The following is a 72,089-nucleotide window of genomic DNA, read 5'->3' as shown; positions in this document are numbered from 1 at the left end:
ATCTACAGTATAAATTAATTGAACAACTACAACTAAATGTAGACAATTTGACCAAATGTGATTCTTTATTCATAATGAATGTTTACAAAGCTTAGGCTTTCAGTATACACTCCAACACTGAGTGTTAGAGAACACTTCTTGTTCGTGTGGATATCACTAGAGAGTAGTCTACGTTGACAACTTCGAGATCCGGCGTACCGTTGGACGAGCGGGATTTGCGAGGGCACGCTTCAAAGGTATAAAATGTTTTTCCTTTGTAGATCTACTGTAGATCATAGTTTGAAACTCATACTCGTAATTTTGAAATCTATCCTTCTCACGAGATCCAGTGGCATGGGTGATTCGGGGTTTCCGCGACGCGAAAAGCGGTTTTCGCTGCCCGAAAATCCCAACAGTAAACCAAAATGTGTCTAGCACCTATCTCTTTCATCTCCATAAAGCGTAAGATATCTTCTCTTAGCAACCATACACTTTTAGGACGTCCAAACATAGCTTCATCAAATTCTATGTGTATGCTCTCATCTTTAGGCATCAATCTGATAACATACGAGTAGATATACTTGCATGCCATCGGTAAAGTTTTCTCAATTTCCTTGTACTTGTCCTGATCACCATGAACATCCGAAGGAGCAAATGATTGATGTTGTACATTCTTCTGCAATATGTTAAAATATTCATATCAGTATTCAAATGATTGAGGCTTTTTCAAATACCAACTTTTCAAGATAAATTGAAAGTACCTTCTTTGTTGGTAAAATTACCAACTCTTTAGGCCAAGCAACAATTGTTCCAATAGCATCATTAATGATTGTTGATCCAGACAGAATTGGAATTGGAAGATTTGCTCCTTCATCTAACACAACATCAATAGATACCTTGAAATTCCCTTCCCTAAGTGGAACATGATGAATCAGTATATTTGGGCCTCCTTCTGATAGTATTGTGTCGTACGCCACCACATTTTCACGTTGCTTCACAGCCAGGTTACATTTTTTTCCCTTTAACAAAAAAAAATAAATTGTATATAAATACCTTAATTTGAAAGAAAAATCAATTTGACATAAAATTGAGAAATATAAAACCTCCAAGCTTGAAGTGCCACATTCATAAATCTCCACATCATCTCTCCATTTTGGATCTCTCCATTTTGGGTCGTTCATGTTTGAGGACTTGTTCGATATAACAACCTCACAAGTCTGATTATAAATGACCTGAGCAAGTTAAGCCTTCAATTTCTCTACTTCAGCCTTCAAACTCTTATTCTCCTCCGATTGTTCTTTGAAATTATCGATCATATCCTTTGGGACTGATTCCCTACTCTTTCTTGCAGTTTTAAAGTAGAGTTGGAGTTTTACACATCCTCCCACTCCTCTAACCCGTCCATAGTGTTCTTGATTTCCTAAAGCAGTGGTTAACACATCATTCATCCCAGAAGATTTGAACTCTCCTTTGACTTTCTTTTCCATTAAGTCATCCTACAATATGAGATGTAACAAATCAATCCAAAAAATCCAATATTATTTAGCTAAGCAATATGAAAAGTAGATAAAAAAAAATAATTACAATTTTTGCAACGACTTCTGTTATCTCCATATTTGTTATGTTGCCAGATTTATCCTCACGGGCTTTACGCCAAAGCATCGATCTATCAACTTCCTCATTTTCAGCAATTATTTTCTTTTCCCTCTACAATTCCAAAAATGATTAGTTACATAATATTAAATACTTGCTTGAAAATGATAAGTATAATTGCATGGTAGCTCACCAATTCAACCTCTAAGCCGATGTAACCTTTGCGAGACAATCTGTAATGATATTTATAATGCATCGTTCTTTTTGCTTTTCATGAATAACCTACATAAAAAATACATTCATAAACACCCATATGCATTAGTATGCATTATATATATGGCAGACATACAAACAATTATAAGTGTATAAGCAAACAATTATACTGCAAACAATTAAACTGCAAAATATGAATGATGTTACGAAACCATAATCCTAACTATATATAAACTGCAAATAATTAAACTTGCAATGAGTAATTCTGCAATGAGCAAACAATTAAACTGCAAACAAGTCATCGTGATTTGTGCATTGATGTTACGAAATATATATATGAATGATGCATTCAAGACAAAGTAGCAACGCTTCAATTTGTATCAGAAACTGAGTAATTCTTTTGGTTTGGTGGTCAAAAGAGCTTGAGTAATTCTTTTCAATCCCCCCACATGGCTGGGTGGTTGCAATTCCTCCTTCACATAGATTTTAAGTGTATATAAAATATGTTATACACTAAACCCTATGTAGGAAATTCAACGTGTAAATGTAGGAAATTGCAAATGTAAAAGTACAAACAACTCCATACTTTAAAAGACAACAAGTTTTATAATCAAAATTTGCAAATGAAATATTTTAAAGATTTTCAACTAACACTATATGAGTGTGTACCTCCCATGATGGATGAAGTCTCTCATCTACAAATGCTTTCCAAACTGCTTTTGGGATCTGATATTGGCTAGGTGGAGAACTCAATTTTTCAGGATTGTCTTTATTTGGCCAAACAAATCTGCTAGTGAGTTTATTTTTAAAATCTCGCCACTTTTGAGATGCTGAATTCATCACAGCAGTCTCACTTTGTGGTGTTAATTCGAACACATTTTGCAACACAAAAAATTAGTTAATACTATTAATAGAAAAGTTGAATAGAAATAAAACAATAATAGACATACAAGATGGATAATTATACAACTAATATGACAAGAATTGATTAAATAAAACAATGATATAACTAACACAACATATATCAATCACTAACACAATGATGTATGTGAATCAGAACTCTCATTCGTACTCCAAACCCTATAACTCATTAGTGAGTCACTCTTGAGAGTTCACTAGCTTTCTCTTGCTTGAATAAGAAACTTCTTAAGACAATCTTCTCATACAAAGATTTACAGCAAGCAAAAAATTCTAAGTTATTAGGTAAAAGAGAAAGGCTTTAAATATCATACCAGTGTGGTATGAAAAAGTGAGGTATGAAAAAAGTAAGAGAGATTTTATCTTTCTTACTAGTGTGGTATGAAAAAGCAAATGAGATTTTATCTTTGCAATTGGGATAAAGTAAGAGAGACTACTCGTTAAGGAGAAACAAAGGAAGAATTATGTCATACAAAGAGTTCTTACCACTTCTTTTTACATGCAGGTTCTTTATTTCAATTCTATTAATCTTATGTTAAAGTCATCATATAATTCATTCATGCTAAGGTTGTATAAGGGATAGCAGATTGTTTCTCAATCTTTTAAACTGGCAGCCTATCAAGTGATCTATTTGTCAAGAATGTATACTAGGCGCAGTTCATGCATCATGTGGTTTGAGGAGAGTAGTACAAGAGAGAGGCTTTAGGTTGTTATTATATATGTGGCTACAAGATTTTGAGAAAAATCTCAAGCTCGACTCTTGTGTAGTTGGGTTGCAGGTCATGCATCTTATGCATACTATTTTAGGTCAAGAATCTCTACCTATAAGCCATGTGTAGCACTAACTAACGTGAATTGCTACTACAGCACAAACCCATGAGTGTTGTAATTTCTCTGACATACTGCACAGCACAAACTCATATTCAGAAATGCCTAGGATAGTCTACACTCTTTGTAAACTTGGACATTAGGTAGCACAGCTACATCAACATGCACATGGTTCATGCAATAGTATTAACTAAAATTAGTTAATACTATTAATAGAGAAGTTGAATAGAATTAAAACAATAATAGACTACAACTAATATGACAAGAATTGATTAAATAAAACAATGATAGCTATTTGACAAGAATGGATTAAATAAAACATTGGTAGCAGAGAGTTGAAAGCTAACTTGATTTGAGATTGTATGTATTTATTAATCTTACCAAAATCTCTTCCCACAATTTTTGTTTTATATTTTCTGGGACAGTAGGCCAAGACTTTATGTTGATTGACACCATGGTTCTAGCAACAGAGCCAATGTACGATTGCAATGCCTTTCCATTTGCATTGTATAACGGTCGGCCCATGTCATCATAATCAATCTTCGCTTTTTTCCCCCATCTTGCAGCTGCAGTAAGTTTACACATTGATGTAGGACCTCGTTTGTTCTTCTGCACATTGATAGAACGTTCTTCTCTATCAGTAACTTTATGTACCTCTGTATCAGCTACACCATGTAGCTCAGCATCAACTACTCCATGTATCTCCTCAACTGCTACTACTTGTTTTTTACGACCCATCGAGTATTGTCTGCATAAGAACATCAATGAAACCACTATTAAAATTGGTACAATAACAAAAACATGACATATATAATCATAATAGCAAAAATATAAATAAATAGCAACACAAGTATAAACATAACATACAATTGCATAACATAATTTTTTAAAGTGCATAAAGCATTCCTGTATGTTCATAACATAAACATTACACAAAAATTTAAAACATCATTTTTTCTTTTTTGTGACCCAAACACCCTCAATTTCTGATCTAATATATTTTTCATGTGCAGGAATGCAATGAGTATCAACATCATCAATTGGTCTAGAATCAGGAATACTGCTCCAATTGTCATCAACATCTCCCTCATAACATCTATTTGGAACTGGAAGCACAATTGACCACCCCTTTGTTAATGGGTCATCAATATAAAAGACTTGGTTGACTTGACTTGCAAGCACAAATTCGTCATTCTTGTGTCCTCGTTTGTTCAAGTTGACTAAGGTGAAGCCACATTCATCATTGTTGATTATTCCTTTGTCATTTGCAACCCACGCACATTTGAAAAGAGGAACTTGAAATTGATGATAGTCTAATTCCCATATTTCTTCAATCACTCCATAGAAAGACACATTAGCTAGCAAGGGATTCTTATCTTTAGCACTACATACAAGCATAGTGTTGGCAACTAAAGAAACCCCACTGTTTTGGCAAACTCTATCATCATCTCGCGCCTTTGTTTGGTATAAATTACCATTTATCACATAACTATTATACTTAATGATTTGTGCACGCGGTCCATGGGCCAACCATGTTAATGTCGATGTTGTTCCACCATTACAACTGTCAATTTCAGCAGCCACCTAACATGTATTCAATTTGAATATGGTGATTAAAAATAGTAGATATAAGTTGTTTAGCACAAATGATATTAAAAATTTGATGAATCTAATACCCTCCTTTGCACGAAACCAATCAATAAACCTCTTATTGTGAGCATCTTGTATCCACCTTTCATCTTTCTCTTTTTTGGGGAACATTGATTTCAAAAAAGTTTTATGTTCACTGTAGAAGTATTAATATGTAAATTTAAGTGAGACATTAGATAATCTCATTTATGTATGCAGAATTATAAATAATACAACACACTTACATTATATAGCGAGATACTTCTTCCATATTTTCTAGCACAGTCAAATGTGCTTGTTGCAGATCAACTTGTTGCACTATAATTGGTGTGATGCTTGCTTGCAAGCCAGAACCATTTGCTTTCGGGTCTCGAATTGATTGAGGAACTCCAATAGGATCAGCGTCATTGAGGTATTCTGAACAAAATTCAATTGCTTCTTCTGCTAAATATCTCTGAACAATGCAACCTTCAGGATGTTTTCGACTGCCTACATAACTCTTAGGCACCTTCATGCATCTTTCAAATGGATACATCCATCTAACGTAAACTGGTCCACATAATCAGACTTCTCGAACAAGATGGACAGTTAAGTGAAGCATGATATCGAAGAAAGATGGGGGGAAATATTGCTCCAATAAGCATAGTGTAACAACCAAGTCAGATTGCAACTTATCTAACTTGGCTACATCTATAACTTTGCAACAAATATCTTTGAAGAAAAAGCATAATCTTATAATAGCATATCTAACATGTTTTGGCAGCGCATCACGTATAACTATTGGTAAGAAATGCTGCATTAAAACATGGCAATCATGGGATTTCAAGCAAGTCAACTTCAGCTGATCCATGCACACAATATTATTCATGTTTGAAGAGAAACCTTCTGGAACTTTTATATCCTTTAATGACTTGCACACTTGTAACTTTTCTTTTTTTGTGAATGAGCACGCAGCAAAAGGAAGATATGTTCTCTTCTCCCCAACTATAGGTGTTAATTCAGGTCTAATTCCCATCTCAACCATGTCCAACCTAGCTGCCACATTATCCTTGGTTTTTTCCTTTAACATTCATCAAAGTATTAATGAGGGATTCAAATACATTTTCTCGATGTGCATAACATCAAGACAATGTCTTACATGCAAGTGTTTCCAGTAAGGAATATTAAAAAAGATTGACTTCTTCTTCCAACATTTTCTGAAATTTATTGCTTCTAAATCTTTTTCTTCTATATTGACTTCCAACTTATTAGCCTTTGCATGCTTTTTTTTCCCTCTCACACTTATCTTTTTTCCAAACTCACACCTTATGTCAGAAAGTTTCTCAAACAACTTAATCCCAGATAATGGTCTAGTTGCTTCTCCAAGTTCTTCCATGCCATTAAACTCCTTCATTTGCCTACGATAGGGATGAAACCGTGATAGGAATCGTCTATGGCCCGCAAATGACATTTTCTTCCCATTTTCCAAGTGCCTTGCATAAGTATCTTCTCCACATACTGGACATGCATAATAACCATGTGTAGTACATCCACTAAGGTTACCGTAGGCAGGAAAATCATTGATGGTCCATAATAAGACTCCTTTAAGAGTGAAGAACTCCCTTCGATAAGCATCATAGACTCCATCAACTCCTGCCCACAATTGTTGCAAATCTTCAACTAACACCTCCAGATAGACATCAATATCGTTTCCAGGCTGTTTAGGCCCTGAAATGAGCATAGTTAGCATAATGTATTTCCTCTTCATGCACATATTTGGAGGTAAATTATAGTTAACCAACATAATTGGCTGTAACGACCCGCCTTCTACTAACTAAGCTGTAAGGCCGGACCATCACATTATGTTGTGCTAAACTATTCCCTAACCATCATTAAATCTAGGTGCGGAAGCTGTACTAAATAAATTTTGCTAAACTATTGTCATTTCTTTATTCCATATGTGCTAAGGGGTGTAATCTAAGGTATACCTAGCATATACTACATCCCCTAGGGTCAAGGAACTGTATTAAACCTTTTCCAACCATTATCAGACCTCCCAATCGATCCACCGATCGTTTGGAATGGTCGAATCGATCCGGTGATCGATCCAGCATGCCACTGTATGCGGAACTTGGGTTGGATCGATCCAGTGATCGATTCAGCACGCTACTGTGCTCGGGCAATATTCTGGATCGATCGGCTGATCGATCCAGGCTAACCAATCGATCTAGTGATCGATTCCGGAGCTCTCTGTTCGCGATGAAACTAGGCTGGATCGATCGGCTGATCGATCCAGACGCAATCTGTTCACGGAACAAGCTACCAATCGATCCATTGATCAATTGAGGACCCCCAATCGATCCACCGATCGATTGGGGTTTCTGATTTTGCAGCTAAGCTCTGATTTCAGCACTTGTTCGTGCCAAAATTACTTATATCAATTCTAAACTACACGCAAAACATTCTAACATCACACAAATAGTGTTCTAAGCATGATAGGGTGCATGATTAACTAATTCATAGCAATTAACATACTAAGATGCAAAATAATAAAATGCTAAAAGGTTTTTGTGCTTAAAACAAGCTTGCTGAAATTCCCTAAGATCTTTATTCCAAGTTCCATCCACACACATCTTCATCACATTGCCCTCCAGCCTCCGCTAGTCCATCTTTCCTTTACCTTTATCTGCAGTATAAGGAAAAAGTATCTGTAAGCTTTCGCTTAATAAGAAACCATCTACCTCACAAAACATGCAATCGATGCAATATGTTTTTCAAACATGCTATTTGAATATGTACTGATTAAACTAAAACATGGCATGCTATCATACAATACATGGAAACCAAAAGCTAGTCATGGCATACTATCATCTAAAGCATGTGTAACAAAAGCTGAACATAGAGCTATCATACATAATCATAAGAGTGAGCTGAACTGAAGCATGAACTGAGCTAATTCTAGCAAATGCTAAAGCTATACTGATTTCACCTAACTATTTTGTGAGAGTTTAAAACTACATATATAATAAATGAAAATACTAATCATGCTGCTGTTTGGGCCTGGCAACTGTACGTGCTATGCGCGCATCCCTAACTAGACCCGGGTTTGCAAATCCTGAATTTAGTAGGGCTACTAGGTTATTTGAACCTAGGGACGACTGTGGGAGCTCAACCCAATGGATATCTAATCCAGTACAGTGCCACTGAGAAAGTAAAATACTGAACATAAGCTAATAAATTCTTGTCTTGCTTTTACTAGGTTGTCTAAACCCAGAACTAAGTTATCTAAACCTAGAGGCGACTGTGGGAGCCCTCCCATTGGACATCTAGTCCTGTAAAAGGTGTAGCAAGACTATATGAGCTGTGAAATGCTTCTATTGCATTTAACTAAACTATTAAAACGCCTAAGTTGCATTTTAACTGTGCTAGTAATTTAATCGAACACTTGGTATGCGCTAATTCGCATCCTTTGTACCGAGAAGCTATATACTACTAACTAAAACATGGAATTCACACGGAAGCTACTTATACTACAGGTGAGGGGTCTCTTACCTCCTGTTCGGATTTTCTTACAAATCTAATCGCTAGATTTCTGGAGGAGACGATCTTCTTGACGATCTTCTCACGTCTATGCGTTCTTCTCGCGAAGAGGAGCGTCCTCGTATCGGAGTCGTCGCCGGAAGGTGCTCCTAGAGCCCTTAGGCTTGATGCGCCGAGAGAGGAAGAGGAGGAAGAGAGGTTCGGCGGGATTAGGGTGAGGAGAAGAGGTAAGTCACGATAAAAAATAAAACTCCTCACTTAATTCCCTATTTATATTAAGGAATTAATTCCCCCAACTTTAACTTAAATAAAATTGTTTCCCTTTCCTTTCAGCACGGCTCTGCTGGGTTCTCCTGGTTACTGGAGTTCACCTTTAAGTCGTAGGACCCAATAGGTCTCGGGTTCAATTCCCGCGTAGACTATTTTCGTTTTCTATTTATTTTTGCTACTTCTGCTATTCTAAAAATTCCATAAAAATATCCTAAAATTCCAGAAAAATACTAGGATATTTCTAATAATTATTTTGAGAATTTTCGGGCGTTACAATCCCCCATACCTTATAAAAAGTTCATCCTCGAACTTAGAATAACTCTGGGTACTTCTGTCTCATACTAGCTTCTGTCTCCCATGTTGCCTCTTCTGTTGTGTGATTTTGCCAAATAACTTTTACTAATGGTACCTCCTTGTTCTGTAATTTCTTAACTGCTCGGTCTATTATCTGAATAGGCCGACTATCATAGCTGAGGTCTTCGCGGACTTGTACCGACTGGGGCTCAATCACCTGGGTGGCATCTGGGATATGCTTCTTCAGCATAGAGACATGAAATACATTATGAACAGCTGACATTTCCTGGGGTATCTCTAGCTCATATGCTACCTTGCCAACTCTTCGGCTAAGATATGGTCCCACATATCCGGGACTTAGCTGCCCTTCTTCCCAAAATGCATTACTCCTTCATGGGAGCTACTCGAGGAACACTGAATCCCCAACTGAAAACTAAAGGTCTGGCGTGTCGGCATAGCTTTTGGCGGCTCTGTCTCTATCCTCTGGCGGATCTGTTGTATAGCTGCTGTGGTATCTGCTACTAGATCTGTCTGGAGTTCTAGTTCTTTCTGTTCACCACTCTCATACCAGCAGATTGGAGATCTACACCTCCGCCCATAGAGAGCCTCGTAAGGTGTCATGCCGATAGTGGCCTGATAGCTGTTGTTGTATGCAAATTCTGCTAAGCTCAGATATTTGCACCAACTTCCTTTGAAATCTAGGGCACATGCTCAGAGCATATCTTCGAGTACTTGATTTACTCACTCCGTCTGGCCATCTGTCTGAGGATGGAAAGCTGTGCTAAATTTCAACTTAGTGCCCAAAGCTGACTGTACATACTCCCAGAAGTGTGATGTGAATCGACTGTCCCTGTCTGAAATAATGGTCCGTGGGACTCCATGTAGTCTGACGATCTCCTTGTGGTACAACTGAGCTAGCTGTTCCATGGAGTAGGATATCCTGATAGCTAAGAAGTGGACTGATTTAGTCAATCTGTCGACTATTACCCAGATGGTATCAAAACCATTCGTGGTTATGGGTAATCCCACTATGAAATCCACAGAAATATCTTCCCACTTCCATTCTGGAATCTGAATGGGCTGTAAAACTCCTCCTGGTCTCTGATGTTCTGCCTTAACCCTCTGACAGGTTAGGCAGGTGCTGACATATCGAGCGATGTCTCTCTTCATCCCAGGCCACCAAAAATGTCTCTTCAGGCCTTGGTACATCTTGGTGGAGCCAGGATGCATCGCATAAGGAGTCCTGTGAGCCTCATCTAAAATCTTTCTTCGTAGTTCCTCCTGATCTAGAACACATAGCCTGTCACCAAAACCCAACACCCCGCTAGAGGACACTCTGAATTCTCCACTTTCTGATTCTACTAATCCTTGCTTGATTTTCTGAATTTCAGGATCCTGCTCTTGAGCTGTCTGGATGTCACCAAGCAAGGTAGACTCTAATGTCATAGTAGAGAGCTGTCCAACTTTGAGTTCGAGACCGAAATCTGTGATCTCTTTCTGTAGGGGTGGTGACATGGCTGCTAGAGATAATAAGGCAGTACTGGACTTTCTGCTAAGTGCGTCTGCTACCCTATTTACTTTTCCTGGGTGGTAGAGGATGTCTATGTCGTAGTCTTTGACCAGCTCTAGCCATCTGCGCTGTCGCATATTCAAATCCTTCTGAGTGAAGAAGTACTTCAGACTCTGATGATCAGTATACACTTTGCACTGAGCTCCATACAAGTAATGTCTCCAAATCTTGAGAGCGAACACCACTGCTGCAAGCTCAAGGTCATGAGAAGGGCAATTCCTCTCATAATCCTTGAGTTGTCTGGAGGCATAGGCGATCACCTTGCCATTTTGCATCACCACTGCTCCCAGTCCCAACTTAGAGGCATCACTATATATATCAAAGCTGTCTGTATTTTCTGGTACTGTCAGAATAGGTGCACTGGTCAATCTCCTCTTCAGCTCGCTGAAACTGTTCTCACAGTCCTCTATCCACTGGAATTTTCTGTTCTTTCTGATAAGAGCTGTCAGTGGGGAGGCTATCCTGGAGAAGTCCTCTACGAATTTTCTGTAATAACCTGCTAATCCCAAAAAGCTTCTGATCTCACTAGCGTTATTGGGTCTTTTCCAACTACTCACAGCTTCTATCTTACTGGGGTCTACCATAATACCATCCTTTGAGATGATGTGACCTAGGAAGGACACCTGATCTATCCAAAATTCACATTTCGTGAACTTGGCATACAGCTGGTTCTGCTGAAGGGTCTGCAATACTATTCTCAGGTGCTCGGCATGTTCTTCCTGAGTTCCTGAATAGATAAGGATGTCATCGATGAATACGATAACAAACTTATCTAAGTATTCTCTGAATATCCTGTTCATGAGGTCCATGAAAGTAGCTGGAGCATTTGTCACGCCAAAGGGCATGACTACGAACTCGTAGTGTCCGTATCTAGTCCTGAATGCTGTCTTGGGTATATCCCCTTCTTTAACTTTCACCTGATGATAACCTGATCTGAGGTCTATTTTCGAAAACACTGCTGCTCCCTTTAGCTGATCAAACAGGTCATCAATTCTGGGAAGAGGATACCTGTTCTTAATTGTAACTTGATTTAGTGCCCGGTAATCTATACACAGGCGCATGCTCCCGTCCTTCTTCTTCACAAACAATACAGGCGCTCCCCATGGTGAGTGACTAGGGCGTATGAAGCCTTTGTCAAGCAGCTCCTGTAGTTGCTCATGAAGTTCCTTCAGTTCTGCTGGAGCCATGCGGTAGGGTGCTTTGGAGATAGGATTTGTACCGGGAATGAGTTCTATCTCGAATTCAATCTCCCTGTCTGGTGCTAGACCTGGTAACTCTTCAGGGAAGACTGTTGGGTAGTCACATACGACTCGGACCTCTACTAGTTGTTGGTCCTTGTCCTGACTGGTACTGACTACGTGTAATAAAAATCCCGTACATCCTGAATCCATTAATCTCTGTGCTTTCATAGCTGAGAGAAACTTCTTGACTTTTCTCTTTGGTTCTCCGATGTATTCAAACTGCACTTCTGCTTCCGGTTGGAATACGACTTTCTGTTTACGGCACTCTATAGAAGCACCGTATCTGATCAGGAAGTCTATCCCAAAAATGACATCGTAATCAGTCATGTCTAGCACTATCAGATCACAAAAGAGTTCTCTGTCTGCTATAATGACTGGCACTGCTCTGAGCCAGTGCGTGGATGCCATAATTTCTCCCGAATGTAGTGTCGTCAGAAACTGACTACTGAGTCCCTCGGAGGGTATCCCTAACTTTTCGGAAAACTTCCTAGATATATAGGAATGGGTTGCCCAGTATCGAATAAGACAGTTGTACCTTGCTGTAAAATAATGATCTGACTTGTAACAACTGTCGAGGCATTCGCTACGTCCTCTCTGGTGAGTGCGTAGATCCTCGCATTGGTCGTAGCTGGAGGGGCTTCTAGTCTGCCCTGACTGATGTGTGGACCATCTAAAGCGGCCTGCATCTGATGTAGCTGTGCTGGCTGGCCTCCATACTGTATCGGCTGTGGTTGAGGAAGACTTGTCTTGTTCGGGCATTGCTTAGCCATATGCCCTTCTTGTCCACATTCAAAGAATCCTCGTGTGCCCTTGCGACAAACTCCTGGGTGAAATTTCCCACAAGTAGCACACTTGGGATAACTAGGATGTTTGCTGGCTGGTCCTCCCTTTGGGTAACTCCCTGGTTTGCGCTTGTTGCTGGAGTTCCCTTTCCAGTTAGAGCTGTGGCCCTGTTGTTTCTGAGTACCTGAGCTTCCTTGCCCTTTGGACTCTGAGAGGACTTGCTTCTGCTGCTTGATATTATTCTGGTAGTGCTCGGTGGTTAGAGCACTGCTGACTAGTTCTTCGGTGGTTTGCGGCCTATGAACGCCGCCAGCCACGTTCATTGCTATTTCCGGCCTCAGCATCTTGAGCATCAATCGGACTCGTTCTTTTTCTGTGCTGACTAGTTCAGGGCATAGACGAGCCAATCTGTTGAATTTCTTCACGGTTTTCACAACTGATAGGTTGCCCTGACGAAACTCCGTGAACTCGTCGTAGTGGCGGTTTGTGACCCGCATGTGAAAGAACTCCTCGAAGAATTCTTTCTCGAAGTCGGCCTACGTCATCTGGTTCACTGGGCGCTTCGCTCTAATTCTCTCCCACCACATACGTTCATCTCCTGTCAAGCAGAAGGAGGCGCACTTCACCTTTTCATGCTCTGGCCAGTCCAGAAGCTCCATCGTGCTCTCCAGTGTTTTGAACCAGGCTTGAGCATCCCATGGTTCACTGGTGCCAGAGAAGTTCTCGAGCTTGACTCTCTGCCACTGGATCAGATAGGCTTCTCTCTTTACCTCTGCTGCTGGGGTTGCTGGTGTTGTAGGCTGGACTGGTGGAACCTCTAAGACTACTGGCGTTACTAAGTTTGGTTCCGGGGTGACTGTGGGAGTATTCTGCTGATTAGCCTTTAAGGTGGCTATCTCCTGTTGCTGTTCAGCTAGCTGCTGATGTAAATGGCCACTAATGCTGTAAGGTCTGGGGGAGACACTAAACTGCCTGCCTCGTGCTGGAGCTCAGTAGTTGGTGCCCTTCTAGCTGGGCGTCCTCTTGCCATTTCTAAAGGAAGAGAGGACATACATAACTAAAGCATTATGTTTACATAGCTAATACTATCATGTTAGTTACTATCACAGATAAGCATACTTTAGTTATCTACAAACATGAAAGCAATAAACATAACAAAGTGAGAGGTATTCTTACTGGGAAGCTGCAGGTTCAATGCTGATGTGTGTGAAGGAAGTATGGAACTTGGCTCTGATACCACTCTGTAACGACCCGCCTTCTACTAACTAAGCTGTAAGGCTGGACCATCACATTATGTTGTGCTAAACTATTCCCTGACCATCATTAAATCTAGGTGCGGAAGCTGTACTAAATATATTTTGCTAAACTATTGTCATTTCTTTATTCCATATGTGCTAAGGGGTGTAATCTAAGGTATACCTAGCATATACTACATTCCCTAGGGACAAGGAACTGAATTAAACCTTTTCCAACCATTATCAGACCTCCCAATCGATCCACCGATCGATTGGAATGGTCGAATGGATCCGGTGATCGATCCAGCATGCCACTGTATGCGGAACTTGGGTTGGATCGATCCAGTGATCGATTCAGCACGCTACTGTGCTCGGGCAATATTCTGGATCGATCGGCTGATCGATCCAGGCTAACCAATCGATCCAGTGATCGATTCCGGAGCTCTCTGTTCGCGATGAAACTAGGCGGGATCGATCGGCAGATCGATCCAGACGCAGTCTGTTCGCGGAATAAGCTGCCAATCGATCCATTGATCAATTGAGGACCCCCAATTGATCCACCAATTGATTGGGGTTTCTGATTTTGCAGCTAAGCTCGGATTTCAGCACATGTTCATGCCAAAATTACTTATATCAATTCTAAACTACACGCAAAACATTCTAACATCACACAAATAGTGTTCTAAGCATGATAGGGTGCATGATTAACTAATTCATAGCAATTAACATACTAAGGTGCAAAATAATAAAATGCTAAAAGGTTTTTAAGCTTAAAACAAGCTTGCTGAAATTCCCTAAGATCTTTATTCCAAGTTCCATCCACACACATCTTCATCACATTGCCCTCCAGCCTCCGCTAGTCTATCTTTCTTTTACCTTTATCTGCAGTATAAGGAAAAAGTATTTGTAAGCTTTCGCTTAATAAGAAACCATCTACCTCACAAAACATGCAATCGATGCAATATGTTTTTCAAACATGCTATTTGAATATGTACTGATTAAACTAAAACATGGCATGCTATCATACAATACATGGAAACCAAAAGCTAGTCATGGCATACTATCATCTAAAGCATGTGTAACAAAAGCTGAACATAGAGCTATCATACATAATCATAAGAGTGAGCTGAACTGAAGCATGAACTGAGCTAATTCTAGCAAATGCTAAAGCTATACTGATTTCACCTAACTATTTTGTGAGAGTTTAAAACTACATATATAATAGATGAAAATACTAATCATGCTGCTGTTTGGGCCCGACAACTGTACGTGCTATGCGCGCATCCCTAACTAGACTCGGGTTTACAAATCCCGAATTTAGTAGGGCTACTAGGTTATCTGAACCTAGGGACGACTGTGGGAGCCCAACCCAATGGATATCTAATCCAGTACAGTGACACTGAGAAAGTAAAATACTGAACATAAGCTAATAAATTCTTGTCTTGCTTTTACTAGGTTGTCTAAACCCAGACTAGGTTATCTAAACCTAGAGGCGACTGTGGGAGCCCTCCCATTGGACATCTAGTCCTGTAAAAGCTGTAGCAAGACTATATGAGCTATGAAATGCTTCTATTGCATTTAACTAAGCTATTAAAACGCCTAAGTTGCATTTTGACTGTGCTAGTAATTTAATCGAACACTTGGTATGCGCTAATTCGCATCCTTTGTGCCGAAAAGCTATATACTACTAACTAAAACATGGAATTCACACGGAAGCTACTTATACTGTAGGTGAGGGGTTTCTTACCTCCTGTTCGGATTTTCTTACAAATCTAATCGCTAGATTTCCGGAGGAGACGAACTTCTTGACGATCTTCTCACGTCTATGCGTTCTTCTTGCGAAGAGGAGCCTCCTCGTATCGGAGTCATCGCCGGAAGGTGCTCCTAGAGCCCTTAGGCTTGATGCGCCGAGAGAGGAAGAGGAGGAAGAGAGGTTCGGCGGGATTAGGGTGAGGAGAAGAGGTAAGTCACGATAAAAAATAAAACTCCTCACTTAATTCCCTATTTATATTAAGGAATTAATTCCCCCAACTTTAACTTAAATAAAATTGTTTCCCTTTCCTTTCAGCACGGCCCTGCTGGGTTCTCCTGGTTACTAGAGTTCACCTTAAAGTCGTAGGACCCAATAGGTCTCGGGTTCAATTCCTGCGTAGGCTATTTTCATTTTCTATTTATTTTTGCTACTTCCGCTATTCTAAAAATTCCATAAAAATATCCTAAAATTTCAGAAAAATACTAGGATATTTCTAATAATTATTTTGAGAATTTTCGGGCGTTACATTGGCCAACAACTGTACCGACTACTAAGGTTGCTATGTGGATTAATGCCATCAGCTGCAAGTGTTAGACGAAGATTTCTTGGCTCACTTTCAAAGTCGGGCCACATATGATCCACCAACTTCCACGATGGTGAATCAACTGGATGACGTAACTGACCAACAACTCTTGTAGAATCTGCATGCCATGTTAAATTTCTTGAGGTCTCTAAAGATTTAAACACGCGCTTAAATCTTGGTATGGGAGGGAAATACCAAACCACCTTAGCAGGAACACCTTTCTTCTCAACCTTGGTTTTGGTTAACTTCCACCGTGACAAGCCACATTTAGGGCAACTTATGCAGTTTTTATATTGCTTCCTATAAAGAATGCAATCATTGGAACAAGCATGAATCTTTTCATGAGTCAACGACAAACAACTCAACGTCTTTTTTACATCATACATTGAGGACGGTAAATTGTGATTATTTGGCAACATATCCCCAAAATCCAATAGTAAATCTGAAAATAGAGCATCACTCATTCCATGCCTTGCTTTAGTATTGTACAGTTTCACAAGTGCACTCAATTTTGTATAACGTTGACATCCCTTGTACAGCGGCTTCTCTGATTCCTCTAAAAATTTCATAAATTCTTCAAGGTTTTCTGTATAGTTATCATACGCTGTCTCACACATATGAGCGGTTTCAAAGTTGTCATAATCATTATTAATTGGCTCCTGGTTAACACTCCATTTTACTTTATCATCTTTGGCGGGCTCACCATGCCAAATCCAATTCACATAATTTTGACTAAAACCATGGAAATAAAGATGCTCTGAAATGGACTTCATCGATCCTTTTTTAAGATTGATACATTTGCAACAAGGACAATGAATATCATTGGGGTAAATATTGGGATTCTGTAAACAATATCTAATGAATTGTTCCACACCCTCCTCATACTGTTTGGACCTTCTATCCAAGTATATCCAAGATTTATCCATTTAAATCAAGCAAAATCTACAAACAAATAGGTCAACATTAAAAGATATTAAAGTGAATAAACAAAAGTTAAAACTACATGTAGTTCAAAATGTAAATCCCATGTAACTTTAATTTATAAATCCTAATGCAAGAATTAAGAAGAGACAATTCAAAGAGGTAGGTGTGTGGTATGAAGAAAATTTTATTAGCATTAATAAACTAACTTCTAATGCTATTGAGTTGTTTATAATATGGGTTGGTTAACAAAAGAGTCAGTCAGTAGTTTCATAATTGCATTAAACAAATGGTGCGCATGACTCATGCTATGTGGATGACTAGATACGTTGGCTTAATTTCATTTTCCCAACTTTTTATTTATAGTTTAACGTTATTTTGTAGAAATATGAACTTGAACTTGATGTTAAGCTGATAAGATTGTTTTTTTTTTGTTGTCATAGACTAGATTGTCAAGGAGCATTCCTTTGCTTCTCATTCAGATTCAGATGAATCTGGAGACAAAAAGATCAAGAGGAGAGACTTAAGGAAGAGAAGATAAGAATCATCGGATGATTATTCATCATCGTCTGAAGAGAATGAGAGGAAAGGCAAGCTAAAGCGAAAACAAAGAAAGAGAAGTAGAGAAGTGAAAAATAAGTGAAAGGAAAAAAGATCTGGTAACCATTTCTAGAACTTTGTCCTTTTTTATTAAACTTATTATTATTATTATTATTATTATTATTATTATTATTATTATTATTTTGCACAATCGGTTTATATAGTTTTTGGGATGTAGAGTTATGGACTTAATTGATTTATTATTTTTTTTATTGCTTTATTGCTGCTCAGTAGTGGACGTTTCTGACAATGATAGTGAAATATACCTATTTCATTAGAACAATGAAGAGGTTGTAAGGAAGGAATTAGGGTTGGATTGGATGCTAAGATCCACAGATAAGATGATAGAGAATAGCCATGAACATGATGTGAAGGAAGAAACTCAAAAGCATGAAACTGTTGAGGTGATTTCAGGACTTAGTCTAATGCCCTCCTTTTGCAAGGGTTTTAGAATTATTATTTTATCAACTCAACTGGTTTAAACTTTAATTGTATATCATACTTATGAAATTACTATTATTAACATATTATTGATACAATAATTATTAAATGTCAAGGTCTTTAGTAACCGAAGGTACGACATGGAAGCTAAGGCAGATGTCAAGAAAAGACCAAATTAATATAACATCGGATTCTACAAATGAGATTTCGAAGGGCATGATCTACGGGGGAAATGTTATGGGGAAAATATCCACTAAGTCAATGGATGGAATGCTTATGAAGCAGCAAAGCACACCAGAGTAAACAAATGCTTTCTTAAGATATCAATAGAGAGTCAATCCTATTGTGACACATGTTAAACAAAATTAAAGCAATATAAAATAGTTGGATCTGCGAACGGACAAGCAACATCTAATATCACAGCATTAATCAAGCCATTTACCCTAAGCACCACCATCCACCTTAATCCTTCATCTTATGCAAACTGTCATATCTTTGAGACACTCTGTTTGAACCATGATCAACTCAAGAAAATTAATAAACAGTCCTACATCCATATTCATTGACTTGGACCTAACTAGTACCAACTCAATTGAACCCCATCTCATCTAAATTTCATTCTACTCGACTTTCTGTAGCCATATTCTTTTATGCAATTCAATATAAAAATTAGTTTTCATATAATTATGGGCAATGTGAATACCTGTTTCTGATTCATGCAATAAACTTGGGATCACAGGATTTAACCATCAAGATAAGACTATCTTTTAAGTCCTAACACTTCTAGAGAAAAACATCACAATAGAATAACAAGCTTTCAATTTTTTTTTTTGCCAGGAATATAGGGAAAAGCACAAGATCAGAAGAAAACAAATACAACACTAGTAAGAAAGAGGATCTCACCAACAAATTGCTAAGATCTTGAAGATTAAAAAAATAAGAGTTTCAATCTAGAAGAAAACAAATACAACACTAGTAAGAAAGAGGATCTTACAGTGGAATCGAGCGGCGAGAACAACCCTAGCACTGTCGTGACAACCCTAGCACTGTCGCGTCGCTGAAGAACACAACCCTAGCCGATGGTTGATGAAGAAGAAGGAAACCTAGCAGGTCGTGTTGATGAAGAAGGAAATCATCAAACCTTGATGAAGAAGAGGAAATCGCCGCATTAAACCCTAAACCTGTATGTCGCGTCGGGAAGAAAAAAGTCGGGTAACGGGAAGTAATGAAGTGAGAAACATAATAAAGCTAATTAAGGGTTTAGTACCGTGGAGATTAATTGGGTTGAAAAAATTAACCGATTTAACTCATGTGTTCAATTGGTTCAAACTTATTACTTCATCATTTAAAATTATAAATTTTATTTTGACACTTATTACTTCATCGAATACATATTACGAAGTAAATCCTCGCTTAAAATTATATGTGAAACCTACTTTTTTTAATATATGAAGTCTAAAATAATATTTACTATACTAATTTTATTAATGAAGTATATTAGCATATATTACTTCGTAATTAACAATTGTCGAAGTAACCAGTGGCGAAGTATATCATCAAAATTCACATAGTGAAGGTAAACCTAGTGTGTTTGTGAGATGCTCAATTTCTAGATCTATAGGATCATGCTTTCTATAGGTTTGATCTAGACTACAACTAAAATAATTTTGAAGCACTAGGAAAATGAAAATTTTTAGAAAACATAAGTAAATAATTTTCTTAGAATTTAAAAATTATCCGAATAAATATCCTCCCCTTAACCTAAGGTCTTAGTTTTTATGCGAAAATAATATACTCATAATATTCTAGATTAATAAGTTAAAAGGAATTGATTATTGAATTTTAAATTAATTAATTAGAATTAATCATGTTTTAATTTAATTTATTTAACTTAATTTATTTTGAATTAATTTGACCTTCTTAATCTCACAAGTCTATGTTTTCAAATAAAGGAATCCAATGATTTTGTGAGATGAGTTAAATTGAATTTTAGAGTTTAGTTTAACTTGTGTTACATTCTAGTTTAGCTTTGGGTTCAATAAACAGATATTTTTTGGATAAACTTCTAAGTTGTTGTGAGTCACCTGAATATAATTAAAGTAACCACACCTTCAAATTTTTTTAAATAGTCACATTTACTGAACTTAATATAAACTTTAGTCTAACTAGTTATAATTATTAAGGGGTGGCTTCAGCTAGTTCCACTAAGTCAAATATATCATATCAAAGTCATATCTTCCTAAACATGTATAGATAGAGTTTCCCTAACCTATTATCATCCAAAACTTCTCCAGTGATATTTGTTAGGTTAAACTTTTGTCCCTATTTAAGTTAGTCCTAATTACCCAATCGGGTAAATAATTATTTTTGGAGGTACCAACTAATTTGGTGCCAACTCCTGAATTGTTGAATTTAGGTTTTGTTGGGGTTGCAAGGTTGCAAACATAGTCCCACATTAAAAACACATGAGAAAGATCATGGGTTTATAAGAGAAAAGATATCTCCATTGGAATGAGACCTTTTGGGTAGAGCCCAAGAGCAAAACCATGAGGGCTAAGGCCCAAAGTAGACAATATCATATCATTGTGAAGATATCTAAATTCTTTTTGATCCTACAATTGGTATCAGAGTCCGGACCGCCAGAAGGTTTAACCGCCGACTGTACATAAGATGTAACGCCCCGGCTCGGGCGGGCCCCACCCGAACCGAACCGGGAACGCTACCTGAATTGCCCATCGGGTTGATGACTAGCTCCACAGACCACCGGAGGTCCTTTCAGCGTGCTTTTGTCCTCACTCACACGCACCCTGGAAAACTTCCCAGGAGGTCACCCATCCTCAGATTTCTCCAAGCCAAGCACGCTTAACTTTGGAGTTCTTTGAGTTTGGGCTTCCGAAAAGGAAGGTGCACCTTGGTGATATGGATAGTACCATCTAACCTTTAAGCCATACTTAACCAGAATCTTTAGAACCGGGGTATTATAATCACCCCCACTTAAAGACACAACGTCCTCGTTGTGTAACCACGAATCACACCACAGACAAATCCCAGAATCTCCCTTGCTAGGTGGTGCCCTGGGTGCTCCTGCCACAGGCGCACTCACGGTCGCAAGGTTGCTCTGATACCATCTGTAACGCCCCGGCTCGGGCGGGCCCCACCCGAACCGAACCGGGAACGCTACCTGAATTGCCCATCGGGTTGATGACTAGCTCCACAGACCACCGGAGGTCCTTTCAGCGTGCTTTTGTCCTCACTCGCACGCACCCTGGAAAACTTCCCAGGAGGTCACCCATCCTCAGATTTCTCCAAGCCAAGCACGCTTAACTTTGGAGTTCTTTGAGTTTGGGCTTCCGAAAAGGAAGGTGCACCTTGGTGATATGGATAGTACCATCTAACCTTTAAGCCATACTTAACCAGAATCTTTAGAACCGGGGTATTATATAAGAGCTATGGTGTTATGTGGGTATAATATTGACCTCAAACAAAGAAAGTGGGGGCTCTTATGTTCGGATCAAGAGAACTAGATACCAGGCAGAAAGTCTTAGTTGTGTCTAGGCAAGGAAGTCCTAGTAGGTCGGGTGGACCGAGGGGCAAGAAGATCTGGTGGGTCGAGGATCGGACGTGGGAAGCCTGTGGTCCTTTGTTTGAGGGGGGATTGTTGGGGTTGCAAGGTTGCAAACATAGTCCCACTTTAAAAACACATGGGAAAGATCATGTGTTTATAAGAGAAAAGATATCTCCATTGGAATGAGGCCTTTTGGGTAGAGCCCAAGAGTAAAATCATGAGGGCTAAGACCCAAAGTGGACAATATCATATCATTGTGGAGATATCTAAATTCTTTTTAATCCTACATGTTTAAGTTTTAGGTTTATGTCAATTATTTTAATAGTTATAATAGACTTGATTGTAACTTGTATTTAAATTAACTTTATAGTTATTTGATTTAAATTTAATTTGTTTGATTTTATTTTACACTTTAGGTTTGGGTTTGACTTGATAGGTTTAGTTGGATTTGATTTTAGGTAATAAATTTCATTTTTAGGTACATTAAATTGATTGAGTCCTACTTGCATGATTAGATATGCTTTCGGAACTCAAGCTTTGGCTTGTTTTAAATTTTGACTTATTAAAGAGATGAAAGATTTATTTGCAGAGCTAGATTGTAACGCCCGAAAATTCTCAAAATTATTTTAGAAATATTCTATGAATTTTCTGGAATTTTAGAATATTTTTACGGAATTTTTAGAATAATGGAAGTAGCAAAAATAAATGGAAATGTAAAATAGCTTAAGCGGGGATTGAACCCGAGACCTATTGGGTCCTACGACTTATAGTGAACTTTAGTAACCAGGTGAACCCAGCAGGGTCGTGCTGAAAGGAAAGGGGAACAATTATATTTATATTTCAGTTGGGCCGAATTACCCACTAAATATAAATAGGGATTTAAGTGAGGAATTGTTATTTTCTTAAACGAGAAAAAAACCTTTCCCTCACCCTAGTCACGCCGTCCTCTCCTTTTCTCCCTCACCTCTCGGCGCCAACCTCAAGAAACCTAGGGTTTCCACCCCAAGGGCAAGAGGAACACCTTCCGTCGATATTTCGGCTACGAGAACGTTCCTCCCCGCGAGAAGAGCATGTGGACGCGAGGAAATCGACGGAGGGATCTTCTCCATCGGAAGTCTAGCGATCAGATCGTAAGGAAATCTAGCGCAGGATGTAAGAAACCCCTCACCTGCAGTATAAGTAGCTTCCGTGTGAATTCCATGTTTTAGTTAGTTGTATATAGTTTTTCGGCACAAAGGATGTGAATTAGCGCATACCAAGTGTTCGATTAAATTACTAGCACAGTTAAAATGCAACTTAGGCATTTTAATAGCTTAGTTAAATGCAATAGAAGCATTTCACAGCTCATTCCCGGTACAAATCCTATCTCCAAAGCACCCTACCGTATGGCTCCAGCAGAACTGAAGGAACTTCATGAGCAACTACGGGAGCTGCTTGACAAAGGATTCATACGCCTGTATTGCTCGTGAAGAAGAAGGACGGGAGCATGCGCCTGTGTATAGATTATCGGGCACTGAATCAAGTCACAATCAAGAACAGGTATCCTCTTCCCAGAATTGATGACCTGTTTAACTAGCTAAAGGGAGCAGCAGTGTTTTCGAAAATAGACCTCAGATCAGGTTATCATCAGGTGAAAGTTAAAGAAGGGGATATACCCAAGACAACATTCAAGACTAGATACGGACACTACGAGTTCGTAGTCATGCCCTTTGGCGTGACAAATGCTCCAGCTACTTTCATGGACCTCATGAACAGGATATTCAGAGAATACTTAGATAAGTTTGTTATCGTATTCATCGATGACATCCTTATCTATTCAGGAACTCAAGAAGAACACGCCGAGCACCTGAGAATAGTATTGCAGACCCTTCAGCAGAACCAGCTGTACGCCAAGTTCACGAAATGTGAATTTTGGTTAGATCAGGTGTCCTTCCTGGGTCACATCATCTCAAAGGATGGTATCATGGTAGACCCCGGTAAGATAGAAGCTGTGAGTAGTTGGAAAAGACCCAAGAACGCCAGTGAGATCAGAAGCTTTCTGGGATTAGCAGGTTATTATAGAAAATTCGTAGAGGACTTCTCCAAGATAGCCTCCCCACTGACAGCTCTTACCAGAAAGAACAGAAAATTTGGACATAGCTGAGAAGAGAGTCATATGACGATTTACCCAAATATTCTACTTGTCGAAGAAAATGAAGCTTTGATATATATAGTGATGCCTCTAAATTGGGACTAGGAGCAGCGCTGATGCAAAATGGCAAGGTGATCGTCTATGCCTCCAGACAACTCAAGGACTATGAGAGGAACTATCCTACTCATGATCTTGAGCTTGCAGCAGTCGTGTTCGCTCTCAAAATTTGGAGACATTACCTGTATGGAGCTCAGCGTAGAGTGTACACAGATCATCAGAGTCTGAAGTATTTCTTCACTCAGAAGGATCTGAATATGCGGCAGCGCAGATGGCTAAAGCTGGTCAAGGACTATGACATAGACATCCTCTACCACCCAGGAAAAGCTAATAAGGTAGCAGATGCACTTAGCAGAAAGTCCAGTGCTACCTTACTATCCCTAGCAGCCATGTCACTGCCCCTACAGAAGGAGATCACAGATTTCGATCTCGAACTCATAGTGGAACAGCTCTCTACTATGACCTTAGCATCTACCCTGCTTGGTGACATCTAGATAGCTCAGGAACAGGATCCTGAAATTCAGAAAATCAAGCAAGGGTTAGCGGAATCAGAAAGTGGAGAGTTCAGAATGACCAATAGTGGGGTATTGTACTTTGGTGACAGACTTTGTGTTCCAGATCAAGAGGAACTACGCAGGAAGATCTTAGATGAGGCTCACAGATCTCCTTATGCGATGCATTCTGGCTCCACCAAGATGTACCAAGACCTGAAGAGACGTTTTTAGTGGCCTGGGATGAAGAGAGACATCGCTAGATATGTTAGCACATGTCTGACCTATCAGAGGGTCAAGGCAGAACACCAGAGACCAGGAGGAGTCCTGCAGCCTATCCAGATTCCAGAATGGAAGTGGGAAGATATTTCCATGGACTTCATAGTGGGACTACCCAGAACCACGAATGGTTTTGATACCATCAGGGTAATAGTCGACAGATTGACTAAATCAGCCCACTTCTTAGCTATCAGGATATCCTACTCCATGGAGCAGCTAGCTCAGTTGTATCTCAAGGAGATCGTTAGATTACATGGAGTCCCACGAACCATCATTTCAGACAGAGACAGTAGATTCACATCACACTTCCGGGAGTGTGTACAGTCAGCATTGGGCACTAAGTTGAAATTTAGCACAGCTTTCCATCCTCAGACAAATGGTCAGACGGAGCGAGTAATCAGGTACTCGAAGATATGCTCCGAGCATGTGCCCTAGACTTCAAGGGAAGTTGGTGCAAATATCTGAGCTTAGCAGAATTTGCATACAACAACAGCTATCAGGCCACTATCGGCATGGCACCTTACGAGGCTCTCTATGGGCGGAGGTGTAGATCTCCAATCTGCTGGTATGAGAGTGGTGAACAGAAGGAACTAGAACTTCAGACAGATCTAGTAGCAGACACCACAGCAGCTATACAGCAGATCCGCCAGAGGATAGAGACAGCTCAGAGCCGCCAGAAAAGCTATGCTGATACACGGCGCAGACCCTTAGAGTTTTCAGTTGGGGATTCAGTGTTCCTCAGAGTAGCTCCCATGAAGGGAGTAATGCGTTTTGGGAAGAAGGGCAAACTAAGTCCCAGATATGTGGGACCATACCTTATCAGCAGAAGAGTTGGCAAGGTAGCATATGAGCTAGAGCTACCCCAGGAAATGTCAGCTGTTCATAATGTATTTCATGTCTCTATGCTGAAGAAGTATATCCCAGATGCCACCCAGGTGATTGAGCCTCAGTCGGTACAAGTCTGTGAAGACCTCAGCTATGATAGTCGGCCTACTCAGATAGTAGATCGAGCAGTTAAGAAATTGCGGAACAAGGAGGTACCATTAGTAAAAGTCATTTGGCAAAATCACACAGCAGAAGAGGCAACATGGGAGACAGAAGCCAGCATGAGACAGAAGTACCCAGAGTTATTCTAAGTTCGAGGACGAACTTTTTATAAGGTATGGGGGATTGTAACGCCCGAAAATTCTCAAAATAATTATTAGAAATATCCTAGTATTTTTCTGGAATTTTAGGATATTTTTACAGAAATTTTAGAGTAGCGGAGGTAGCAAAAATAAATGGAATCGTAAAATAGCCTACGCGGGAATTGAACCCGAGACCTATTGGATCCTACGACTTTTAGCGGACTCCAGTAACCAAGTGAACCCAGCAGGGCCGTGCTGAAAAAAAAGGAGGCAATTAAATTTATATTAGAGTTGGGCAAAATTAACCACTTAATATAAATAGGGAATTAATAAGTGAAGTGTTATTTTTAACGTAACTTTTCCTCACCCTCACCCTAGCCACGCTGCCCCCCCCCCCTTCTCCTCTTCTTCTCTCGGCGCCAACCACAAGCACACCTAGGGTTCCGTTCCTAGGGCCATAGGGGTACTTTCCGGCGACGACTCCGACACGAGGACGCTCCCCTCCGCGAGAGGAACACATGGACGCGAGAAGATCGTCGAAGAGATCTCTCCTCCGGAAAACCTAGCGATTAGATTTGTAAGAAAGTCCGAACAGGAGGTAAGAAACCCCTCACCTGCAGTATAAGTAGCTTTCGTATGAATTTATGCTTCAGTTTAATAGTATGTAGATTTCCGACACAAAGGATGCGAATTAGCGCACACCAGGTGTCCGATTAAATTGTTAGCACAGTTAAAATGCAACTTAGGCATTTTGGTAGCTTAGATAAATGCAATAGCAGCATCTTTATAGCTCATTTAGTCTTGCTACAACTATTACAGGACTAGATGTCCAATGGGTGGGCTCCCACAGTCGCCTCTAGGTTTAGATAACCTAGTTCTGGGTTTAGACAACCTAGTAAAAGCAAGACAAGAATTATTAGCTTATGTTCAGTATTTTACTTTCTTAGTGGCACTATACTGGATTAGATATCCATTGGCCTGGGCTCGCATAGTCGTCCCTAGGTTCAGATAACTTAGTAACCCTACTAAATTCGGGACTTGCAAACCCGGGTCTAGTTAGGGATGCGTGCATAGCAAGTACAGTTGCCGGGCCCAAACAGCAGCATGATTATTATTTTAATCTATTTATGAAAATAATTTTCAAAACTTCACAAATAGTTATGTGGATTCAGTATAGCTTTAGCATTAGTTTAGAATTAACTTAGTTCAGTTTGTGTATCAGTTCAGTTTTCTATTGATACAATATGCTAGTTTATGTTAGCACTTATTGCCATGACTAGTTTGTTTGTATGCCATGTTATGCCCTTACATGTTCAGTATTCGTATGTTTCAAATAGCATGTTTTAAAAACATAAATTGCATCGTATGCATGTTTTAGTGAGGTAAATGGTTTCTTACTAAGCTCTCAAGCTTACAGATACCATTTTCCTTATACTGCAAATAAAGGTAAAGGGAAGATGGATTAGCGGAGGCTGGAGGTCAATGCAACGGTGAAGATGTGTGTGGATGGAACCTGGAATAAAGATCTAGCAAATTAAGACTTTAGTTTTTATATAATGTTATTTTCTGCATTGCTAGTTATTTTAATGTCTTGACTCATGAAAGACTTGCTTAGATTGTTAGTATTTATGCTCATAATCCTAGTTATGTGTTATTAGTATGTTTCCCAGTTGTTTTAGAACTTGTATGTGTGATTGAGGCACGAAACAGTGCTGAAATCAGACTTCTGGTACGAAATCAGAAACCCCAATCGATCGCCCGATCGATTGGAGGCTTCTCAATCGATCGGCCGATCGATTGAGAAGTTCATACCGCGAACAGTAAGCTCCTGGATCGATCAGCCGATCGATCCGGATGCCTTCTGTCGCGAACAGAAAGCCCTGGGATCGATCACTGGATCGATTGGCCAGTCTGGATCGATCAGCCGATCGATCCAAAATATTGCCCCGAGCACAGTAGCGTGCTGGATCGATCACTGGATCGATCCAACCTAAGTTCCGCATACAATAGCATGCTGGGTCGATCACTAGATCGAGTAGACCATTCCAATCGATCCATGGATCGATTAGGAGGCCTAACAACAGCTGGAAGACCCTTAGTTCAGTTCCTTGACCATGGGGGATGTAAAATATGTCATGAATAGTTAGATTACACCCCTTAGCACATATAGAATAAAGAAATGATAAGAGCTTAGCAAAGTTTTAATTAGTACAGCTTCCGCATCTAGATTTAGTGATGGTCATGGATATAGTTTAGCACAGCATAATGTGACGGTCCGACCTTACAGCTTAGTTAGAAGGCGGGTCGTTACAGTAGATATGAAGGAGCCCAAGCACAACATTGCCTTAAGGGCAAAAATGGACAAATCTGAATCTGAAACATCTCTCGATGATGATGAAATGACTTTTATGGTAAGAAATTTCAAAAAGTTTATTAAAACTAATAAGTGAAGGGTAAAAGAAGGAAAATAAAGGTAAGATGCTATCACTGTAATGAAGAAGGGAACGTCAAAGACAACTACCCAAAACTGAAGAATATGGACAAGGACAAAGAAAAAGACAAAAGGACGGCCTAGAAGAAGTACAAGAACTTAAAAGCAATATGGGACGAAACATCGTCATCAGACTCGGACATCGTAGCCTATGCCGGACTTGCATTGATGGCAAGTCACCAAGAAAATGACGGAGTAAGTTCATCAGAAATAAGCATCGATAAAGGGGGATCAACATCAAAAGAAAATAGCTCTATAGGGGAGCATAAGAAATCGACAAGATAAGTCAGGTACGGTCTCTACCTCCTGGCCAGTTATTTAAATTAATTAAAATTTTATCAAAATTTTTTTGAAAATTAGAAATAGATAATAAAAAGTTATTAAAAGAAAATAATGAATTAAAAGGAACCTTTGCAACATCTTATCAATTAGAAGATTTTGACAAACTAAAAATAGAAAATAAAAATTTAAAAGAACAAATACAAAAATTAAAAAAAAATTCGGCATATTTGAATATTATTCTTTCAAATTTTAAAAATTATGATAGGTCAAATTAGCATTTTAGATATCATAAGGGTTAAATTTGAAAATTAACATCAAACTATATCCCTAAGAAATTTTTGATTAATTCTATTGGAAATAACCTATATTGGGTTCTAAAATCATGTTTAAATTAAAAATCATTATGAATGCTCTATTTTTAATTTCATTTTCTATTTTTTTCTTGCTTAAAATCTTAAAATTGTCTAACATTTTTCGTATAAATTCTGTTCGAAATTAAGTAGATATTAATTTTTTTTACATCTCTTACTATAAAAAAAATCAAAGTTTTCTGTTCATTATATTATTTTTATGAATTTTCTGAGGAAATCATTTTTTTAATTTAAAAATATTTCTCATTGTTATCATTGTGAACTTTATTTTTTTATGTGAAACATTATCATTTTATCTATTGAAGAAAATTTTTCTAAAATTTTTTTACCATTAGTATTTTTTTTATTATTTATCTAAATATAAATTTTTGAAAATTCTTAAAAAGTTTAATTTTTGAAAATTTAGTTTTTTCTATTAAAATACTTACTTCGTTACATTTTCAAAAAATATCTAAACATTTTTTTAAGCAATTCCATCTAGTTGTAGAAAAGAAATTATTACTGCTTAAATTAATTTCTCCTTGTTTATGGAAATTTTTTCTAACTTTGAATATTTTTGCTTAACTATTGTATAAATTCTCAAAAATTATAAACAATTAATAATAATTTTAAAATTATTTTTTTTCAAAAATGGTAAAAATCTAGATATTTGAAATTTAAAGTTGATGATGATTTTGGATAATAGTTACTATATTTTTATCCCTTAGACTCTGTTTTAAACTTATTTCAAATCATTTTAAGAGTACACCTAATTTTAATATGATCAAAGGGGGAAAATTAGAGATTAAGTCTAGGGGGAGGGTATATTTTTATTTTTGCACATTTTTTCTTAAATGCAAAATATGTACTTGTCATTTTTTACTCTTATTTGTTTTTAGCTTACCCTAACTTAACTTGAGTTGTTCACATCAAAAAGTGAAAGATTGTAAGTATCTCATGGTAGTTTTGATATGATCAACCAAGTCAAATTAGATTCTGTTATATAGGAGCACAGGAGGTCGAGTGAAAAATGAAGCTAGCGAGAAGGATGACATGGGAGAGAGTCGACGGGCTCGGTGCGTCCGAGAGATGAGGAACTGTGGAAGAGTACACTAGTGGATGAGAAGGAGGCGGGCGGTGTTTTCGAGGGACAAGAAGCTAGAGCGGAAGGTTGCTTGAAAAGATTGGAAAATGAGTTCGAGTGAGCCCTATTCCAGATACGGATTATGGACCACAAAGAACATCAGTTGCGGAACAAGACTATCTAGCTGGTTAAAGTCGGATGGCAGCATCATTTCACCGAGGAGGCTACCTGAGAGCTCGAGGATATAATTCGAGCTCAATATCCCCATCTTTTTACCAGAGGTATGTGGGTTAGGTTTTCGTTCAGCATTTATACTATTTAGTTTTAGCTAGTACTTGTTGATGGTAAATAACGAAAATTTAGGGACCAAATTTTTATTAGTGGGGGAGAATGTAAAATACGGCAACAAATAAAAATTTAATAATGAGGTTTAATATACGTATAACCTTAACGGAATTTTTTTAAAAAAAATTAGGAATTAATTGGAGCTCGCATGATGAGTTTACGGGGATGAATAAGTACGCTTGGGAAAAGCCTGTTTAAAATACTCAATTAAGGAAGAAGTTGATAAGGAAATAACTTAGGCTTTAATAGAATTAAACCTAAGTTTTCTAATTTGATTAAAATTTCCTTTTATTTCTCTTACTTATTCCTTATTTTCCTTCCCGTGCCCTATTTCTTCCCTACCGAAAACTTTCTTCTCCTCCCGAAGTTGCCCAACGCCAACACCTTTTCTCCTCTTCTCTCCCGAGCCGCACCGCCAAACCTTCCTCTCCTTAACTCATCATCATTTTCTTCTCCTCTTCCCCGAGCCACCGCCTCTTCTCCTCTTATCCTCCTGAGCAACGCCGATCTCCCCTCTCTCTCTCGGTCTAGCCGCCGGTCATGGGAGAGCACGCCGCTGCCACACTCCTTCTCGAGTTAGCCGAGTAGTGGCCACATCGACACCGCATCAACCACTCGATCGCGCCGGTGATGCTCGAGCCACCGTTGGTCGAGCCTCTTTCTCTCCTCTCCTGGTCGCGGACACTGGAGCTCGCCGAGGATCGAGCATCCGAGTCTCCACCTCACCTGTGCCCTAGACCGCCACCCCGACCTCATTGCCCTCGGTTGTGCCCTAACGTTGTCGTTCCTCCTCTGTCCCCGTGAGCAACCAGATTAAGGGCCTTGATTTGGAGATGGCGAAGAAACAGTGAGCTCCGATAGAAACAAGAAAGGTAAGAGCAGGAGGAATTTGGAATTTGGGTTATTGAGCATATGGCTGGTTTGGGTACTTGTTTTGGATGTGGGATTGCTAATTTAGGGTTTTTTGTTTGGCGGACAGCGGTCTCCTCTGGTCTCCTCTTGTAAAATACCGAAAATAGGCGAATATTAATAAGGGAATTTTCTGAAATTTTTGAAAAATTTTCGGGAATTTTTCGGAGCTCGTATGGATGTGTTTACGGGGATAAAAAATGGGACCCCGGGAAAGCCTGTTTAGGCTACCCATTTAAGGAGGAAATGTTTATATTTATAATTCCTTTTCCTGTTTCTTTTTATTTTTATTATTCCTTCGTTTACTCCCTTCCTCGCCGAACCTGTGCCGAACCCCCTCCCCTGCGCATTTCTCTTCCTTTCCCCCGCCGAAGCCTCTCATGCCCTAACCGCACGAGCGGTTCCCTCCTCTCTCGGGCCTTTTCCCTCTCCCTCTCACGGCGTGGAGCGCCTCTCTTCTCTTCCTCTTCTTCCGACGCCGTCTGTGCCCTAGCCAACCCGATGCCACTGTCGGCACCGATTCCCCAGCGCCGACCGCCGTCCCTCTATGCCCTAGCATCTCCGCCGACGCCGAGAAGTGTCGGCCTTCTCTCCTCTTCCTCCATCCCGAGTTTCCCCAGCTGATTCTTCTCGGACGCCCTCTGCCCTAGATTTGGGCCACAACCGCCGTCACTCTGCCCTAGCGACGACTGTCGGCCGCCGACGCCCCTTTCTGGTGCCCTCCTTCCTTCCGAGTAGTGTAGATTGGCCTAGGACTCGAGTTCACCTGCATACTTCCTGCCGTGCCTAGTAGTGATCCTTAAGGTAGGTGGTCTAACTTGCTGTGGAATTAGGAATCGTGTAATTGATTTCCTTGTGATCTTCTTGCTGTTCTGGACCGGGAGGAGAATCTCAGATCAGTTCTTATTGTGTTTCCAGATCAGAGCTTGGATATTCTTCTCTGTTCTTTATCATCCCTTCCTTGAGGTGCATTTAGGTCACGGTTGAGGTAAATTGAAATTCGGATGATAGTGCATTTCAGGGATAATTTGGCTAATTATGGATGTTGGTGTTGAGATGATGAAGGAACAATGAACTCTTTCTTCACAGATCATAGGGGAGTGTTTTGCTGTCCTGTTGCTATATTAGAGGTAAACACTAACTTTAGTAACTGGTTTTGGTACTTTGGCTGTTGGATTATTGATGTGGGCGAGTTGGGTTTAATTCGATCAATGAAGGTATTGGAATTTGTGTTAGAATATGTTGGTATGTAGTACTTTGGTTATAGAAAGGATGATGGTGATATGATTAGGATTTTACCCTAATTTAGAGTTAGAGATTTTATTTAGCTATTTATGAGAATTTTAGCTAAATAAAAATATATGTATATTGGTGACACAGGACTTTGACGCGAGATGAGCATCTCGATGTCGGATTTGGACATTCCTATTGGAGGCGGGTACTTTTGACTTTATGTCTTTGATATGCATAGTAGTGAAGTTAACAAATAGAAATAATTATGTTTCTTATTTGCTTCGGTTAGTCACTACCGGATACCTGTTACATGCTTGGTTGATTGCTTGTTTTGCATCTCATGTTATTGCTTACCTGATTATACATGCCTATAGGGGTAGTGATATAACCATACTTCACCATGTTCAGGACCTAGGTGTGATACCTTATCTGATCTGTGTACCCTTGATATGATTTATTGACTATGGTGCACATCATATATGTATATAGATTGGTTCAGTATATTACCATGCTTAGTGTCATGCACCATTCGCATGATTGCATGCTATGTGATAGATTGCTCCATTATTATCGAGCACATTGCCAGTTTCATCACTGTTCGGTGCTCCGTTATGACACTCATGGGTAGCGTGATGCAGCGTGGTAGCACGTCAGTTTGCTCTGTTCGGTGCTCCGTTGGTCCGCTCATGGGTAGTGTGACGCGGCGTGGTAGCACGTCAGGAATCCCTCGCCGTCATGGTGTACCGGGAGATGAGAGCATTGCGCTCCCCCATTTATGATTTGGGGTAGGAGTATGTGTGTACTCCGACAGCATCCCGTCCACTCGGTCACTCATCAGGAGTAGTGACGTCAGAGTGCACGGTTGTCACAGCTCTACCCACTCGGTTCCACCATTGTGTGTGAGATGGCTGACTGGCGTCAGGGGTGACCATGACTGCATTGGCATCATACGCATTGATGCATTTATTTCTTGTGATTGTGTTTGCTGCATTTATTTGCTGCATATTGGTTGGATGTCCATGATTGACATGCATACAGGATTTCTATACCTCTCAGACTGTTATCCTTGTACTAGGTCCTAGTTAGTACAGTATTCTCCTGGTTATTTCAGTTCGCATTTACCTTCATTACATCAGGAGACTGTACGCATGATTAGTGTTAGTTGTTATTTTCTTACTATGTATATCAGTTGTACCTGCTGAGTGTTAGACTCACACCCTCCTCCGTTGCTATTTCAGGTTGATGTTGTCAGGAGAGAGTTCCAGTTGCTAGTCCCCTGCAACCCACGAGGCTGTTATTTGTCTTTTGGCTTTATGTACTAGACTATGTTTTGAACTTGTTATGTTTTGAATACTTTGGATCCTGTATGGATTGTACTTATCGATGGATTTTTATTCGATATGTTTTACTACATACTTGCTTAGACGGCAGAAGAGGTAAGTGGATTTTATCGTCAGATTTGTGCTTTATGGGTGTAGTGGAATAGGGTTGTTTTCGAGTCATCGTACTACTGTTCAGTTTGATTACTTATTAAACTGCGTGGATGTCTATGTGTTGTGGTTTGTTTATTATTGTTATTATTCCAGCCGCATGTGGCTGAGGTATATGATGATGTAGTAAGTTTCAGATTGTCCGCCGTACAGGGGAGATGCTGCCGAAATTTCTTCGGACAGGGACTCCCCCGGGGTTTGACACCTCTGGTTCCAGCAGCTACTCCCTTCCAGTAGCCGAAGTCTTCTCCGGTGAAGAGCGGAGGTCGAGCTGTACTGTAGCCTTCTTGAAGAGCCATAGAAACTTGCACAAGGAAAATAACAAAAAAAAAACTTGTACTTGATCCTGGATTAGTAGTGTAGGTTAAAAGAAAAATTAACACGCGATCTTGAGTGGTGTTGCACCAACTTCGAGAAAATTTCAATTACAAAAAAAATCGGAGGGCAGAAAGAATACCGATTCCAATCGACTCCGAAAAACTAAAAATCATCACGAAAAATGTGCTTGACTGGTGGTTGCACCAAATTGAAGTGACCCCGCTCTGATACCAATTATTGGATCGAAAAGCGCTAGAGGGGAGGTGAATAGCGCTCGTGGCTTTCACTTTTCGTATTCGAAAAACTTTAGAAGTAAACGCAGCGGAATAATAAAGCACAACACAAAAAGACGCTAAGATTTACTTGGTTCGGAGTCTGGGATGTCTCCTACTCCAAGGCTCATGCTCGTTGAGCATTTACTTTGGGCAACAACTATAATCACATAAAAAGTACAAGAGATTATTACAATTTAATTGTACTAAAAGACTATACCGACAACAAAGAATTGACGTTTCGAAGCTTCGGGTCATTGGGGTCTTGTTGTAGCTCAGCCGGATCATCTCGTTAGCAGCGCGCCGAAGAAAGATTGCTTGGGATGTGTTGATACAAGCTGCTGATCGAGACTACCTTATAAAGGTTGTTGAGGGTGCCTTCAAGCACCTTGGAGGCGCCTCCATCACCGTCGGATCCGTAGCGTGGATCAGCTCCGAAACAGTCTTCGTCTATCCACTTGAGGGCGCCTCCAACCTCCTGGAGGGCGCCTTCAATGTCGTCCGAAGCACCTCGGCACTCCATGAGGGCGCCTCCAGCTTCGCTGCGCACACTCCTCAGCCTTTGCACCCGAGGTGCCTCCAAGCTTCATGGAGGGTGCCTCGGGTACTATTCATCCAAGGCAAAACTTACTCCTTTGTTCCTGCAAGATATGTTAGTCCCAAAGATACCCTGCAATACAAAGTTAGCACATAATAATAGCATGAATATAAAAGTCTGACAGTCACCTGACTGTCCGGTTCTGACTTCGGATTTCCATCCCGAAAATCCTAGGTCGAACCGACGTCTACTGTTCCCTCTTCGAGGAGCGCGTCCTCACCTACTCTACTCAGGAGAGTATACCTGTTGCCAGTTCAATCCTCCAAATCGACTGGACTTTTGCTCAGTGCTCGAAGCTTCTGGTCTTCATGCTGGAGGTCCGCTCCATGACCCGTCCAAACTTCTACCCAATTCGCGACACCAGGACTTTCAACCTAGGGTTACCGTCCCCTAGGATTTTTGTCCGAAGCTTCGACCCGCCAAGACTTCCCGCCTAGGGTTACCACCCCCTAAGACCTAGGGTTACCACCCCTTAAGATTTTCCCTTTGCCTAACCGCAGCTAGGGCTTTTCTTCACCTAGGGTTACCACCCCCTAGGATTTTCACCTGTCTAACCGCAGCTAGGACTTTTGCCTAAGTAAACTTAGGGCTTTCCTGCAATCTCAATCAAACATATCAGATAACAAAACAACTTAACTTTGAACCCTTTGATATAATCAAAACACAGGTTCGATCGTCGGATACTTTCTACACCAACACTCAAGACATCATGTTTACAGGAGAAAGTAACAAAATACCGCCTGATAACCATCAGAACTTATAGAATGGAAACAAATAAACATCAAGAATATACCTAGTCAAAATAAGATTCTGATTATGGGGGTTCTGGTCCACACAATGAATTTAGCAGTCTGAGCTTTCTCGGTCTGGCATCAAAGAATAGAATAAGATGAAACCAAAAAAGTTCCCATTCAACATATAGACATAAATGCATCATTAAGATTTGTTTGTATCAATCTTTGCAAATTCTCAAAGGGACAAGTAAGGACCTCCAGAAAGCACAAAAGGTTCAGTAGGACACATAGCCAGTGCAAATTTTGTATTCTGTTAATGTCTTGTCAATATCTAAAATATGTAACATTATTAAGATGAACATCCAAATGTATCCATGAAATAATTGTCTTTTGACTATTGACTAACCAAATCTAGACAGGATCTATTAGCTCCCAACATAGGATGGCGATTGGGTTGCAATTCAACATACCAGATAAGAACATTCAAAAAAAAATATTAGTTGCATCGCAGCTAACCTTTATCATTGCAACTTCAAACACAGAAATGCAAGAAAGCCTTCTATCCAAGACATCATTTTTTAGTAGGAAAAAAAGTGAAGAGAAAATCCACCAAAGTGGTTAGGTAAATAAGTATTGGATTGGCATTGCCCCAGTCGATCTCAACTTGTGGATGTTGCAGGGGATCACCATACACTTCACTAGTGCTTGTGAGGAGAAACCTGGTGCTGACTCGCTTGGCCAGGCCAAAAAAAATAGAGTGAATTAAGGAATTACACGAGTAACAGGAATCATCATCTGTTCCTCCTTTTGCTCAATTTGCACTACAAGAAAAAAGCTAATAGACAACGCTTTTAAAGCGTTGTCTTTGTGTCTGAAAAAGCGTTGTTAAAGGCACTGTTGTTAAAAGTCTGCTCAACAACAACGCTTTTAAAGCGTTGTCATTTGTAGCGACGACAACGCTTTAAAAGCGTTGTCAGTTTATGCAAAGACAACGTTTTTGCAACGCATTTAAAGTGTTGTTTTTGGTAGAAAAGACAACGCTTTTGCAACGCTTTAAAAGCGTTGTCGTTTTAAAGAAAAAAAATTTAAAAATCATTATTTTTATATTTATGAAACTATTATTTTTCTTTTACCATGTCTAGATTCGAATTTTACATATAATCAACTCAGTTAATGATTACAAACTCATACCAAAATAATAGAATTCTGACATTGAAGTAATATTAGTATTTAATTACATGAGAAACTAGTAAATATCAAAATTAACACTAATTCTGTTTCAAAGTAAATAGTGATATTCACAAATAAAACAAAAGAGCACAAAATAATCTTGTGAGCAATTGGATTTTGTCTAGGATCTTTGTGAGCTTTGAACAGATTGAACAGTTGGCCTGAAATATAAACAAAAAATTACAGTCAATAGTTTGAACCAAAAAATTACTTCTACTAGCTATTTTCTATAAATGAATCAAACTCATTACTCAGAAATGAAATGCTTGCAGAAAGAAAGAAAGAAAGCTTGAAGAAATGCAACGTTTCTTCAAACTGCAGAAAGCACTGTTGTTGCAGAAATACAACGTTTCTTCAAACTATAGAAATCAAGCTTGCAGAAAGAAACAACTATAATATGATAAACTGTGGTTCCATACATGAGCATTACTGATGGCTCTCAAAAGAAACAAAACAATCAAAATAAACGAGTTCAAAATGTGAAACTTTATTAGAGAATCAACTATAATATGATAAACTGTGGTTTATAGTACTCAGTATAACATCCATTTCTCAGTTTTTGTCTTATGTTGCATCTGTATTTTTTATTTCATATTTACATGAAGTATATATCTTGTAATACAAGCAAATATCCTGAAGTTCAATAATACAGATCTATAATAAGCTTCTACGCCTACAACCAATGAAGTTCTATAAGAACTTCTTATGAGACATCAGTTGAGGTTTGTGTTGTTTACATTCCTTTCTAATTTTATTAGAGAATGATCATGGCCAGCATGCGAGTGAACAATTTCAAGGAAATTCAACAGCGTTATACTTTAACAAGGGTCTTAACTAGATTGAATAACTTACTTAAAAGAAGTAATGTCTACCTGAACATTGCTTTCTTCCATTAAAACCTCCTTAGCTTTTTCGCAAAGCACCCTAACCTGAAATTTTATTTAAAAACTTATAAATATAGTTATTAACTCACAATGATAAACTGTAAGAAATTTCAAATATTATTTTTATAGGGGAAAAAAGAACACTAAACAAACATTGGACTGCAAAAGCTAATGTCTTAACAATGTGAACTCATTGTGAACTTTTAGCAATTAGCAAGACACAAGAAAGGAATAGAAGCATTTACCTCTATTCCTTGTTAATAGAACAAAAAATTAATGCATGTAACTAGAGGAGTCCTCCTATAACTTGAGTAATATTTCATAAATTTCCAGAGGCTTATGAAAAGATACAATAGAAACCTCTACGAATATTTTTTCTATATAACTTACAAGAAAAATCAGCTCAATCAAAAACTGAATTCCAAATGACATGCTGATCAGATAAACTATTTCCCATCGTCTCTAACAAATTAAAGCATTTATAATTGTATCAAGGAGAAATAATTAAGTCACATCGGATAAATAAATCATCAGATTATTCATTAACAAGCGACACTAACCCACCCCATAGTCTAACAAAAAAAATCATTACAGTCCAGGAATGAAATATGGACTGGCCAATTCTAAATTAGCAGTTTCAAGTCTGGGAAGAGCTCAAATTTCTCTACAAACTCCATTGTTTAAAGCTTGAATCATAGGATATGTGGAACAATCCAGGGAACCGGATCAAAGACCTGCAACCGAACCAATTCGTTACGAAGAAAGATCGACTAAAGATTAAAATAGATCTAACACCAATATCTACCATTTTACATATATAAAGTATATAATTATAAACAAAAAATCAAAGCTAAAAAAATGTTTGCTACTCTAGAAACAAAAAAGAAACATTGTAAGAAAAACATGAAGGGAGTCAGAGATTTCGAGTATACAGTGTCAAGTAGTGCTCCAAGGCGATCGCCAAAGGCTACCTCGACGATGGTTGCATCTGGGTTTGAGTCTTGATCAATTATCACTTTAGGTGTTGGAATTCTGTCAGTCTCTTTGGAACTGTCATCCTGTCACAATTGAATTCAGGGAAAATCAGAATGGATTTCCAGATAAATGCATCAAGCAGGTGCTTGAATACCTCAACAGCAGTTGGGTATGTAGCTCTAGGAGTGCGTTGGGATGGACATCTGACAATATCCCATAATACAACATCAGCAGAAAATAAGACACACGCAAAGAACAAGCATATGCTCCAATCCAACAATCGAGGGTTAAGAACAAACACGACATGGTATATAGAACGATCACACATCAGTAACATCTTGATGTGCCTACAAGTTCTCGATTCATCCGTAAGAAAATCCTAGATTAACAAGAAGTCGAGATCTGCATTTTTTGATCTATTTAATTGGGGATAAAAAGCAAAGATTTCGCATCCATGGAACATTTTTACCATGAATCTGTAAGGGGAAAAAAAATAAGTCTATAGCCAGGAATTAGGCCATGAACATTTCAGCCAGGTAATTTACATTAAACATAATTGGTTAATTCTCTTTGCTGGTCGGGATGCAACAATCGATGTACCTGTAAATGGAACTGCAATTGGGTCCATTTTCTCACTGGCGGGCTCAATACAATGAGTATGCTATTGGACTTTTGCTCTGCCGACAAGGGACAATTTTCTATAGCATAGACTTTGATCCTTGAGGATGTCAAACCTTCGTGGAAATTGAAACCAACAGAGAATGTCTAGATAGGTCAAATACTTCCATAGATTTTGCTTAATCAATTCCACACATGGTTTAGGTTTCTTATATGGTTAATGGAAACGTCCTATTAGTTTGAGTTGCAACAATGGATGAGAAGTTAAATTCTTCTTCTGAAGAAGAGAGGTATAACAGATTGACACACTCATGCTTTGTTACAATGCATCATTAAACCTAGATAAACTTCCGGAAGAGGATACGAAAATGAAAAACGTTTATCGATGATAAAGCAATAGAAGAGCAGATCCTTCTAATCCATTTTGCTTGGAGTTATCAACAACAACAACAAAACTCTTAACGCTAAGGAGGAAGAACGAAACCTAACTTTAGGATAAAAAGAATGGATTAGGCCTATTCAAAACCCTAGCTCCGCTATTTACACTCAAAAGAAAAAAAAATCCAAACTACGAGGATAAAGATCGAATCATTGAACTCAGAAGCCACAAGATCCAGTTCGCCAAGTAGTCTATCTTCCGTGCAAAGAATCCATGAAAGAGGAGGTGGAGATTTACCTCCAAGAGATAGTCCAGAGCTGGATGGCGTCGGAGTGATCGGCCACTTTCCTGGCGAGCTCCTCGCACTCGGCGCAGTAGAATCGATTTACCTGCTTGTCCACTTTCTTAGCCATCGCCCACAACCCCACAGCCACCACCAAGGTCGCACCCTCGGACAAAATGAGAGAGTGACAGAGAGAGAGAGAGGGGAGAGATCAAGGTCTAGGTCGTCCACGCCAAATCTTTTTGGCCGCTATTAAGGCAAGAAAAAAATGGCAGCCACTAAAATCATCAACTCTGCGCTCTCAGGTGTCGTATCCCCCGTGTGCTGTGATGCACGGCGCAGCGTCGGAGAAAGGCTGCTCCACTATGCGCAAAAGCGAGTGGCTCAAAAGGGTGGGCCACAAGCCAATACCTCCCGGCTCCAGATTCAGACCAAGGCTCGGCCGGAGGACCCCGGAAGCCATCGCAAGCACCGCCATTCTTCTACGTTAGCCTGAGAGGAGGAGCTCGAGCAGAAAACCCACTCAACCTCAGATCTGTAAAGAATACGCATGAATCGAGCAGAAACCCCCAAAATAAACATCCTGACTAGAGAAGGAATAAATTGAAGGAGCGATCGGACAAAAATAAGCGAGGGAAAGGGCGAGATGTAACCTCCTGTACGGCGAGCGGCTTGCACTGCATGAGTTACGTGATCTGCTCGTCCAGGTTGCCATGGGTGTCCGAGGTCGGCATTGGACTCACGCTCATCTTGTCCTCCTTATACCAGTCACCGCCTCAACGTCGGGGGAGAAGGAGGTGAAGAGATGGGTCGATCTGTCGTGGTCGATCGCCTCAGCACCGGGATCTGCCGCTTGACGAAGGTGTGGTCTTGACGGAGAGCTCAGAGGAGTGGTTCGCCGGAGAGGAGTTGGATGGAGAAGGCCGCGTGAGATGAGGAGTTGGGAGAAGGGTTCGGGATCAAAAACGATCGAAAGATAGGAGTTGGGAGAAGGGTTCGGGTTTTCTACTCCTTACTTAGATCCAACGGTTTGTATTAATCAAGATTTAAATGAGAATTTAACAATAGACAATACTTTTTAAAAAATGTTGTCGTAGACACTAAAACAAAGTCTAATAGACAACGCTTTTTACGAAGCGTTGTCTTTGACCCGTAAAAATCACTAATAGACAACAGTTTTTAGAAAAGCGTTGTCTATTAATAAGAAAATAATGAAATAGACAACGCTTTTCACTAAAAGCGTTGTTAAAAAAAAATAGACAACGCTTTTTATAAAAAGCGTTGTCGTTTAAGTGTTGTAGAATCCCAATTTTCTTGTAGTGTTGATTCCTCCTGCAGATGAACTAAAAGAAGATGTTGGCATCTCACCTAAACAAGCATGAACCACCATTACTCAAACACAATAGTCTTTGGAAATGAAGAGAGGATACAAAATGGTGTTAAAATCAATATTTTTTTACTAGACACAAATTTCTTTATAAAAAGATGAGAAAATGAAAAAATCGATATAAATCCAAAAAGAACGAAGAAGGGCTTTTTGAGCACCTTCTATTTCAATTTTAGCATCAACCTTCCCCCGATGGATCCTCTCTCAGTTTTCAACCGGTACGATCCAATGCCATCGCAGCGTGCAACAAAGACCAGATAGTGAGGTTTGTGCTGACGAAGGAGGAAGACTAGGGGACACAAAGGTGAGGAAAACAGAGGCGAGAGACACTTCGAAGAGCATGAAGAGGAGGCGTTGCTAGGCAAAGAGGTAGCTCGAGGAGACTCTTATGGGGCTCGAGGCAACGCGGGGCGGCAACCTTCGACGGCGGAGAGTCACGACCATGACGGATGAGGTTGGGGCCAAGGATAGGTCATTTGAGGCCTGGTGGTCTCCACCACCTGCGAGGAGCTCCCCAGGTGCTACCTTAAATGAGAGAAGCGAGGCACTTCCCTCCCTGCGATGCCACCCGACCATCAGCGGATGAGGGATTTGAGGGTTTGTAGATGAAGGTGGAGAAGATGTCGTCAATGGAGCAACAACAACCATCACATACCTCTCTTTCTCCTGTGCTCTTCATTTCACTATGGCAGCGCTATAAAGCCCCCACGGGCTGGATCAGCTGGAAGGGTTTCTGACACTTGCAACGGAGATTCAGGGGTCGAGGGTCGCCAGTTGAACACGGGCGTAAAACCTCAGTCTGTTGCGCTTTAAATTTCACTCGACCCCCAGTCACCCCTCCTGCCCAGCTTAACCGTGATTTATCCCCTCTGGATATCTGTGGGGCCAGACGCAGGGGGCCGCTAAGGTGGCGGTTCCACCTTTTGCAACTATGGCAGCGCTATAATATCTAGGGTTTCGGGTGTATGCTTCTTAGGGTTTAAGATTTTTTTTTTTTTGTGATTACTAATGAAAGTTGGACACATGTACCAATTTCTAGCACGAGTTTTGTGGCAGGAAAATAAAACACTTATAATTTCATTGACAATGGTTTATAACCGTTGTCTTATTATCACAATGACAACGTTTTATGCATCGTTATTTCAAGCATTGTAAAAATATTCTGATTGACAACAGTTCATTGTAACGTTGTCTCAACTATTGTTACAATTGTCTTTTGGAGTAATTGTTACATCAAAGACAATAGTTTTATCAAAAATCGTTGTCTTTTGTCAAATTTACAACAGTTTTTCCTAAAATCGTTGTATTTGTGATGTTGTCTTTAGCATATTTGTTGTAGTGAATAGAGGCGAGGCTCAGAAAGTGTCACTTGGTTGATTCCTCTCTACGCCACATCATCCGTTGGGTATACTTTATATAAATTTAATTCTGTAAAATTTACTTCATGATCATGTCTAGCATGTTGTACCCTGTATGTGCATAGTGTGTGTGATATAATAATTAGATTTTTATTATTGATGTTTATGTTTTTCGTTGTGCATGTTTACAAAACATATTTTAGCACGCACTGCGTCTGACTCCCCGATAATAACTTGGTCAAGATTGATCAAATTAAGTATACATTCTAAGTGTTGACTGGGTGCTCGGAAGTGAGTGAGAAGTACAAATATATCAAGGATCGAATGCTTGTTACTTGGTAGAAAGTCCTAGTAAGGTACGAGGCAATGATAATAGAAGACTCGATAGGTACCCAGTGGTGGAAGTTCCATGGCACGATAATGTTCGAGGCTTAACAGATCTGTGCAACTGACTACTACACATATTCTTCAATAATTGTGTCATGATTTCATCATAGTATGGTAGTATCTTCTCTTCCAATACCCTATATTGATTTCCAACCACTCCAATAGTGATAGTATACACTTGATAGTCTGGAAAGTTTTGAAGACTCATTTCCAAATATAGATAAAAGCCTTGCATGTACTTTATGAATTTTCCCTCGACAGAATATGCAACAACACCAATTGCAAACATAGTTTCTTCATATACTATAGCATTTTATCAACCAAACACTTGGAGAAAAAAAATTCCATTATCCAGTCAATATATTTAGTTTTCTCATATGCTCCCAACTTCTGGATTATAACTTGCAAGCATTCAGAAAGGTCCTATAGTTCATTCTGCTTCTCTACGTCTAGACTTGACCCCGGGTTGGGTCCAACCTGGACCCAACCTGAGCCAATAATCGGGTCAACAGGTTGGTTTCCCATTAACCTGGTTCGCTAGGCCTAACCAGAATTGACCGGCAATCTAGTTCTAGGGGTCAAAAATTGACTAACCACCAGTTAACCGCCAGTTCGACCTGCCGAATAACCCCCAATTTTTTTTTGCCAGTTGGAACTACCGATTAACTAGCGATTCCTGGCCATTAAGGTGGGTGGGGTTTTTTTATTTTTTTATTCAACGGTTAAGATCATTTGACCATTTTTATCAATGGCTATGATTTAGTGTCAATTATTATAACGACCCGCCTTCTACTGGCTAGGCTGTAAGGTCGAACCGTCACATTATGCTGTGCTAAACTATATCCATGACCATCACTAAAGCTAGATGCGGAAGCTGTGCTAATTAAAACTTGGCTAAGCTATTATCATTTCTTTATTCTATGTGTGCTAAGGGGTGTAATCTAACTATTCATGACATATTTTACATCCCCCATGGTCAAGGAACTGAACTAAGGGTCTCCCGGCTGTTATCAGGCCTCCCAATCGATCCACGGATCGATTGAAATGGTCCAATCGATCCAGGGATCGACTCAGCATGCTACTGTATGCAGAACTTAGGTTGAATCGATCCAGTGATCGATTCAGCACGCTACTGTGCTCGGGCAATATTCTGGATCGATTGGCTGATCGATCCAGAATGGCCAATCGATCCCAGGGCCTTCTGTTTGCGATAGAATGCGACTAGATCGATCAGCTAATCGATCCAGAAGTTTACTGTTCGCGACAGAAAGCGACTGGATCGATCGGCTGATCGATCCAGAACCTACTGTTCGCGGAACAAGATCACCAATCGATCAGCTGATCAATTGAAGACCCCCAATCGATCAGCTGATCGATCGGGATTTCTGATTTCGTATCAAAAGTCTGATTTCAGCACTGCTTCGTGCCGAAATCACATGTATAAACTCTATAACATCAAATAAAACTACTAGGCATAATACTGCTCATGGTTAGCTAACTAAAATCATGACAACTAAAGATTCTATGCATAACTGTCACCATTCTGAACACTTAAACAACCAAAGTGCAGGAAAGTAATGACATAAAGAAAATGCTATGTTCTAAGTGGGCTAGTTCCCAAACATCGTTATTCCAAGTTCCTTTTTCCACACATACCGTCGTTGCATTGTCCTCCAGCCTCCGCTAGTCCATCTTTCCTTTACCTTTATCTGCAGTATAAGGAAAGAGTATCTGTAAGCTTTATGCTTAGTAAGAAACCATCTACCTCACAAAACATCCACACGATGCAAATTATGTTTTTAAAACATGCTATTTGAAATACATTCTGAATATGCTAAGCATGGCATGACATACAACACATAGAAAGCAGAACTGATCATAGAACTATCACATGTATCAATAATGAAAACTAAGCTGAAGCCTGAACTGAGCTAAAACTAAAACCAAGCTAGAGCTGAGTTTAAACTATATACACAACTGATTTGTGAGTTTTGAACTATATTGAATCATAGATAGATGAAAATACATAATCATGCTGCTGATGGGCCCGACATCTGTACATGCTATGCGCGCATCCCTAACTAGACCCGGATTTGCAAGTCCCGAATCTAGTAGGGTTACTAGGTTATCTGAACCTAGGGATGACTATGGGAGTCCAACCCAATGGGTATCTAATCCAGTACAGTGTCATTGCTAAAAGTAAAATACTGAACATAGCTAATATTTCTTGTCTTGCTTTTACTAGGTTATCTAAACCTAGAACTAGGTTGTCTGAACCTAGAGGCGACTGTGGGAGCCCACCCATTGGACATCTAGTCCCATAAAAGCTGTAGCAAGACTACATGAGCTGTAAAATGCTTTTATTGCATTTATCTAGGCTATTAAAATGCCTAAGGTGGCATTTACCTGAGCTAAGCATTTAATCGAGCACTCGGTGTGCGCTAATGCACACCCTGTGTGCCAAAAACTGCATAAAATTAAACTAATGCCTAAAAATCATACGGAAGCTACTTATACTGCAGGTGAGGGGTTTCTTACCTCCTGTTCGGATTTTCTTACAAATCTAATCGCTAGATTTCCGGTGGGGACGATCTTCTCGACGATTCTCTCGAGTCTACGTATTCCTCTCGCGAAGGGAAGCGTCCTCGTATCGGAGTCATCGCCGGAAGGTGCTCCTAGAGCCCTTAAGCTTGATGCGCTGAGAGAAGGAGGAGGAGAAGGGAGGTTCGGCGGGATTAGGGTGAGGAGAAGAGGTAAGTCACGATAAAAATAAAACTCCTCACTTAATTCCCTATTTATATTAAGGAATTAATTCCCCCCCCCCCCCTTTAACTTAAATAAAATTGTTTCCCTTTCCTTTCAGCACGGCCCTGCTGGGTTCTCCTGGTTACTAGAGTTCACCTTTAAGTCGTAGGACCCAATAGGTCTCGGGTTCAATTCCCGCGTAGGCTATTTTCGTTTTCTATTTATTTTTGCTACTTCCGCTATTTTAAAAATTCCATAAAAATATCCTATAATTCCAGAAAAATACTAGGATATTTCTAATAATTATTTTGAGAATTTTCGGGCATTACAATCCCCCATACCTTATAAAAAGTTCGTCCTCGAACTTAGAATAACTCTGGGTACTTTTGTCACATGCTGGCTTCTGTCTCCCATGTTGCCTCTTCTGCTGTGTGATTTTGCCAAATGACTTTTACTAATGGTACCTCCTTGTTCCGAAATTTCTTAACTGCTCGATCTACTATCTAAGTAGGCCAACTATCATAGCTGAGGTCTTTACGGACTTGTACCGACTGGGGCTAAATCACCTGGGTGGCATCTGGGATATGCTTCTTCAGAATAGAGACATGAAATACATTGTGGATAGCTGACATCTCCTGGGGTAGCTCTAGCTCATATGCTACCTTGCCAACTCTTCTGCTGATAAGGTATGGTCCCACATATCTGGGACTTAGTTTGCCCTTCTTCCCAAAACGCATTACTCCCTTCATGGGAGTTACTCTGAGGAACACTGAATCCCCAACTAAAAACTCTAAGGGTCTGCGCCGTGTATCGGCATAGCTTTTCTGGCGGCTCTGAGCTGTCTCTATCCTCTGGCGGATCTGCTGTATAGCTGCTGTGGTGTCTGCTACTAGATCTGTCAGAAGTTCTAATTTCTTCTGTTCACCACTCTCATACCAGCAGATTGGAGATCTACACCTCCGCCCATAGAGAGCCTTGTAAGGTGTCATGCCGATAGTGGCCTGATAGTTGTTATTGTATGCAAATTCTGCTAAGCTCGGATATTTGCACCAACTTCCTTTGAAATCTAGGACACATGCTCGGAGCATATCTTCGAGTACCTGATTTACTCGCTCTGTTTGACCATCTGTCTGAGGATGGAAAGCTGTGCTAAACTTTAACTTAGTGCCCAAAGCTGACTGTACACACTCCCAGAAGTGTGATGTGAACCTACTGTCCCTGTCTGAAATAATGGTTCGTGAGACTCCATGTAATCTAACGATCTCCTTGAGATACAACTGAGCTAGCTGCTCCATGGAGTAGGATATCCTGATAGCTAAGAAGTGGGCTGATTTAGTCAATCTGTCGACTATTACCCAGATGGTATCAAAACCATTCGTGGTTCTGGGTAGTCCCACTATGAAGTCCATGGAAATATCTTCCCACTTCCATTCTGGAATCTGGATAGGCTGCAGAACTCCTCCTGGTCTCTGGTGTTCTGCCTTGACCCTCTGACAGGTCAGACAGGTGCTAACATATCTAGCGATGTCTCTCTTCATTCCAGGCCACCAAAAACGTCTCTTCAGGTCTTGGTACATCTTGGTGGAGCCAGGATGCATCGCATAAGGAGTTCTGTGAGCCTCATCTAAGATCTTCCTGCGTAGTTCCCCCTGATCTGGAACCCAGAGTCTGTCACCGAAATATAATGCCCCACTATCTGATACTCTGAACTCTCCACTTTCTGATTCTGCTAACCCTTGCTTGGTTTGCTGAATTTCAGGATCCTGTTCCTGAACTGTCTGGATGTCACCAAGCAGGGTAGATGCTAATGTCATAGTAAAGAGCTGTCCCACTATGAGTTCGAGACCGAAATCTGTGATCTCCTTCTATAGGGGTGGTGACATGGCTGCTAGGGATAGTAAGGTAGCACTGGACTTTCTGCTAAGTGCATCTGCTACCTTATTAGCTTTTCCGGGGTGGTAGAGGATGTTTATGTCATAATCCTTGACCAACTCAAGCCATCTACGCTGTCGCATATTCAGATCCTTCTGAGTGAAGAAATACTTTAGACTCTGATGATCTGTGTACACTCTACACTGAGCTCCATACAGGTAATGTCTCCAAATTTTGAGAGTGAACACGACTGCTGCAAGCTCAAGATCATGAGTAGGATAGTTCCTCTCATAGTCTTTGAGTTGTCTGGAGGCATAGGCGATCACCTTGCCATTTTGCATCAGCACTGCTCCTAGTCCCAATTTAGAGGCATCACTATAAATGTCAAAGCTACCTGTGTTTTCTGGTAGAGTCAGAATAGGTACACTGCTCAATCTCCTCTTTAGCTTGCTAAAGCTGTTCTCACAGTCCTCTGTCCACTGAAACCTTCTATTCTTTCTGGTAAGAGCTATCAGTGGGGAGGCTATCCTGGAGAAATCTTCTACAAACTTCCTGTAATAACCTGCTAATCCCAGAAAACTTCTGATCTCACTGGCGTTCTTGGGTCTTTTCCAACTACTCACAACTTCTATCTTACTGGGGTCTACCATGATATCATCCTTTGAGATGATGTGACCCAGGAAGGACACCTGATCTAACCAAAATTCACATTTCGTGAACTTGGCGTACAGCTGATTCTGCTAAAGGGTCTGTAATACTATTCTCAGGTGCTCGGAGTGTTCTTCGTGAGTTCCTGAATAGATAAGGATGTCATCGATGAATACGATAAGAAACTCATCTAAGTATTCTCTGAATACCCTGTTCATGAGGTCCATGAAAGTAGCTGGAGCATTTGTCACGCCAAAGGGCATGACTACGAACTCGTAGTGTCCGTATCTAGTACTGAATGCTATCTTGGGTATATCCCCTTCTTTAACTTTCACCTGATGATAACCTGATCTGAGGTCTATTTTCGAAAACACTACTGCTCCCTTTAGCTGATCAAACAGGTCATCAATTCTAGGAAGAGGATATCTGTTCTTGATTGTGACTTGATTCAATGCCCGGTAATCTATACACAGGCGCATGCTCCCGTCCTTCTTCTTCACGAATAATACAGGCGCCCCCCATGGTGAGTGACTAGGGCGTATGAAGTCTTTGTCAAGCAGCTCCTGTAGTTCCTCATAAAGTTCCTTCAGTTTTGCTGGAGCCATGCGGTAGGGTGCTTTGGAGATAGGATTTGTACCGGGAATGAGTTCTATCTCTAATTCAATCTCCCTGTCTTGTGTTAGGCCTGGTAACTCCTCAGGGAAAACTGCTGGGTAGTCACATACGACTCGGACCTCTACTAGCTGTTGGTCCTTGTCCTGACTGGTATTGACTACCTGTGCTAGGAATCCCGTATATCCTGAATCCATTAACTTCTGTGCTTTTAGAGCTGAGAGAAATTTCTTGGCTTTTCTCTTTGGTTCTCCAATGTACTCGAACTGCACTTCTGCTTCAGGTTGGAATACGACTTTCTGTTTACGACACTCGATAGAGGCACCGTATCTGATTAGGAAGTCCATTCCAAATATGACATCATAATCAGTCATATCTAGCACTATCGGATCACAAAAGAGTTCTCTGTCTGCTATAATGACTGGCACTGCTCTGAGCCAGTGCGTGGATGTCATAATTTCTCCTGAAGGTAGCGTCGTCAAAAATTGGCTACTGAGTACCTCTGGAGGTATCGCTAACTTTTCGGCAAATGCCCTGGATATATAAGAATGGGTTGCCCCAGTATCGAATAAGACAGTTGTACTTTGCTGTAAAATACTGATCTGACCTGTAACAACTGTCGAGGCATTTGCTACGTCCTCTCTGGTGAGTGAGTAGATCCTCGCATTGGTCATAGCTGGAGGGGCCTCTAATCTGCCCTGGCTGATGTGTTGACCATCTAGAACGGCCTGCATCTGATGTAGCTGTGCTGGCTGGCCTCCATACTGTATCGGCTGTGGTTGAGGAAGACTTGTCTTGTTCGGGCATTGCTTAGCCATATGCCCTTCTTGTCCACATTCAAAGCATCCTCGTGTGCCCTTGCGACAAACTCCTGGGTGAAATTTCCCACAAGTAGCACACTTGGGATAACTAGGTTGTTTGCTGGCTAGTCCTCCCTTTGGGTAACTCCCTGGTTTACGCTTGTTGCTGGAGTTCCCTTTCTAGTTAGAGCTATGCCCCTGTTGTTTCTGAGTACCTGAGCCTCCTTGCCCTTTGATCTCTGAGATAACTTGCTTCTGCTGCTTGATATTATTCTGGTAGTGCTCGGTGGTCAGAGCACTGCTGACTAGTTCCTCGGTGGTTTGTGGCCTATGAACGCCACCAACCACGTTCATTGCTATTTCCGGCCTCAGCATCTTAAGCATCAACCAGACCCGTTCTTTTTCTGTGCTGACTAGTTCAGGGCATAGACGAGCCAATCTGTTGAATTTCTTCACGACTTCCTCCACTAAAAGGTTGCCCTGGCGAAACTCTGTGAACTCGTCGTAGTGGCGGTTCGTGACCCGCATGTGAAAGAACTCCTCGAAGAATTCTTTCTCGAAGTCAGCCCATGTCATCTGGTTTACTGGGCGCTTCGCTCTAATTCTCTCCCACCACATACGTGCATCTCCTGTCAAGCAGAAGGAGGCGCACTTCACCTTCTCATGTTCTGGCCAGTCCAGAAGCTCTTTTGAACCAGGCCTGAGCATCCCATGGTTCACTAGTGCCTGAGAAATTCTCTGGCTTGACTCTCTGCCACTGGATCAGATAGGCTTCTCTTCTTGCCTCTGTTGCTGGGGCTACTGGTGCTGTAGGCTGGACTGGTGGAACCTCTAAGACTACTGGCGTTGCTAAGTTTGGTTCCGGGGTGACTGTGGAAGTATTCTGCTGATTAGCCTTTTAAGGTGGCTACCTCCTGTTGTTGTTCAGCTAGCTGCTGCTGTAACTGAGCCACTGAATTGTCTGCCTCGTGCTGGGGCTCAGTAGCTGGTGCCCTTCTAGCTGGGCGTCCTCGCGCTATCTCTAAAGGAACAAAGGACATACATAACTAAAACATCATGTTTACATAGCTAATACTATCATGTTAGTTACTATCTTAGATAAGCATACTTTAGTTATCTACAAACATGAAAGCAATAAACATAACAAAGTGAGAGGTATTCTTACTTGGAAGTTGCAGGTTCAATGCTGATGTGTGTGAAGGAAGTATGAAACTTTGCTCTGATACCACTCTGTAACGACCCGCCTTCTACTGGCTAGGCTGTAAGGCCGGACCGTCACATTATGCTGTGCTAAACTATATCCATGACCATCACTAAAGCTAGATGCGGAAGCTGTGCTAATTAAAACTTGGCTAAGCTACTATCATTTCTTTATTCTATGTGTGCTAAGGGGTGTACTCTAACTATTCATGACATATTTTACATCCCCCATGGTCAAGGAACTGAACTAAGGGTCTCCCGGCTGTTATCAGGCCTCCCAATCGATCCACGGATCGATTGAAATGGTCCAATCGATCCAGGGATCGACTCAGCATGCTACTGTATGCGGAACTTAGGTTGAATCGATCCAGTGATCGATTCAGCACGCTACTGTGCTCGGGCAATATTCTGGATCGATCGGCTGATCGATCCAGACTGGCCAATCGATCCAGTGATCGATCCCAGGGCCTTCTATTTGCGACAGAATGCGACTGGATCGATCGGTTGATCGATCCAGAAGCTTACTGTTCACGACAGAAAGCGACTGGATCGATCGGCTGATCGATCTAGAAGCCTACTGTTCGCGGAACAAGATCACCAATCGATCAGCTGATCGATTGAAGACCCCCAATCGATTGGCTGATCGATCGGGATTTCTGATTTCGTATCAAAAGTCTAATTTCAGCACTGCTTCGTGCCGAAATCACATGTATAAACTCTATAACATCAAATAAAACTACTAGGCATAATACTACTCATGGTTAGCTAACTAAAATCATGATAACTAAAGATTCTATGCATAACTGTCACCATTCTGAACACTTAAACAACCAAAGTGCAGGAAAGTAATGACATAAAGAGAATGCTATGTTCTAAGTGGGCTAGTTCCCAAACATCGTTATTCCAAGTTCCTTTTTCCACACACACCGTCGTTGCATTGTCCTCCAGCCTCCGCTAGTCCATCTTTCCTTTACCTTTATCTGCAGTATAAGGAAAGAGTATCTGTAAGCTTTATGCTTAGTAAGAAACCATCTACCTCACAAAACATGCACACGATGCAAATTATGTTTTTAAAATATGCTATTTGAAATACATTCTGAATATGCTAAGCATGGCATGACATACAACACATAGAAAGTAGAACTGATCATAGAACTATCACATGTATCAATAATGAAAACTAAGCTGAAGTCTGAACTGAGCTAAAACTAAAACCAAGCTAGAGCTGAGTTTAAACTGTATACACAACTGATTTGTGAGTTTTGAAAACTATTTAATCATAGATAGATGAAAATACATAATCATGCTGCTGATGGGCCCAGCATCTGTACATGCTATGCGCGCATCTCTAACTAGACCCGGGTTTGCAAGTCCCGAATCTAGTAGGGTTATTAGGTTATCTGAACCTAGGGACGACTATGGGAGTCCAACCCAATGGATATCTAATCCAGTACAGTGCCATTGCTAAAAGTAAAATACTGAACATACCTAATATTTCTTGTCTTGCTTTTACTAGGTTATCTAAACCTAGAACTAGGTTGTCTGAACCTAGAGGCGACTGTGGGAGCCCACCCATTGGACATCTAGTCCCATAAAAGCTGTAGCAAGACTACATGAGCTGTAAAATGCTTTTATTGCATTTATCTAGGCTATTAAAATGCCTAAGGTGGCATTTACCTGAGCTAAGCATTTAATCGAGCACTCGGTGTGCGCTAATGCACACCCTGTGTGCCAAAAACTGCATAAAATTAAACTAATGCCTAAAAATCATACGGAAGCTACTTATACTGCAAGTGAGGGGTTTCTTACCTCCTGTTCGGATTTTCTTACAAATCTAATCGCTAGATTTCCGGTGGGGACGATCTTCTCTACGATTCTCTCGCGTCTACGTGTTCCTCTCGCGAAGAGAAGCGCCCTCGTATCGGAGTCATCGCCGGAAGGTGCTCCTAGAGCCCTTAGGCTTGATGCGCCGAGAGAAGGAGGAGGAGAAGGGAGGTTCGGCGGGATTAGGGTGAGGAGAAGAGGTAAGTCACGATAAAAATAAAACTCCTCACTTAATTCCCTATTTATATTAAGGAATTAATTCCCCCCCCCCCCCTTTAACTTAAATAAAATTGTTTCCCTTTCCTTTCAGCACGGCCCTGCTGAGTTCTCCTAGTTACTAGAGTTTACCTTTAAGTCGTAGGACCCAATAGGTCTCGGGTTCAATTCCCGCGTAGGCTATTTTCGTTTTCTATTTATTTTTGCTAATTCCGCTATTCTAAAAATTCCATAAAAATATCCTAAAATTATAGAAAAATACTAGGATATTTCTAATAATTATTTTGAGAATTTTCGGCTGTTACAATTATTATCCAAACTTTATAAATAGAGAGCTCATTTCATCATTTTTCACGCACACCTTCTATACTATTAATCTCAATTTCACATTTTATACATTTTCGTCTTCATTTCTACACACTTTCATTTCCAATTTTCAATTACAATGGAAGGAGGTCATGGAGATGCATCATCTCAAGCTCAGAAGGGAAAGAAAATAGTGAATCCGCGTGAGGACCCCAACATTCAATACACCGATGATGAGACTAAGCACCTTCTGACACTAGAAATATAAGGAAGTATAGATGCAATTACTTCTAAGGTTTAGGAAATTCCTCCTCTAAAGCCTTCTATTTTCACTAAATATTTTGAGAATGTCACTCTTCCATCAGGAGAATTACGTGCAAAATGTAAGCATTGTAATGCTTCCTACAAATTCCAAATCGATGGCAGTTATGGGTCATTAAAACGACATGTAGAAACAAAGCACCCAATGGAATATGGACTCGACCATTCTCAAGCACAACTACCTAAACTTTCTTCAACTAACGATAGTACTAATTCTGGTTTATTTTATATTTAGATAATAAATTAAGAGAATCATTACCTAAATTTATTTTCGTAGAATATCTTTCTTTTAGTATCTAAATGCACATTTGAAGATTTTTGTAAAGAATCTCTTAATCCATATGTTAAACGTGTTCCTAAAACTACACTTACTCGTACAGTTAAAAAATTTGTAAAATAAGGAAAAAAATTTAATTGATGAATTTAGTAAATTAGATAATAAAGTTTCTTTATATTCCAATATTTAAAGTGATCATTGGCAAAAACATGCTCATATATGTGTGTGACTTACCATTGGATTGATAACTCTTGGAATCTCTAAAAAAGATTGTTAGCTTATAGAGTTTTTGATGAATCATATAATGCTCATAATATCGTACAATTATTATGTTTAATTTTAGAAGAATATAGATTAACTTATAAAATATTTTCAATATCATTAGATAATGTTAGTTCCAATACCACTTGTATAAATGATCTAAGATTTGATTGTCAACCTATTCTTGATGGTTTATTTTTTTCATATTCATTGTGTATGTCATGTTTTAAATTTATGTGTTCAAAATGGATTAAAAATTAAAAAAAAATTATATTAAACCAATTAAAATTATAATTTCTTATTTATGGTCGCATCCATCTATAATGAAATAATGGGATAGGCTTTGTAAAACTAATGGAATAAGACCTAAAAAATTTTCACGTTATGTACCAACACGTTGGAATTTAATATACCAATTATTATAAGATTCATTATAATATAAAGAATTATTATGTTTATTTTTTGTACAAAATACTACTATTAATATATATTTATTTTTACAACAATGGAATATTTGTAGTAGTATTTGTGGAATTTTAAAAGTATTTAAAGATGTAACCGAACAATTTTTTGGTGTTTATTATCCCATTACTAAATTAGTTTTAGAAATTTTTTTAATATAGTATTAGTTTTAAATGAACATATTAATAATGAATCTTTATCGTCTTGTATATTAGCTATGAAAACTAAATGAAAAAAAATACATTTAATTTATTCCTAAAATTTATTTAATTGTATTTGCTTTAGATTCTAAATTTAAATTAGAAGTTTTATAAGAAATGTTAACTTTATATCATGATGCTTTAATTCTAATTACAAATTCTTCTTCTCCTGATTTAGTTAATATTATATATAATGTTAGAATTTATTATATGATATCTATAATCAATATTATACAAAATATGAAACACAAACTAATATTTCTGAAACACAACAAACTACTAGTAATAATTTAAAACTTTCAAAATATAACTTTTATTAAAAGAATAGATGAAACATCCACGAGGATTCTCAAGTTCCACATAGAAACTTAAGAATTATTTTACGACTTCTTTTAATTTTAATGAAGAAGATAGCAAAAATTTCAATATCTTAAAGTGGTGGTTATAGAAGGCTAAAAGTTTTCTCGCCCTCTCTATAATTCCCAAAGAAATTTTAGCTTGTCCAGTGTCAACTGTTACTATGAAGTAGATGTTTAGTGCATGCGGTAACATATTAGATGAACGACGATCAACTTTGTCTCCCGACTCATTGGAAGCCTAAATATTACTCGACGATTGACCCAAAGCTAACAAAAAAATCTAAGGAATGAAACTTTTAGATGATGAAGTTGAAGATTTTGATACCGTAGGAATGAATCCAACAACAATGGGAAATGGAAGTGAGTGATAATGTCACTTTCAAATGTAAAAGGGTAAAAATATAAAAGAACTGGGCTTTGATTCCCCTATACCTTAAGGGGATACGTAGGCAATTTAAATAAGTGAAAGCCCTTTTTCTAAATAAATTTTAAATTTTAGATTTCTTAATATAATAATCTTGAATCATGGTGAACCATGGTGAACCGTTAACCGAATCGTGAACCAGTAGTTTTGAACCATGAAACGAACTATGAACTGACAGTTTTGAACTCTAAACCATAATTGTCTTGAACGGTTAAGGTTAAGGATTGACCTAGCAGGAACCATCGAACCGACAGTTCCAAACCATCGAACCATCAGTTCTGAACCATGGTTAGGTCTATCTATGCCACCAACTTTATCGATAACTTCTTCTATTTGATCATCGTTATAAATTGGCTCGCTAGTTAACTCTATCTCGTCATAAATTGTATCATTAACAATTTTGATCTTATCATCTATATCTTTCTCAAGAAAAATTTTATGCAAATTAAAATAAAAGAATTACAACCTTTAAAATCTCAAACACTATGATCACAGTGTGAGGCTTCCTCATTCTAAACCTGTCTGTCATGACTGTTACATCACCGCAAGTGCACGATTTCATCGTTAGTAATAAAAGATTATCAATCCCATAGGGACTGGTTATAAGCACTAAAGATGTCTCACGATGAATTAGCTAAGCAATTGACAAAGGTAGTGAATGTACTAAGTAAAGCAACTAGAAATAGAAATAGAAAAGTAAATGAAGGAACTTAGTTTTTATGAGTATTCTAGGAGTGTGGTTTCATTGTGATATTTATCGATGTAATATGATTCACCAATTCATATCCTCAATTAACATACATTTATAGGAAGTTGTCGATTTCTCCTGCAGAAGACAACCGGCAAGGGACCTTAATCTACACCACAACCGAATAAATTGATATGATCCCTATGAAGTCCGTTAGCGAGACTGCCTGTCACTAGCGTCCCTCGGTCATACGACACAGAAACACATCTCTATTTAATTCACGTAATGATGTAGGTAAGAAGTACATTCAACCATCCCACCTCCTTGTAGAGACTTGGTTCACCTTTTAAGAAGACACCCCAGACGTTCGTTAGCGGGATTGCATGTCACGAGCATCCCTCGGTCATACGATCTAGGGCATCCCTCTACAAGATCCACAAGAATCACAAACATTCAATCAAACATGATAATTAGATCCAAACACATGAATCCACACAAGATCGAATAGATACAAGATATGCTAATATCATTTAGATAGGAAATTGGTATATCAATGAGATCTTACATCAAATCACACCACAAATACTTTCTTAATCCTAGAACAATAGATCTACTCCATAGCAAAAAGATAAAGATCCGAAGACAAGAAGATTACAAGCATTTCAATCCTAATCAAGAGAAAAGAGAATAGAAAAGTTTATCTAGTATCAATGAGTGATCTTCGGAACCAATCCTTAGCTACCAGAGTCGATATGGAGATGGAGATGGCCTCAAATCGACGGATCACAGATGAAGAATAGCACCAAGTTGGATCTCCCCAAAGGGAGAGCCTTCCTCCTTTGAATGGGGAAGAATCCCCCTTTTATAGAGCTGGGGCATGGGCACAACACGGCCTGTGACACGACCATGTGGCTCTCACACAGCCTCTTACATTCTCCTCTCAGCCAGGGTGATACGGCCATGTGGATCCATACAACCATGTTATGCTTTGGCTCTAGATGGTCTACACGACCGTGTGGCTCACACTGTCTGACCATTCTTGGTCTCTGGAAATCCTGCACGAGAGTGTGGACCACACGACCAATCTCTGCTTGCTCTCTGGAAGTGTTGCATGGTCGTGTGGATCTACACGGCCATGCTCTGGATATGCTACTGGGTGACATGGCCGTGTGGCTCTCACACGACCATGTCATGCTCCTCCTCTGGTAAAGTCACACGACCTGTGTGCACCACGCGACCAAGGTCATTTTTCTCCTTACTTCTTTGACATGGCCATGTAGGTCACATAGCCAGTCTATTTTCCTTCAGTTGTTGACTGACTTGACTGTGAACATCGTTTCCTCTCCAAATTCAACTCCTATTAACAGAAAATACACAAGAGCAGATCTCCAAACAAAGAGGAGTAATTATGCTAAAAATAAGACAAAGAGTATGAAAGTGCATAGACAAAGCATGCGTAAAATATGTGAATGTGCGCCAAAACATGCTAAATAAGTGTATATAATCTACGTACATCAATTACCTCTACCATGTACCTCATGAGCTTCATGATATTATGTTGCTAGATGTTGGGATAACTCTATGACTTGTCTTTGTAGATATTCAAGTATCTCATCTTTGTTAGGACACTCCAATCGCTTCTTCAAGGTTGAGTTACAGCAGAAAACACTTGAAACAATGCTAACACTAGGATTTATTTGGTATCCACCTTAATGAGGTGACTAATCTAAAGATCCACACAGAGTATACTCTCCACTATGAACATACTACTCACTACAAGAAAAAAGCCTAACAACAATGGTTTTTCACCGTTGTCGTAGCCCCTTTAGAACTGTTGTTAAATGTCGTGTTGTTAAAAGGGGTGCCCAAAGACAACAGTTTTTAACCATTGTCTTTGAAGGCAAAGACAACATTTTTACAATAGTGAAAAACTGTTGTCTTTTCCTTCAAAGACAATAGTTTTTCACCGTTGTCTTTGAGCATCTACCTTTAATAACAGGTTCTTCAACAATAGTTTTAAACTATCTACGACAACGGTGAAAAACTATTATCTTTTTTAGATAAAAAATAAAAAAATTAATATACAATTTTCCAATATTATAAATCATTCAAAATACTAAATTTCAAAATAAAATTTGATATACAATTTTCTAACATTCAAAAATAATATCTATAACATTCTGAAGAAATTTCATAAGCAACCAACAAAGTTTCATAAGCAACCAACAAAATGATAACACTATTAAAACAAAGGTAGAACAATATAACACGAGATTTTCTACTTAGATGTCGATGAAGAGGAGGGATTGCAGCTCCTAGTGCTCCTTAATTTGTTAAAGTCTCTCCATTTTTTTAGCTTGTCGGCATTCTTCCCAATACTCCTGAGGGCACCTATTCGAATAAAGATATATATTGCAAATTAGAAATTAAACTGTACGCATGATTCTAATTGCACTGCATAAATGTTACGTAACCATAAAAACCATTTGATATAGTCATCTAACAGAAGTACAAAAAGCGTTATCTATGTAACATAAATAGTAACCTCTTGAAACAATATGGTGGCTCTTAAATTTCTTATTAAGCAAAATTTTCATTCTATGTCACTGCATACAAAGCTTCTATTATAAACCATGCAAACATTATTTTTCCCAGTGATCAAGCAGCATTAATTCTAAAAGGTACAATCTAATGCAAACGTTCCCACACACTCCATATGATGCTAAGGAGTAAGTCATACATTAAATTCTAAAAGGGACCGTTAAAGGAAAGAATGTCTTAAATAAAAATGAATCCAGAAAGTTACCATAGGCTTTGGATTAATACTTTAAGTTTACATTGATCATGAGCTAAATTATAAAAAGAGAAGTGGAGTGACATGTTACATCAGTTGACTTTCTAATCTTTAATTTAAGTTTCACTATTTAAAGAAACAAGTCTATTTTTTCCTCTTGGAATCTCAAGATCTATTACATCATCAAGTTGATTCATAGGATACCAATTTAGATGTTAACATCTTATAAAGTATATTCCTCATTAAATTTGTGTCCTCACCTTAAGAAAATTTGGAATATGCTATTTTAAAGTCATGAACACGTTAAGGTTTTCACCAATTATAGTAGAAATGGCTACAGTAATTACCTGAAACGACATAAATCATTATTTTTGAAGGCAGAGTAGAGAGATGTCATGCAACTTTTAGAAATCAATGCAACATAATCTTAAAGAATAACATTATAGCAGGATAAAGATGCTAAAAAGAGCAGTATATTGAAACTAAAAAAACCACCAAAGAGTCTTTAATATGTACAAAACACCTTTTAGCTTCATGTTGAATACAAAGTGAACATAATCGAATGAATCGAGATGCAAATATTGCAAATGTAAGTTAAGAAAAAAAACTAAGAAATGATAAAGTAATTGTAATTTAATCTAACTTACGATTTAATTCTAGATTTGGAGAAATAAGAAGTGTAAGCTTTTCTCCTTAGCCTTTACTTTCCTTTGAACATTCTTCCTTGATAGTGATCTTCAAAATTATATTAATTGTCAAGATGCATGCTATAAAACTGTTCAAACAATCACTTAGATAAAGTATACTGATATAATTTTTGATACTATCACTACAAGCCAAGTTTGATTTTCAAAAACTCATTGTAAATGGGAAAGAAAAAACACAAAATCCTTATATGGTACAAGAACAAAAAAACTAATTATTTATCCTTAGAACTAGATGAATAGAGACACGTGTTAAAGATTGTCAAGTGATATGCAAACACAAGCAATGGGATTGGTATTGTAAAACATACAAGTACATACTTTAACTTGTTGTCAATTTGAGTGTAAGCTTCCAAATAAGAGTTGTTTATTTCATAAACCACAGTAGCATAATATCACTATTATGAGTACAACCTCTTGTTGAGACAAAATTTATGATTTTATATTAATGCAGTGATTATGTAGCAACCAAAAATAAATCCCAAATAATTGAGACTCAGGGGTTACTCATTGTTGTTATCTGAAGGAGTATGAATAGACGACCTAAAAGGAAGTATGAACAAAACAGCTAAAATTCCAGATATATTTCCCGAGCAACAGAGCATAAGGAATAAGACACTATCAGAGTAACTATGACAGAGCTTTCATGTAGAGATTACTCCATAGCTTTGAGTAATTGTTCACCAATTAATGGCATTACACAAATCTTGCTTACTGGTGTCAATGAACGGCTAAGTCAAATCAACAATGCCTAAAATCTTTCAGGATAAACAAATGAATATCATTATTATGAACACAAGCTCTTGTTGGGACATAATTTAAGATTTTATATTAATGTTGTGATTAAACCTGTGTATCAACCAAAAATAGATCCCAAATAGCTGAGACTCAAAGGTTAATCATTGTTGTTATCTGAAGGGTTCGAGCATAAAGATCATACAAAATGTTGTTTTTAACACAAACAGAGCAATGAAATCGAGAAAGAAGCATGAATCCATGAATCAAGCTAATTTTAGTGGGCGTGCAGGACTGTGGATCTTGCCTCGGTCTCAGGCAAATAGAAATCTCACAACTTTTGAAGTATCTGTCGTTCCAACAAAAGAAACGTTTAGAAAATCAATGAATTGTGGAACAAAAAACTTGAAAAAAAAATGAAAAGGAAGTGCAAAAACGCAAAGGTCTGCATATGTATAGCACTATCAGAGTAACTATGACAAAAAAGCTTCATGTGGAAAAAGTTTCCATGGGTTTTAGGAGTTATTCATCATATAGCTGCGTCGTCCTTTGACGAGCCAAAAGCAAATTCTCAATAAAAAGATGAACGCATTCGTCCATTATTACCAAAACCAAATTCCAAATGACTCTGCTTTAAAGCCTAATTTATGCAACAAAAACAAATCAAAAACAAGAAAAATGGGAGCAATGATACGAATACCGGAAGAATAAAAATCCACCCAATGGAATCCATGGTTGGGAGAAAGAAGAGGCGCTGTTAGGCTTCTTGGAGACACGTTGCCCCTCCATGGCTGTTGACGAAGCTGTAAGGAAGCGCCGAAAAGTCGATGCGCTAACACTTTAAAGGCAAAGCAGCGAGAGCGACGAGGAGCGTCTTTCGCGGAGGAGTCGCGAAGGAGGAGTCGGAGATAGGTTTTTGTTCGTTTGAAGAGTCATAGAGAAGTGGGTTTTAGGTTTTTTTTCATGAAGTTAAAAAAACTGTTGTGTTTTTAGGATTCAGCAACATTCAATAGACAACAGTTTAATAAAACTATTGTATATTATCACATAAGCAACACTAAAAGACAATAGTTTTTTAAAACTGTTGTCTTTGGCACACATTAGACAACAATGTTTTGAAAAGCTGTTGTTATTTAAAAAACATTATGGTGAACAACAACAATTTTCAATAAAACTGTTGTTAAATGGAAAAAGACAACAATTTCTTGAAAAACTGTTGTCTATTAGGTGTGGTTAAATCCAAAAATTCTTGTAGTGACTTCTCGAAAACACTCCGGAGCTGGAGAAACCTCGTACAAGCTCTCAACAAGAAATTCAACAAGGAGCTGAATGAATAATACAATGAACACCTTGCTTGATCTCTTGAAGCTTGTAGATGCCTCATGTAAACTCATAAATGTAGCAGCATTTTGCCTTGAATCTTCCAAGAACCGACGATGAAGAATGGAGAAGAAGGGTTGCGTTTGAATCTTCGTCGTCGCCTTTATATCCCGCGGATTAGGGCTCCCAATCGATTGCCCTTACTCCCAATCTATTTCCATGTCAGATCTAAGTTCATCCAACTGTCCAAACCTCGCAATGGCTCTTTTCTTCATCATTTAATCAATTAACCAATCGATTATGGGCCTTCTTAATCGATCACCCAATCGATTATGAACCCCATTGTTCTCTCGCAAGTTCTCCCAATCGGTTACCCAATCAATCATGCTCTCACAAGGAAGCTACTGTGATTCACGAATAAATCCTCTTAATTGATCAATCGATCGATCAAGAGGCTTCTATTTATCATAATGAAAACATGCCTAATCGATCACCTAATCAATTGGTGCAGCCCAATCAATCACTTAATCAATTGGCGTAGCCCAATCCATCACTTGATCAATTGGGAACGCCTCTATGCGTCATGGAAAAGTGAGCAAAATTGATCCTCTGATCGATTGGCGTAGCTCTCAATTGATCAGTGGATCGATTGAGAACGTTTCTGTGTTGCGAAAAAGTGAGGTTAATCGATCCACTAATTGATTGGCCCAACACTACTTGATTGATTGCCCAATCCTAACTTACTTAACCCAAATCTAGGGTTCCTTTTCCCAACCTCTGGTCAATCATGATTTATTGGGACTTCTCCACAAAGTGTTCGGTCAACCTTTTGATCCACTTAGAATTTGCCAACTTCTTGTTTGACTTCTGATCACCAAATGTGATCCTCCTTGACCCACTTGGATTTTTCTCTTGTCTAACTGCAGTTAGGACTTTACCTTGCCAACGTACAGTCTCCCTTGACCCACATAGACTTCCCTTTGCCTAATCATAGTTAGGGCTTTCTTTTGTCAATGTGCGGTCCTCCTTAACCCATTTAGACTTTCCTTATACCTTTAAGCTTCAATCATCCCAATCTTCCTCTAGTATGCTATCTTACTCTTTTTAAACATCAATTTCTAGTCGTCCTTCACTTTTCCTATAATGACTTCGGTCATGATCATGATGACCATCCATGAGATCCAAAGAGCTCTAATACTAACTGACGCCAAGATGAATAGTAATTATCCTGCGGGCTATTAAATCCATTGATTTGCACACTAATATCGAGGATAATCTTCTAAACCCTGTTGATTCGAAGAGGTATACTAAGAAATTAAAAAAAGAGCGACATTGTTGAAATAATATTAAACCAAAAATCTCCTTTTACATCAACCCAAAAAATTATTTATATAGACTCAAAACTTTAAGATACCAAGAAAGGAAAAAATCTCAATATATAGACTTTAATATATAAAGAAAAGAAAGAAATCCTAACAAAAAGTAAAAACTCCTAACAGACTCACAATCCTAAAATCTTTAAATGAATTCAAAATCTAAAATTACAAAAGATAAAAGTTATCAAAAATATCTTAATTATAAAAAATAAATTACTAAAAAATAATAATAAAATTTTTTGAATCCTCCTATATCAATTGGCTTATCTCTTTTAAAGAACAACCTTTGCATCTATTTTTTTTCATCTTAAACATCTATAGTACTTTAGTAATATGAATTTTGAGTCAAACCTTAACACTCTTTGTGAACAATCATTGAATATTTTAATCTTACAATTTTATTAAGAATTTAGCTTTTACTAACTAATTTTGGTTATGCCCAAAATTAAATTATGTTAATATTCTTTTTTTCTTTTCACACTAAAAATACATTTAAGGCCTATTAGTAACTTTCTCTAGTTATTTTTTATATAAAAAATATGTATTATCATGGTTATCTTTAGTCTTACATTTTAGAATTGACAAAACTTCAAGTAAAGAAACTTCTATAAATATCTTGGGTCGGTCTTTTGGCTAAGATCAAGTATAGTATCTATTCTTATAAGTTTAATATCTGGTATAAAAAATTAAATTAATTTTTTATGATGAAGAGTCCGTTATAATAGTTTACTGTTGGGGTTTTTACTACATGGGTCTGATGTATTTTTACCAAGTCCAATTTATGAGTCCGGGGTACTAATTTACATATATTAATGCATTATATGACACATGTCATGTGTGTGCATGATGGCTAGTACCTATAGAATACGATGCCCCACCTATACCTATTATTTGATTATATTGTTTTGTTAAAATAATTGATAAACTAATTGAATCAAATACTACTCCGTGATAGAATTACACTCCCATGAGCTATCCTAGCCCTCCTATATATCTATCAATCATTTCATTTTAAACAATAATATAAAATAAAAGTGAAGAATCAATCATTTCACAATTTGTCTTAATTATTATGATCGATTTTACCACTCAATATTAATTTATAAATGATATATTTTAACTTCCACATATTGACATAGTTGGTACTTATATGAGTATTTGCTTCCATAGATTTTAGGTACAAAATATTTTATTAGATGTCTAACCTATCTCGTACAAAGGGTCGTTGTAATAAGGTAAAATATCCTCCATAATTTACTTACTTGCATATTGATCCTATTTGAAAGTTGCAGAGATGGCGCGCTGGGCATGATGGCTTAGTTGTTGACTGGTAGAAGACCTTTTACTCCAAGAAGAAGCTTTTCTTCGATCTTGCGTACACTCAGACGAGCTAACAAAACATCAGCACCCAAAAACCAGGGGGAGTCCCTAGTAAAGACCCTCTGACGCTCAAGTCAGTATAATTCTGGACGGGTGAATAAAAACAGTAGAGAACATGTGCACAAGAGTAAGCTTCAGATGTTCCGAGAACGTACCTTGCCAATGGAGAGGACCCCCCTTTATATACCACCTCCCATAACCTCTATAATCATGAGGTGACCTAGAATGTCAAAGGTTGTCAAGTGATGGAAAGTATACCACCTGTGCAATAATTATCTGAGGAATCTTTCCTTTACCCACTTACGTACCTCTTTTGTTGTTTATAGTTTACGCCATTAATAGGGTGATTGAAGGAATATGCTGTTATAAGTGGTTGACTGACGAGAAATATGATAATCCTCAAAGAAAGTTCCAAAAGAATATTCTCTGACATATGGTTATTATTCTAACATGTTGTTAGGATTCTCTGCTCATGTTAACGGCTGGGTATATCCCAGCCAGCCTATAAGGCTGACCGTCGTTGTGCCTGTTCTCATATTATGCATGTCTTTACATTAAGCTGTTTTGTTATGTACACTTTGTTATGTATGGAATGCTATTGAAAATTCATTCAGAAAATAATATAATGCGTTGAACATACTGAAAATCCATTTAGGAAGTAATGTAAAGCCCAGTGCCTTAGGCTCAACCGGCCTTATACCCGGCCAATCGTGTAATGGGCTACCCAAAGAAATGGAGTAGGATTTTGAGCGATTCAATCGGTAATTTAAGCTGATCATCAGTATTATAATGTGTAGGTAAAGTAACCAGAGATCTGGCATTCTGATCGGATTTACACTTGTGCACATAAGAGAAGAGTACATTGGAGATGTCTGGGTCCATCTGGCCATAACATCGGTCAAATACACTTGGAGACATTTTGCACCGTGTGGGGACCCTTAGGGTTAACCTATAATAAGTCCGACCAGGTGTGCAAAAAGAGGCTCGTGTAAAGCGGGGAGTCTGACCTTTACCTCGATCGACCCTAAGGTCGACCAAATATGAGGTGGGTCGAGCATCCCATAAACTTAGTCAGTGATTGAATGACTAGGCATACCAACTTCCTATTTCAAGAATAATGCACTGAACCTCCTAAGCTTGACCAGTCGAAGGGTCGGTCAGGCCTCTTCTGAACAACTTATAATCTGGTCAGGCTTGTACCGAGAGCCTTAACGCTGAGCGAATAATGAAGCCAGATAGGGAATGTTCTCCCCCCTTGACTTTGACTGTCACATCACATTAACTTTGACCACCACATCACCTTGACTTTGACTGCCACATCACCTTGACTTTAACTACCACATCATCTCCTAGGTTTGCTCATTACATCTCATATCACTAGCCTCCCCTTCAATTCTAGTTGAAAGAGGTGTAGCCGACTGACTAAACCCAAGTCTAATTTTCATCTGCTTACCCCTTTTATTAGGTCGTCTGGAAATTCACGTTCTCCTCTACACCTTGGACACTTAGTAACATTTTTCAAAAACCATCTATTAGAGGTTGGTAGTTCAGAAGAGAGCACCGAAGATGTGCGGAGAGGTGCTTTGCTCATATAATGATTCGGTTGTCATCTCTATCACAAATGGCCATTTATGGGTGATGTCACATGGTTTCCACTTTTTCATTTTTTGAAATGACCCCTGATGCATGCCTCTTCGTACGGCTCAATGACATCTCTCTTCTTGTAGATCAACGATTCTCTGTGAGACTACTAGTTTGATCGAATGGATGCAATTAAGTTGAACTTCATAAAAACCCTAAATGACACAAACTTTTAGCACTTTGCTCTGTGCCTGCTTCAATCTCTTCTCTGACGACCTTTTTTCTACAAACTCCTTTCCTCCATTGTAACTCAGTAAGTTGCTTGTTCCTTGTCTTTCTTTATGCTATTCCATGTCTCATGAATCCTTCACCCCATGGTATACCCATACCTATTCAGACTTTGACGATTCTGATAGAGCCTACTTGTTGGTCCCCTAGTAGCCAGCAAGAGAGGGGAAATTGCCCTGCACAATAACAAACAAAAATACCTTTCTCAAAACTTACAACTTTATTAAAATAGACACTTGTACAAAAGAATTAAGACGCTAAAGAAAGAGACATAGAGATTTACTTGGTTTGCAATCAAGGGGTTACTAATCCAAGACGTTGAAAGCTCACTATAAATCTCCTTCAGGCGGAGAAGCTTCTTACAGTAATTAAAGCACTCAGTTACAAAACTAAATAGAAGAAGAATCATTCACAAGTTTTTTTTTCAACTACTGAAATCAGGGTTGTATATATAGCACTAATCCGGGCGCTTGGAAAGGTTTCGGGTGCCTGGGGGTGGATAAAATTTTATCTATGACGTAATGGATCAGGATAGCTCAGCAAAAGATAACTTTTTAGTCCGAGCACCTGGACGAGATCTAGGCACCCAGACCAAGTTGAACCAGCCCTTGACCAAGGTGCACACCTAGGGTGCTTTGGTTGTCCCGATTGATTCAGGCGCCCAGACCAGGTCTGAGCACCCAGAGTTCGGGCACCAGGAGCAGAGTCAACTTCCAGTTAACTTTATGTCTGGGTCTTTCACTCTGGTTCTACTCGCTTGGGTGATTTTAACCATCCGGAATAGGGCTCACCTGAACCCATTTTTTAGCCTTCTCGAGCAACCTTTCGCTCTGGCTTCTCATCCCTCAGAAATGTTGTGTGCCTCCTTCTCGTCAACAAGTGTACTCTTCCATAGCACCTCGTCCCTCGGACGCACCTGTAACAAACCAATTTTCCCTATTTCGAGTTCTAAATGTCCTTAAAAATATTTGGAAATGCTTTTAAAATATTCTAGAGATTTTTAGAAATTTTTAGAGTATTTTTATGTAATTTTTGGAGGTCGTTTGGTATTTTTACTAAACGAAAGAAGTTTTGACAAAAAAATGTCTAAGTCGAGGTTTGAACCAGCGACCTTTGACTTGGTCTAAACCCGGCTAACCAACTATGCTGGCAGTCATTGCTGGTAAATTAGAAAGTGAAATATATTTAAGCTATAGTTGGAACGTTTAAAATAAATTGGAATAAAAAGTGCGCGGCGGAGGAATCGAAGCCCAAACCATTGATTCGGTTAAAAGCCGGCTGACCAACTGGGCTAGCGGTCGGTGCTAATTAGATAGGCAACGACAAATATATATGCTATAGTTGATAATCAAATACCAAGTTATTAAGAGAGGACTTAAGTTTTTCCTGTGATCTAAAACTCCCGAACCTCTCTTCTCTCCTCTCACGCTCGCGATGGCGCGTGACGGTGCTCTCAGGCGAAAGAGTCGACGGAACTAGGGATCATCTCCGACGCCGGCCAGGGTTTTCGAAAGGTTTTCTTCACCTCCTTGAGGTTGGCTCGTCGAGGGGAGCACGCGGGCACAAAAGGATCGCCGGATTTGAAGCTTCACCCGAACCCTAGATTTCTCCCTTCCGGTTGTAAGTCCTAAAAGCAAGGGTAAGTTGCTACTCACCTGCAGTAGGATAGCTCCGAGGTTTACTCCTTGTTCCTCTTCTTGTTTCCGAAGCTTTGCATTGTTTCCTTTTTGTTTCATTGTAATAGCACAGGATATGAGGAGTAAGGGTAGTAACAGATTGTTTTCCTTGTGTTCGGATCATATTATGCAGTGTAGGTGCAATTTAGGTTCCTTCTTGTTTAGTTGCCGTGTAAGTCATTGATAAGAGTTGTTGCCGTGAGTTTCAAGGGAAGGAAGTAATTAGGTTGCAATTCAGCAGCAAGCTTGATTTATTAGTTTTCAAATCAGCAAGCTTGATTTATTATGCTTCAATTCAGCAAGCTTGATTTCTTAGGTTTCAATTCAGCAAGTTGATTTCTTAGGTTTCAATTCAGCAAGCTTGATTCCTTTTGTTTCAATTCCGCAAGTTTTATTCCTTTTGTTACAAATTCAGCAGGTTAGTTAATTTAGTTTTCCTTCAACAAGTTAGCTAAATTCAGTCATAGTTTTTGGTGCTAGTTAGTGGGCACGAACAACCCTATACATATATATATTTAGCATCTGTTTAAACCCTTTTGTACTATGTAGTGGCACGAACAACCCTTACTCCAAATACATAGTTAGTTTTCTGTTGAGATACACAGTAGGTTTTAGTTTTGTTCATGATAAGCAAATTGACATGAACGGCAATAGTTTTGGGAGTAGCAATTGAAAGAAAATAGAAGTAATAGCTTTGAACAAACGAAACAAGTTATATAGGTTCCATGATTTCAGCGAGTTCTAGTTTGATTTACGTTACGGAAGGGGAATGTACAGCTCTGTTAGAGCTTAGAACAGTCTTTGATTTAGTATTTGCTGCGGGCAACGTACAACTCTATTAGAGCTTAGGACAGCCCTTCCTTCTGGAAATTTCAGCAGGAACGAACATTTTCCTTGGAGCCTTCTGTTAGTTTCCACAGTAGTTTTTATTTGTGCTATTTAGAGGGCACGAACAACCTTTAATCTAAGTACATAGTATTAGTTTTCTTTGCTATTTTAACAAACAAGATCAGCCCTGTTGTTAGCATTGCAGTTTTAGTTACTTCGTTACTTTAACAAGCATGAACAGCTACTCTCTAAGTGTATGCAGTTTTTTTTAAGAATACAGATTTTTCTTCTTTGATTTATTTCTGTTGTAGCATGCTTAGAGAGTTTAGATTTGCTTTTCTTAGATTTATGTTTATTGTAGCATGCTTAGAGAGTTCAGATTTGCTTTCCTTAGATTTATGTTTATTGTAGCATGCTTAAAGAAGTCAGATTTGTTTTCCTTTGCTTTATTTTTATAGCATGCTCATTTAGTTGCAAATCCCTACTTGTTAGATATACTTACAGTGTTCTAGTAAGCTCTCTTAGGGGATTATGAGAAGTTATGAGTAGAGAAAAGACCAAGGTCTTGATAGAATCCCTAAATTTTAAGTATTGGGATCAGCAGCACATCAAGTGCTCAAAGAAATGCCAAGGCATTTTATTATAAGGAAGTTATAGTTAAAAAGAAAATAAGTATTTTACTTTTTAATGGCATGTACCGGACACAAGGTCCATTGGGTGGGCTCCTAGATCGCCCCTAGGCACAAGATCACCTAGAAGTACCTTAGTAATTTCGGGATTAGCTACCTCGACTCATATTAAGGATGCGCGCAAATTGGTACAATGTCGGGCCCAAGAGAAGTTGATTATTATTTTGAAGTATATAAGTATAAGTTTTGAACAAATGAAATAAGTTTCATATAGTTCTAAAATCAGCAAGTTTAGTTCTTTATTCTATCATGTTTATCTAGTAGATGAGTAGTTTTTCATGTTTACCTATTGGATGAGTAGCTTTCACATGTTTAGCTTTATTCCTAGCATGCAGTTTTATCCTGGTATAGCATGATTAGCTATTAGAATTACATGAGTAGATTCCTTAGCTTTTCTTTGCTATTAGTTTGACATGAGCAGTTATGTTTATGCTTTACTTTCTTTTAGAGCATATAATTTCTAGTTCTTTCTGTACACATGCATATTCGTGTTTTTGTGAGTTAGATAGTGCTTACTAAGCAAATTTTGCTTATAGATTGCACTTCCTCCTACTGCAGATAAAGGAAAGGAAAAGATTTAGCAAGGAAGGCGACAAGGTGGTGCGGAGGGTGTGTGATGCGTGGACTGTGGGAGAGATCAGGGGAATTAAGTCACACTTTATGTTTTATGTCAATAGAGATTGATAAAGAGTTGTTTCTATTTTTCTGATGTTGCTATTGAGTCTATTCCGCATTATTTGTTTGGTTGTTTCCACTGTTGGAGTTTTATTCATTTACCATTGCTAGATTAGTTTTTTTAAGTTGTTGTATCTTATAAACTGCGTGGTTGTTTGATAAATGTTCCAGCCGCCTGTGGCTGTATATATCATGTTATGTATTAATGATTATGGTCACCGGTACAGGGGAGATTTTGTCAAAATTTTTCGGTAGAGATTCCTCATGGTTTTTAATTATACCGATTAAGTAGAGTTAGTAGTTAAGTAACAGTCATCCTTAGAGTGTAGTAGTAGAGTTGTAAGAAGGGTGCTCGTTACAACACCGAGCCCATCAACTCTCTCCCATGCCATCCTTCTCGCTACCTACGTCTTTTGCTCGATCTCCAGTGCTCCTAAGTTCTTGCACACTTAGATACAAAGATCAAACCACAACAGGACCTAACTTGCCTTGATTGATCACATCAAAACTACCATGGGGTACTTACAATCTCTCCCTTTTTGATGTGAATCAACCCAAGTTAAGTTAGGGTAAAACAATACATTAAATTAAATGAATATGCAAGTTTTAAAACATTGGATATGCAATATTTTGAAAAAATGTATCTCCCCCTTAAACTTAATTTCTAACTCTCCCCCTTTGATCATACTAAAAATAGAGGTTTTACTAAAATAAATTGAAATTAAAGCCTAACGAAGGTACAAAAGATTGTGAAATTTATTCTCGAAATTTTAATTTTTGTGATTAAAAAGTAATTTTCAACAAAAATAATTTGAAAAATTATTTTAGTTGTTAAAAAATTCTAAGAATTTTTATAAGTATCAAGCATATCCAAAATAGTAATAAAATTTTCATGAAAAAATAAAATCAATTTAAGCAGTAATAAATTATTTACTACAGAAAGATAAATTTTTCAAAAATGCTTAAAAATATATTTGAGATTCGAAAAACCTTGAGAAATTTTCTGTGAATGTAGTAGAGTAAGTATTTTTATAAAAAAATAAATATTCAAAATTAAATGTTCAAGAATTTTTAATATTAAAAATTAATATTTGGATAAATAATTCATAGAAAATTAAATATTAGTCAAAATATTTCAAAAATATTTTGTTGGATAGAGAATATTATATGTTTTGTAACAAAAAATATATTTTGTAAAAAA

General features: G+C 38.8%; 1 protein-coding gene and 1 pseudogene across 3 annotated transcripts; one reads left to right on the top strand and one right to left on the bottom strand.

The window, feature by feature from the left end:
- Window positions 1–14,903: 14,903 nt before the first annotated feature.
- On the bottom strand, window positions 14,904–41,050 carry LOC122051458 (ACT domain-containing protein DS12, chloroplastic-like). Of its 3 annotated transcripts, none has more exons than XM_042612606.1 (5): window positions 40,510–41,030; window positions 39,370–39,418; window positions 39,173–39,298; window positions 38,229–38,285; window positions 14,904–14,954 (listed from the first exon to the last, which is right to left on the bottom strand). In XM_042612606.1, exons 1-5 carry the CDS (start codon window positions 40,623–40,625, stop codon window positions 14,934–14,936), a joined length of 369 nt encoding a protein of 122 aa, XP_042468540.1. In that variant the 5' UTR covers window positions 40,626–41,030; the 3' UTR covers window positions 14,904–14,933. The 3 variants fall into 3 exon arrangements, with proteins under 3 accessions (XP_042468540.1, XP_042468539.1, XP_042468541.1); XM_042612605.1 differs by lacking the exon at window positions 14,904–14,954 and adding an exon at window positions 37,333–37,517 and having other exon boundaries at window positions 40,510–41,050; XM_042612607.1 differs by lacking the exons at window positions 14,904–14,954; window positions 38,229–38,285 and adding an exon at window positions 38,931–38,974.
- A 23,332-nt stretch (window positions 41,051–64,382) lies between these two features.
- Window positions 64,383–64,562, top strand: LOC122054271 (annotated as a pseudogene).
- The last annotated feature ends 7,527 nt before the right edge of the window (window positions 64,563–72,089 follow it).

The sequence above is a fragment of the Zingiber officinale genome, chromosome 3A (genome assembly GCF_018446385.1).
Source record: "Zingiber officinale cultivar Zhangliang chromosome 3A, Zo_v1.1, whole genome shotgun sequence".
NCBI lineage: Eukaryota > Viridiplantae > Streptophyta > Magnoliopsida > Zingiberales > Zingiberaceae > Zingiber > Zingiber officinale.
Note: the sequence above shows the minus strand (reverse complement) of the source record. Positions and strands in the feature narration are given on the sequence as shown.

Coding starts and splice junctions, on each gene's coding strand:
- LOC122051458 (XM_042612605.1), bottom strand. CDS start 40,625: ATGGCTAAGAAAGTGGACAAGCAGGTAAATCGATTCTACTGCGCCGAG. Junction 39,299..39,369: donor CATACCCAACTGCTGTTGAG/GTATTCAAGCAC, acceptor CAATTGTGACAG/GATGACAGTTCCAAAGAGAC. Junction 38,286..39,172: donor TTGGAGCACTACTTGACACT/GTATACTCGAAA, acceptor ATAAAATTTCAG/GTTAGGGTGCTTTGCGAAAA.